At 47.7% G+C, this 70,350-nt stretch overlaps 7 protein-coding genes across 8 annotated transcripts in view; 4 read left to right on the top strand and 3 right to left on the bottom strand.

The window, feature by feature from the left end:
- LOC135830119 (WD repeat-containing protein 20-like) overlaps positions 1–2,721 on the bottom strand; it is a 10,314-nt gene extending 7,593 nt beyond the window's left edge. The window contains exons 1-3 of one of the 2 annotated variants that reach the window (XM_065342521.1): positions 2,364–2,721; positions 2,049–2,231; positions 1–170 (exon numbers count right to left, since the gene is read on the bottom strand). The exon at positions 1–170 is cut by the window's left edge and continues 74 nt beyond it. In XM_065342521.1, coding sequence (XP_065198593.1) covers positions 1–170; positions 2,049–2,231; positions 2,364–2,603 — 593 coding nt within the window. In that variant the 5' untranslated portion in view covers positions 2,604–2,721. The remainder of the gene's footprint in view (positions 171–2,048; positions 2,232–2,363) is intronic. The other variant, XM_065342512.1, reaches the window with a different exon arrangement.
- Positions 2,722–15,340: 12,619 nt separating this feature from the next.
- LOC135830109 (ceramide phosphoethanolamine synthase-like) lies at positions 15,341–22,211 on the top strand. The gene is made up of 4 exons (XM_065342502.1): positions 15,341–16,997; positions 19,646–19,768; positions 20,436–20,516; positions 21,517–22,211. The coding sequence occupies exons 1-4, from the start codon at positions 16,206–16,208 to the stop codon at positions 21,544–21,546; spliced, it is 1,026 nt and encodes a 341-aa protein (XP_065198574.1). The 5' UTR covers positions 15,341–16,205; the 3' UTR covers positions 21,547–22,211.
- Positions 22,212–25,318: 3,107 nt separating this feature from the next.
- Positions 25,319–32,082, top strand: LOC135830088 (ceramide phosphoethanolamine synthase-like). The gene is made up of 4 exons (XM_065342480.1): positions 25,319–26,359; positions 28,069–28,191; positions 29,578–29,658; positions 31,377–32,082. The coding sequence occupies exons 1-4, from the start codon at positions 25,619–25,621 to the stop codon at positions 31,404–31,406; spliced, it is 975 nt and encodes a 324-aa protein (XP_065198552.1). The 5' UTR covers positions 25,319–25,618; the 3' UTR covers positions 31,407–32,082.
- A 190-nt stretch (positions 32,083–32,272) lies between these two features.
- Positions 32,273–39,845, bottom strand: LOC135830098 (phosphoserine phosphatase-like). Its single transcript, XM_065342491.1, has 7 exons — positions 39,287–39,845; positions 37,893–37,977; positions 37,268–37,317; positions 36,437–36,582; positions 35,335–35,431; positions 33,014–33,065; positions 32,273–32,862 (listed from the first exon to the last, which is right to left on the bottom strand). Exons 1-7 carry the CDS (start codon positions 39,571–39,573, stop codon positions 32,758–32,760), a joined length of 822 nt encoding a protein of 273 aa, XP_065198563.1. The 5' UTR covers positions 39,574–39,845; the 3' UTR covers positions 32,273–32,757.
- Positions 39,846–40,577: 732 nt separating this feature from the next.
- Positions 40,578–51,618, top strand: LOC135830078 (zinc finger FYVE domain-containing protein 1-like). Its single transcript, XM_065342468.1, has 11 exons — positions 40,578–41,648; positions 43,445–43,726; positions 44,302–44,544; positions 44,855–45,067; positions 45,382–45,479; positions 45,752–45,896; positions 47,014–47,111; positions 47,667–47,784; positions 49,095–49,265; positions 49,524–49,700; positions 50,339–51,618. The coding sequence occupies exons 1-11, from the start codon at positions 40,938–40,940 to the stop codon at positions 50,696–50,698; spliced, it is 2,616 nt and encodes an 871-aa protein (XP_065198540.1). The 5' UTR covers positions 40,578–40,937; the 3' UTR covers positions 50,699–51,618.
- A 429-nt stretch (positions 51,619–52,047) lies between these two features.
- LOC135830068 (protein O-mannosyl-transferase TMTC4-like) lies at positions 52,048–55,165 on the bottom strand. Its single transcript, XM_065342459.1, has one exon. The coding sequence runs from the start codon at positions 54,954–54,956 to the stop codon at positions 52,452–52,454; it is 2,505 nt and encodes an 834-aa protein (XP_065198531.1). The 5' UTR covers positions 54,957–55,165; the 3' UTR covers positions 52,048–52,451.
- Positions 55,166–64,159: 8,994 nt separating this feature from the next.
- Positions 64,160–70,350, top strand: part of LOC135830060 (cyclin-dependent kinase 9-like) — a 14,925-nt gene continuing 8,734 nt past the window's right edge. The window contains exon 1 of the mRNA XM_065342447.1: positions 64,160–64,522. Within this exon, the coding sequence (XP_065198519.1) occupies positions 64,371–64,522 (152 nt within the window). The 5' untranslated portion in view covers positions 64,160–64,370. The remainder of the gene's footprint in view (positions 64,523–70,350) is intronic.

Here is a 70,350-nt window from a genome sequence, read left to right as displayed (position 1 = left end):
GATACCGAGTACGTCTGACCCTGGTAAACTAGTGAGTAATGTGGGTGTGAACTATTCGGCAGGTCTCGATTGTACAGGTACAGGCAACCACTGAAGTGACCTGCTAGAAGCAAGTTCTCTGTTCCCGGAACCCACTTTACTACTGACACTGTGGTCCTGTCGGCCTGTTGCTGTAAGCACAGGAAAGGAAGGCAAGGTGCAAGTTGGTCGCCATGAGAGCACGACCCAGTAACTGAGCACTTGCACAGGTTTCACAGCATTCTACATTCTCTACATCTCATTCTACAGTTGTGGCAAGCGAAATCCAACACTTGCCATGGGGGACAGCAGCACAAATGGACATCAATGATGTAATGCACTGTACCTAATGTGTACATCAGAGCCGTACTGTAAACCGTGAAATTATTGCGATGGTCTAATTTCTGCGAAATTCGCGACCGCGTGGAAATTGCGAAATTTAGACAGCGCGAAAAGGTCCTTGCTTAGCCTTCTTTGGCTGAAAATCTCTGCTTTAAAAATTTGAAATTCTTCAATCGCAAAATTAAAACCTCGCAAACCTGTCCGGATTCTGAAAACGCGAACTAAAAACGCCGCGAAAATTTCACGCTTTACAGTATGCATCCCAAACAGGTCGAAAGGTCACAGAGTAGACACACACAGTTCACAGTCATGGTACACATAAGGAAAGTAGGTATCCAGTCCCCATTAGTTTCTGCGAGCACCTTTGAACCTTTCAGGTGAACCTTGACTGTAATGATGAGCATGAGTACAGTTGAAAATCGATTATGCGACCACCTCTCCGGGCAGCCGGCCCTGGGAAGGTGTTCGGGTAATTAAAATGTTCCGGATAATGAAAATCTCGCCACAGGCCGATACCTGTGTACTCTATGTACTCTATGTACTCTTGCAGCAAGTTGCTGTGTTCGGTATTTCACAGTACCCACGACAATAGTCGTTCGACGTTTTCATGTTAGTTTTTAGAAGTTTTGTAAGTAACAGTTTGTTTTTGACTGTACAGCCTGTACACTGTCACACAGTGGTGCAGGCAGCGAGTGAAACTAACTTTTCGTGCAAGCTCCCGTACGAAAATGCGCAGCTTGAGCCACGTGCGGTTAGGAAATCCATTCCGGATAATCGAATTTGTCGGATAATCAATGTCCAACTGTACTGTCAGGAGCTAGAGAGACGGACAAAAGTTGTATGTAACACGCGTACTACGTATGCAGGGATGCAGCGGCTGCACATTGCATGGTGTAGTCCCTTATGCCAAGTGTCGGGTTTCGCTTGCCACAACTGTACATTATCTACATCTCATTCTACATTCTCTACATCTCAACAGGGTGGGAATGTTCACCTCTACTCTAGTACTGTTGTTTCATCGCTCAGGCCCAACACTGTAATGCCAACCATGCAGCACCAGGTCTTCCTGTTACGACGCAACAGTTTGATACTGCAAACACGTTGACGACTAGAGATTCCTCAGCCAGCTGCTTTTCACATGCTAGCTGTGTGTGGGGCAAACTGCAGGAAATATACTGGTGGACTTGCCAGCCATCTCCACATAATGTGGATTGACTAATTTCGTTGTATTCATTTGTTTGCCCTAGTATTTCCAGGGGCTGGATCGCCATTTTGGAGGTGAGTAGTGGTTTGTTCGATGCTGAGTGCACTCGAAATTGGCTAAAACAAACTTGATTTTCTATTATTCGAGGTGTACCCTAAATTTCAGTGTAAAAACAGCACCTCGAAATGCACACATGTCTGGTATGGCATTTAACTCTTTTGCTTATCGCAGGGCCATGAACATTTTAAATATGCAAACGCAGAAAGTGAATTCGAGCCTGTTCTTGTTTGGGTACGCCGTCCCCTCTACAAATTGATGACTGTAGTAAAGGATTTACGAGTAACAGTGCGCCTGAAGACGTTGATGAAAAACACTTTCAATTTGGCCTTGTGTGGCACCAGCATTCTGGAGTTACTTGCACATGGGGGTCATGTACTGTGCTTGACTGTGGGGTGTACATTATGGTACATGGTACATTACTTACAGCATCATTGAAGTGCAGCTGTGGCTGATTCTTGAATGGATCAAGACACAACACTACGCCACTTGTAAACCCCACAGCAAGGTCCACGCTGTAGGAGTTTCGAGTTAGCAGGTTGAAATCATGAGAGAGCGGTGCACATCCCTTCCAGGTTCGCCGAAAGGTAGGTCGCTGGAGGTCTGGCCTCTAGTTTTCAGCATCGTAAAATACAAAAATGCACAATATGATGGAAATGGAAATAATAATTGACTCCTATACTACATGTGGGATCCAAAGTCTCCACCACTGACATCCCGGGTTGCTACTTCAAATTCTCACCTCAGTGGAAATTCCTGTGTAGCGATGCAGGAGGAGTTGGCTCTCAACATTGAATGTTACAAATGTCTCGGGACCAGTTTTCTTTGAATTTATCGTCACAAAAGACAGGTTCACTGGCCAATTGTTCAACGTTACGAACGGGTGACCGTCAGGGCGGCACAAGTCCAAACCCCTTTCGAGGCAATACTGTCCCTCTTTGGTATAGAACGTAGACTTTACTTCGTCTTCTTCAGATGCCATGGTCCAGACGTTGGCTTGAGCCCAATAATGTGCCACAGTTCATTTTTCGAAAACACTCAGGTGCAAAACGCGTTTGGGACTTTCTTGACACAGTCAGTTGGGAGTTGAGTGTGATGCCTTGACCACTGTTGAAGGTAGCATGCAGCATATGCGCATGAATCATGCTGGTGACGAGTGATGTCTGATGACTGGCCGCAAGTGAAGTCGTATAGTGTAGACCGGTAAGTAGACTACGACTGTAGCAACTGTGTCCTGCTAGCTATTGGCATTGCTGGAATGCATTGCACGCTGGGCATAGGGAGAGGGGGGTTTGGGGGTAAAAATAGGAGCTGCTACAAGCCCGGATCTTTTCTGCAATCTTTTGTTTCTAGTGTGGAGCGCTTGGGTCGCAACGAAGCCGAGACCCTATGGTCGGTAAAGCTGCCCCTGCCTCTCCCCTAGTCCTACTCCTGCCAGCCCATATGTCTCATCGCTGCTTTGTCAGGCGTACCCCCCCCCCCCCCCCCCGGGCGTGTAGTCGGAAGGGTTTGGGAGGGGTTTCCAGATGGGGTTGGGGGTGTCCCCCAGCGGGGGTCACGGGGCGGAGCCCCAGTTGGGGATGAGCGGGGGCAGAGCCCCCACAACCTGAAAGCTTTAGGGTATATTCAAATTCCAAGCTACTGAGAGGCCCAATCTGGAACTTTACACTACAAGTTACTACTGAAGTAATAGAGAGGTTCTGCAAAACGAAAAGAATCTTTGATGGGGATCATGAGTAGTTTGATCAAGGAATTGGCTGCCATGAAAGAAGCTGTTGTTGACAATAATTCCCTGAGAATCGAAGTGGCGGCACTCAGGGAGGAAGTTCAGAAATTGCGTACGAGTACATGTACCCCAACAGGCCAGTCCACGTCCTCCACGGCCACATCAGTGTTCAACCCACGCACATCTGACTCAGGGCCTGCTACACGCAACTCGTATTCAAATGTTTGCAGCTCAGGGGTTACAACTGACACAAGTACACCACGCGAACCAACATGTGCTCCCGTACCGGTCGAACCTGAGTGGGACTGAGAATGTTGAACGGAGAAAACCGCGAAACCCTGCACGCACGCTGGCAAATAGGACTACCACTGCCAGCCGTGACGTAGCACACAAGCCAGGCCAGTCCACTGTCACCTCGTATTATCAGCACAAACCTAAAGCTCCTGCAAGTTTCCGTGGAGCCCCTCGGATAAAATGCCGCGCAATTCACCTTGGCAATGTCCACATGGGATGTAGTGCTGATTCCATAGTAGGTTGGTGCGAGAAAAAAGACCTGTCAGTCATGAAGTGCAGTGTGTCAGAATCCCGGTACTTCGGACTGGCGTACGCACATGTCGTGATCCCAGCAGATCAAATCGACAAAGCCCTGCAAGAAGACTTCTGGCCAGCGGAGGTGCGTGCATGAGAGTGGAGATTCGCCTTAGATAAGATAGCTTCAGCTTCAGCCACATCATGAATGCCGACACCCCGCTAAACCCTAATGCAATCCCATTCCATCCTAGACCACACACCCCTAATTTAGCCACTTTATCGAACAGCAACAACGGCCTTAGTCTTAATCTTAGAGTAGGGTTCCTCAAGGTGTGCCACCTTCTTAAAAGCATGAAGTTGAGGATTTCATACTATCTCAAAACATTGACATCATGATACTGGCGGAAACCTTTCTATCTAGCTCTACCGCAGACAGCTTGCTCAGCATACCTAACCATGCACTTTTCCGGAGGGATCGTCCCAGTCACTGTGGAGGTGGCCTAGCAGCCTATGTCCACAATCGCTTTCAAGCACGAGTGGTGGGTGACCACACCAACATAGAACTTTTGCTACTGGAGATCAGAAGTCATCGAAACCGGATTCTCCTAGGAGGAGTGTATCGACCTCCAGGTACGCCAGTACAGTTTTGGCAGGACTTGTCCAACGCAGTTGACACAGCAGCGGTGTCAATGCCATCGTCCCCGCTGATTTTAACGGGCGACTTCAATGTCGACGTAAGCCGGCGCCAAGCCCCTCAGCTCGACAATTTACATCGCTTCTGCGACCAGTTCAATATCAGCAACAAGGTGCAGGACACTACCCGCATTGCCCCCCCCCCACGGCAGCAGAACAACACTGGATCTCGCCCTAGCTGTGGATGGAGCGATAACCTCCTGCAAGGTTCTCCCTTGTACCATCAGCGACCACTTTGCGGTCGTAATTTACCTACCTTTCAAATGCACTGTGGAACCTCCTGCTGTCAAGTGCGGTCGTAACCTAGCAAGGATCGATATGAACCGATTCGCTCATGACTTGCATCATTGTGACCTGGAGAATTTTTCAACCGCTCAGACTGTGGATGCCATGTGGTATTCTTGGACTGACAAAATTGTTACCATTTTGGACGAGCACGCTCCTGTCCGAACGTATCGGCCTAAATCTTCCTCCCGCACGCCCTGTCCTTGGAAACTACCTGCCCTCCACGACGCTATTCTACTTCGCAATGCAGCACATCGTCGCTGGCGAGCCTCGCCGACTGACATGGATCTGCGAACTGTATTCACATCAGCACGAGCCGAGGCTAAGCGAATGTCCCAACGCCTCAGGGCCCAGTACTACAAGAATCTTCTCACACGGAGTCAGGCAAATGCACGCCTCACTTGGAAGACAATAAACGAGCTCAGCGGCCGGACCAAAACTTCCACTCCACCCTCTGTCAGTATAGCAGCACTCAGCGAGCAATTCAGTGGAGTAGTCTCCGATCCAAGCACACCTATGCAGCTATCCCTACCTTGTGGTCCGTCACCACGGGATCCTTTGCGGGAATTCCAGGCCACTAGTGTTGAGGAGGTATTCACCTTCCTCGTGAGACTCGATGCTCGTAAAGCTGAGGGCAGCGACAGTATTCCGGCATTCGTCCTGAAGCATTGTGCAGCAGCCCTCGCCCCGTCGCTATCCATGTTAATTAATGCATCCCTTTCGTCTGGCATTGTGCCCGTCTCCCTGAAGATTGCAAATGTTCGACCCCTATTTAAGTCTGGTGACAAGAACGCATCTCGCAATTACCGTCCCATATCTTTGCTGCCAATAGCATCGAAGATCTTGGAGAAGATAGTCCACAAACGCCTGTGTGACTTCTTACAAACCCATTCACTTTTGCCCGCCAATCAGTTTGCGTACCGGCCACAACACTCCACGGAAGATGCCTTGACCATGGCCATGGACTGCTATCTGTCGTCAGCAGACCACCAGCTACATACTGGCGCAGTACTAGTGGACATGAGCAAGGCATTCGATAAAGTACGGCACGAGCTCATGATCCAAGATTTGTTTGCTTTGGGTGTATCTTCGACTGCATTGCGTTGGTTTGCGAGCTACTTCACGGACCGTCGACAGAGAGTAGTTCTGGCGAGTGGGCAGTGCTCGGGCCTAACTGCATGCGAGTGTGGAGTCCCTCAGGGTAGTGTACTGGGTCCTTTGCTGTTTTCACTATATACCATGGACGTCCATAGCGTCACCAGCCTAGCACACTCCCAGCTGTTTGCGGATGCCAGGGGTATGGTTCATGTTCTGAGGTTAAATTGACTTCGAAACTGCCATGTTTCGGAGCTACCCTTTCACTAATGCAGATTTGTTGGCATTATGAAGGCATAGTTTGTGGAAACAGAGTAATGTTTGCACAGAATTATGACTCTATTTGCTAAAGATTATAATCGATTACTCGATCGTTAAGCTAAAGAGTAATCGATACGTGAAAATCCACGATCGTTTCAGCCCTAGAAATTTCCCACGAAAGTTCATTTCGTGTTCCCTACAAGTTTCGCATCCAAAGTTGTGAAAGTTCGTGTGAAGTTTCTCACTTCATGACGTAGAGCGAAACGGTTTGTACGCATTTTTTGTTTGTTTGAAGTTCTATTTTACATCGCAAACCAAACGGGCATTGATGCCCAATATTATGATGGCGATAGAATAAAAAGTGTGGCTCGATAAAGCCGCACTTGAGAAAATAGGAAGTATTTGTACCGGTAATTACAAGTCAAGTTCGAACGAAGTAACAATCAGAGAGAAATAGGAAGATGAGGACCTATGCCAGAGGGGGTGCTGTTCGGCCATATTACCGTAGAAAAACACTTTCAGCAATCTTTTAAACGGGGTTGGACGACGAGTGGACGTGAGTTCCTGTGGCAGGGTGTTCCAAAGCTTCACGGCGGAAACCAATGGTCGGCTGTCGCCAGATGTTCGCCGAGTTAGCGGAACAACGCATTTGCAATTGTCATTGCCACGGGTGTTACTGGGAGGTTGGAGGGCTACTCTATCTTCCAGAAGAGGGCTGATGCTGCTGGTGTGGACACGGTGCATAAGGAAACGGAGTTTGCATTTGGCACGTTCAATTACAGGGGTCAGGGAAAGGCGAGTGTATATAGGAGTGGTATGGGACGGGAAGAGCAGATTGGCTACGCAGCAAACACATCGCTTGTCGAGGACAGTGAGCTGGTGCCGCTGCTGAGTCGTGAGTGCAGAGAAGAACGCGTTTGATCCATAAAGCATGTCAGTAAGTATAAGGGCAGAATAGAAGAGGAGTGACTGGCGTTCAGATAGCGACGGGCGGATGGTTCTCAGGGTGGTTAGCTTTTGGGAAGTTTTACGTACTATGCTGGAGACCTGCGCGTCCCACCGAAGACAGGAATCGATCTGTAGGCCCAGAAAGCGAGCAGTGGTGGTCTGGGTGAGAGGCGTCCCGTTGCAGTTAACGTTGAGTTCCAGGGTAGGCACGTGCAAAGTAACGAAAATGTGCAGAACACAAACTTCGTTCGAATTTTCGTTTTGCAGAACCTCTCTATTGTCAATGTGCCGTGGTTCATTCACATCTAAGAAATGTGTATTAAAAAACGGAGCATGAAAGAGAACCGTGACCGCAGTTGTTCAGCTCAGTAGTTAGTGCGCATGAAGCAACCTCGGAGGGGGTTTCCGGGCAACCTGGAAACACTGCCGGCTATGCACCTGTTTGTGCTATCAAATGGTGTGTGGTGGTTTGTAAAAAAAAAAGAAAGAAAAAAGTACAAGCTATTGCTTGCCCTTGGCGTGTAATTGGCGGATAATAGAGAGTTCACATTTCACTTTTTTAATAATTTCTAACGTGAGATCTCACGGCCTAAATGGCGCTCCTCACGTTGCAACCATGAAATTTCAACGCGACAGAGGTCCAACTCACAGTGAAAAAAGCGATTCAACGCTCGTTTTTTCTCACTTTCGAAATTGAAAAACGTGAAGAGTAAACTCTGTATTACTCGAAAAAGTGGCCGATTCTGCTCGAAAAGCAGTGAAATTTATTTTCTCTTCTTGTACTTGCATTCTTCTGCTATACCATGGCTGGTTATAGACGCCCACATCATATTTATATTGGCTAACGCCACACGACTGAGGGTAATAATAGTAATAATAATGCCTTGAATTGGCAGAGGGGCAATTCCACGAAAATCTGTTGATTGGCTGCTAACCGTTAGGGGTAAGCGGATTATGCTCGGAAAATGACCAGATTATGCTCTAGCGGATGCTCGCAGGATGCTCGAGAAAACAGCCAATTATGCCTTTCAAGTATATGCTTCACCAAAAGGACCAAAAGAACTGATAATCGTCATGAAACAAGGACTCAGACCATTGTCATGATGTGGATAGGGAGCTTTGTGGCAGTATAACTATAAGACAATAATATGCCGGCAAGAGGAATACAAAATTCTCAAGCAAACGCTGAACTTTTGGGAGATAGTATAGTATGGTATTTATTCATATTTCTCTAGGGCAGTCCCCACAGACCTATGGTCTCCTTATGGGGTACCCTGATAGATGTCCTATAGTGGCTGCTAAAATATTACATGAATTCCAAATCGACAAGACGTGCTATGTACATGTATGGCCCTTCAATAACAGGTGTGTATACTGAGCCTCATTGGGTATCTGCTCTTGTTTTTCGGATGCCATTTTATGCTCCTTCGGAAAAAGGACCTGATTATGCTAAAAAGTTATGCCGGCATAATCCGCTTACCTCTACTGCTATAAAGAAAAGAAAAAAGGACCTGATTATGCCAAATACTATGCCTTCAATTATGCCTTCAATAGCAGGTGTGTATAAGAGCCTCATTGGGCATCTGCCTTTGTTCTTCGGATGCCATTTTATGCTCCTTCTCAAAAAGGACCTGATTATGCCAAAAATTATGCGGCGGCATAATCCGCTTACCCCACTGCTAACCCTTGGCGGATAAGGAAACTGATTTGGCAAATTCTGCTCAAAAAGCAGTGAAATTGGCAGAACCATACAAACCTTATGGTAAGCGCTTCCTTAATTTAAAGTCTGCTCCCTTTCTTCATCCATATAGCGACCAAACATGCATTGAACATACCAGAAAAAGTACCAAATTATGCCAGTTTTCCTGCTGGCATTATCCGGCATGGGCTTTTGGCTGCACGTCGGTGCATGAATATTTAGCCGGTTTTAACAAGATTCCGCTTGGTACAGCCTGGGTCCGGCAAGCACTGGTTTTAATGACAGATTCTTCTTGCACTGCTTTCGTTGCCGCTATTGTCCGTAAAGGACGGCTCTCAACACTACCTGAAAAATACACACAGTCTTGACTTCAGATGAACTGTGCCCCCCCCCTTCCTTCTTTGAGATCCTGGATCCGCCGCTGACATGCACACACACACACACACACACACACACACACACACACACACACACACACACACACACACACACACACACACACACACACACACACACACTAGTGCACATGCACACACACCTCAGACCTCAGACATGCCCATCGCGGGAGCGATGATAGCGAACAGCTATGTTAGACATAGCAACGTGTGCTGGGATTACACCAGTATTAACAATGCTTGACCAGTACTAACACCAATGGTTCACAACATTAGTTGACGCCATGTCATCCGTGAATTGAGAATTATGATGGTAATCCCGGCTTAGCCACACACACACACACACACACACACACGCACACACACACACACACACACACACACACACACACACACACACACACACATACATACACACACACACACACACACACACACACACACTGGTGTATGGTCTCAGGTGTAGCACGTTTTGCTTGTCCAGTTCTCTCAAGTACAATGTACATGTACAAGCCTAGATCATACTACATGTACACTCAAACGCCTCTTATCCGGACGCCTCAGATACGGGCACGTCTCTCTACCGGCCACCCTCAGCTTGAGTTCCTATGGCAAAAATGCTTCGAATTTGGGGGGTTGAACTTTTTTTCCGAATGCACAAGTGCTTATTTGTCACTGCCAACCTGTGTAATCCATACATTTTTATCCATGGATTATTTTTGTAACCTGAACATGTGCAGTATGCACCAAAAACACTTCTTCAAAAATGATAATGATACATGGTAGATGAGTTATCCTGAGATACGGGCAAATCTGAGATACGGGCAGTGCCCGGTCCCAAGGTGCCCGGATAAGAGACGTCTGAGTGTACTAACTTTCGACGGCGGCCCGGGACATTTTACTTTTCGACATTGCATGGCATGCGTGTAAGGGTGAAGACCAATGGAGAGGGAGAAGGTGGTTTAATCAGGTGACGTCATGAGACGTTTGATGACACCACGAGTGGTGCCACCGAGCCGCCCTCCCTATGGCTGCAACTGGATTTATAACGCAAAGTTCCCTTTCTATACAGTCATACAGATATACAATTGCTTGGTTTTTGGCTGACTTTGTTTCCACCTCGCTCAGCAATATTGCTAAGAACAAAATACCGGTAATCAGAAAACTACAGCTACAATACGGTATACAGTAAAACCTGGTGTAAGCGACCTCTGGGTTTAGCGACCACCTGCTCTGGCTTTAAAATGACCGCTTTTGCTTGCACCGTGGGGGTGGTCGCTTAAAAATCAGGTTTTTACTGTATCTCTATGCAATCCCCTCGGCTTGACTGTGAAGTTGGTGACTGTACATGTTCTATTATAAACCAGCCATGTTATGGTTTTCTGGTTCTCAGTGTCCAGGTGCGCAGTGCATGATGAACATTACCCAGGAGTGATGGGCAGACCTGCATGCAAGACTGAGGAATTTCCTGCTTCTAAACTGAAGCATCAGGATTCGGTCTCACAATGCCGCCATCATTGAGTGTCAGTAAGTCGAATCGGATGAGCAAGAGGAGGTCTTCCTTCCTATCAACTTGTATTCGAGTCATTAGTAATTTTAAGAATTGCGATCAACAGAACGAGCTGAACTGATATATTACAAAGGCTTTATTATAATTCAAAACAACTGGATGTGAAGGCTGTGAAGAACAAGGAAGGAGAACTTTTTTTAAATATTTTTTCTTCCTATCACACTTTTTCTTCACAGCCTTCGTATCCAGTTGTTTTGAATAACAAATTGAATTATAATAAAGCCTTTGTAAAATGTCAGTTCAGCTCGTTCTGTTGACCGCATTTCTTTAAAAACTATTCGCGCCTTGCTGCGTATTCACATGAATGCACCTAGCTCGTAGATGTACTGACACTAAGTTATACGCAAGGCAATCATGATGCAAAGGAGGTTCTAGAGCCTTATTATGTCCGTATAAGTACAGTCAACCCTACAAATAGCAACCCTCAATCGGCCATGGGGAAAATGTTGAGGCTACTTGGTCTCAGAAGAGAAAGTGTTATTCGCACGAGGTTGTTATTCACGAGGTTAACTGTATGTACGATGCACAGTGCATTTAGAATGTTTTAAAAGCACTCGTTTTTTAAAGTTTTAGACCGGGGCCGGCAATGTGGCAGGGTGGCCCTATATAATATACCCGATACTGATCTTGGCGGATCCAGACCAGTTCAGTCTCTGAAAGGGGGGGGGGGGGGGGGGTAGTACAGGTCTACTCTCCATATAACGTTATCTTTGGGACCACGCAAAAATTATGTTATATCGAGAGTTATGTTAAAAAAACAAATCCGTTGATCCCCGAGCTGCAGAGAGTGCTCAATGTCAGAGACAGAGCTTAGTACATAGCAGAGTTATGTTATGTAGAAAACCGTGTGTAAAATACAATATGTACCTCAAAATGAAGGGCATTACAAGGTGGGTTCAACCGTGCAAACATATACACACTGTACCACCATCAACATCAGATACCATCAATGCCGCAGAATATATGCACAATAGGACTAAACTGGCTAGCTACGGCTACAGCTTGATTGTACCACGCACATGAATCTACGTTGTATCGAGAGTGCACACGTCGGGGACCGTGCCGTAGGGTGCGTTATGCTGAGGTTTACGTTATGTAGGACTAAACTGGCCTAAACTGCCTAGCCACAGCTGCCGCTTGATCGTACCGTGCACGTGAATTTATGTTGTATCGAGAGTGCGCACACCGGGGACCACGCCGAAGCGTGTGTTATGCCATCGGTCGAGGTTTATGTCATGCAGGATTATGTTGTGTAGAACAAAATTTGTATGGGAGTGATGCTGTTTCGGCGCGGGATTTGATTTTTTTACGTACTAGCGAGCCGGTTTATGTACAAGTGAGAGTTGTTATATCGAGAGCAGACCTGTAACTGTAATCTCCATGAACCCATGGTCACTGAAAGTTTGAAAGGATGGGCCGGGAACCCCCTCTACTGAGATCCACAGTTGCAAGGACACTCACTGAGCGTGATCCAGGGCAATAACTTGTGTGGTAGGACAACATCACAGACCCAATGTGGGAAGTCATGGTTGCCTTGTGCCATTCATGGGGAGTACAGGCCGCTGACTGGGACCGTGGGCTGACAATTGTCACCAGTTGGCATAATTATACTATCTTCACTTGCGACTCTTTTTAAAGAAATGAAGCATCTCGGGATAGGTGAGTTGAAGGGTAATGAAATGATTGTTCAGATCAGTTCATGTCATAGCAATGAGATATTGTGTTCCATTCCTCTACCTGCGAGTGGGCTTGCTTCGCAATGTGTGTATTGTAGATTCTACTGTAGCTTTTACAGGGAATGCCGCAAAAAAGGTTGATCTTCGTGGAAATAGTCATATTCGGAACTTATCATCCACCTTATCCCACGTCTTCTGAGGGAAACACCACACAAAGGTTTAGAAGAAAAAAACAGTGACAATCCAATCACGCCCATGCAAGTGAACGACTGAATGTGACTGGTGGAAGCCACTCAAATCGACAAAATTTTATTAATCATGATGTCATTGTACCTGTACTTGTACTTGTAGTATGACCAGGAGTCTAGGACAGTGCTACCGTATTGGTGTATGCGATCGATGACCTGCCATCAAACAGGGTTTCCCCCCAGTGGAGTTGTATGCACTAGCCCTATAAAAAGTGTTGACTTGTTGCGAATGGTGGTCATCCACACCCGCTGTATGTCACTGGCCAAGGCAGACAAATAATTGACAGTGCGGGTGACAGCGCAGGACAAGCAATGTCATAGTGAAGTCCGAATAGGTATGGTCATAATTATTACGGGTATGTCCATAACCAGGATTGAGCCGGGTGTGAGCTGGAATTGAGCAGACGATCATGGCCCCACCACCGGCATGTGTCCCTGTGCTGCCTACAAGGCAACATCAGGCCATATGGGTCGTAGGCATGTCTATGGTTACCAAGTCTTAGTATTGATTACTATTGTCGTTTGCATACACCATTAAGTTAACCTACTCAGGCCCGGCGGAACCGGTCCGGTTGGTCAGGCCGTGGCCGGACCAACTTTTTGGCTACCAGCGTGTGTTTACTGCTGAGGAGGTCATGTGTACACCATAGTGTACCCTCCATATCATACACAAACTGTATGAAAGGCTAGGGTATGGCCGGACCAATCCAAGACTGCTTCCGCCGGTCCTGCGTACTGTACATGAAAGTAGGTTGGCTGTCCAGAATACATGCAGTACATGTATCAGGAATGCTCAATCTGCGGACAGCATGCTATTGTATACTGGAATCTGTATGCACATGTACACCAAGACTGGAATCTGTATGCACATGTACACCAAGACTGGAATATGTATGCACATGTACACCAAGACTGGAATATGTATGCACATGTACACCAAGACTGGAATATGTATGCACATGTACACCAAGACTGGAATATGTATGCACATGCACACCAAGACTGGAATATGTATGCACATGTACACCAAGACTGGAATATGTATGCACATGTACACCAAGACTGGAATATGTATGCACATGTACACCAAGACTGGAATATGTACATGTATGCACATGTACACCAAGACTGGAATATGTATGCACATGTACACCAAGACTGGAATATGTATGCACATGTACACCAAGACTGGAATATGTATGCACATGTACACCAAGACTGGAATATGTATGCACATGTACACCAAGACTGGAATATGTATGCACATGTACACCAAGACTGGAATATGTATGCACATGTACACCAAGACTGGAATATGTATGCACATGTACACCAAGACTGGAATATGTATGCACATGTACACCAGCACTCCGTGGATTGCAGGTTTGCCAGTCAAATTATAAATGCACTCCATGCAAACAGTACAGTAAAACCCTGAACCAAGCGGAATCCGGGTGTATCATGACCGGGAAAAAATCAGTCATGCACCAAAGTAGGGCAGGTTTCAAAGTTGCTGTATTCTGAATGGCATCATTCGTAATTTCGTATGTGTGTGTGCATCACCTAGACTAGACTGAGTACCGTGGACCCCTGGCCTGGGGTTACACCTACAACTGAAGCGAAAGGCTGAGTTGTACTTCAAGTTTTCGTGGCGCATTTCAGCAATCATCAGACAGCGGCATTTGGCATTATGATTCACGACTTGTATGTACATGTACTGCTCTGCACACTTTGTGCATTGAATTACCCCCCCCCCCCCCCCCCACCCTACCGGGGTTATGTACTCTTGGTCACTACTACTAGTATGTACATGTACAGTACAACTGAGTACATGTACTTGTAGAGCGCCGAGCGGGTTAAAATCCCAAGTCAACCGACATTTTTTATGTGCATGTACATGTATGCGTTCGATTTGTACTCAGCAAAGGCTACTGCATTCATTTGAGGGGGGGGGGGGGGGTCAGCCTTCATCCCTGAAAATGAGACCCTTGTTCAAGGACTGGTACAAAGGCCGCTACATTGAAGATCATGCCCATTGCATGTACACAAACTTCAAAAGCGCCTTCAAGCATGTGATGCTTGTATTGAGCTCATGTCACATAGTCAGTACATGTACTCAGTATCAACCATGACATGAGCTCAATGCCAATGCCAATGCCATGGCAATGGTTTTTTATAATCATTGAAATCGTCGATTTATCATGACTTCTGCGGTGAGTGCAGCTACTGCTAGTACTAGTAAGTGTGTGACTGTCTGACATGACAGTGACTGACTGACTTGACTCCGATCCGCGACGTCCGCGTATGAACCATTTTGTGAACTATGATGATGGATTCTCGATGACCATGACCGATGACAAGTCAGTCACACCGTTCCGTCGATGCATGAATTAGGGCATGATGACACACTACCTACGCCACGCGTGCACGGTCATCGGTCACTACGGTGAACGGTCACGCCATACACTTCGGTTCACGTGAGCAGGCGCTGAACGGTGAAAATATCCTCAATCGAACTCACGGCTAGCCGGCTAGGCTAGGCTAGGCTCACCCTCTGCGTTGTCCTTCCTACAACAGTGCAGTACAAGCATGTCCTTCGTGGGGTTTGTGCCGACACAGAGCTAGCTCTGTTTTGCACGCAGCATGCAAGTCAATCGTTTGGGTGGCAGCTAGCTCGAGCTCCACAGCTCTTTCGAAAAGACACGAGTGAAAGTGATCCCACGTCGCTTGTTGGTATGAACGGAGAACAACAGGCTCGTTGTTAGAGGAACACTCGCGCGGAGGATTTAGCATTCTAGGAGCGTAAACAGCTTGCAGAGAACTTCAGACAGTGCATGCAAGATATCGGAAGCAGTGGGCGAGTATCCACTGCATTGGATAAGAGAGCTAGCGAGCGCAGGCTGAGGAGGCCTCCACCCGCATCCGCCAGCAGTTTGCAAGCGGCGTAGCACTTTGCACGGATCAGTTCAGATCGCGGTCCCCATAATTATCTGAGCATACATTTTTGCAGTTTTTTTCCTGTTTAGCTCGTTGCGGCTCATTGTAGTGCACTAGCACGGCGTAAAAGAAGAAAGCAGCTATTTACTTTGCTCTGCAGTGTGAGAGACTACTTGCTGAAGCCCCGTCACCGCGTGTGCAGGTAGCAGCACAGACTTGCCTCCTGGGCGAGCGCGGGATGTTATGAAAAGTACAATTATTTAGTTCGAAAGGAGTAGCTCTGTTCGGCTCTAGCCGCGAGGTATCATAATCACACGTCCTTGCCCCGGCTGCTGCTCGGCAGTGAGGGTGAGAGTGCGACGAAGCTTTTCAGTCTGACCTTAGACTAAGTTAGAGGTCAATATCAAGTGCTCTTCTGAAGTGGCTTTGGAAAGCCGTGCGTACACCGAAAGAACAGTCAGTGTAGAAGCAGATTTCCAATGGACTAGATATCGTATTCTGCTACTAATACTGCCAACGTATGTCAGGAGCGCCGGACGAAAGCCCCACTATAATGGAATTGACAAGACTACCGCTGGATGGCTGCGGACTTTGGCGGCATGGTACACTAACTCCTGCTATCGTTGTGTGCCTGATTTTGGCCAGCTCGTTCATTGTCGCCGACCTGTACTACTATGGAGTGCTTGGTGAGCTGCCATGTCAGGCATCCAATTGCTCATCCACCATTCCTCAGCCATCTGTGAAGCTGATGATGCAGGACCACATGAGCCACTACATACACCACTATGGGGCGGAGGAGTTTGAAGAAGCCACAAGTCTGGCTGACCTTCCCTTCATCACTCCCAACTTCATTACCACGGTGCATATATTTGTTGGTGCACTGGGCGGGTACCTAGTGTCGTCGGAGCACTACAAAATCCGCCAGATTGCCGTTGGCGTATTCCAGTTCAGAATATTCTTGGACATGATGGACGGCGTAGTGTACCGGCGACAGCTTCACCAGTCGACGTACGTTAACGGCTGGGGTACTCTCGGCTACTATATCGATGCCGGGGCAGATGTACTGGCATCGGTTATCTTAGTGTACGGGCTATTCGTCTACCTGGCACGGCACCCTCCCCGGCGCAACGAGGGCCTGCCGCTGCGTCACCCGCCAGAGCCGATAACCGACGTACCGGTGAGCCGCAGCACCATTCAGCTGACGCTGGTGATCTGTCTCATTCAGGGCTGCATGCGTGGCATGCTCTGGGATCGCTACCAGTTTGCATTCCATTCGGTCTTCAGCAAGGTGCTACATCACAAGGCCGATGCGGTAAGCCATGGCTATAAACGCCGCACACTGAGCCAGTTCCGTTATTTTCTCAATGGTTTACTATGGCATTCGTTATTTTCTCAATGGTTTACTATGGCATTCCCCAAGGTGTACTGTAAGTCGACGAATTTTCGGCCCATTCACATTTCGGCCTCCCAGGGCTAAAACCCATTTCGGCCGCATTGAATTTTCGGCCTGTACTGCTGCTGCCTGTATACACTGTCACACGGAACCTTGCAAAACGAAATTTCGGCCTAACATGACCAGGCCGAAAATAAATATGCGCCGAATATTCGTTGACTTACAGTAGCCTATAATTATACGACAGCTAGACCACTACATCGGACTGGGACAGTGAAGCCTAGTTCACATTCGACGCAACGCCGACGGTACGGGACGTAAGGGCTTGTCGGGAGGGCTGGGGTGAGCTGTAAAATCCTGTACGATTCGTACGACACGACATGCAGCAGTCGTTGCGACGTTCAACGTCGAACGGCGCGAGTCATAAGGCACGGTCCGTGACGGGGTGACTTTCGGACCTAATTTCTCGTTTTTCGGGACTTCTTTTCAATTATTTCTCCTTCAAAGAAGCGGAATCAAGTTCACAATACCAGTTTTTCATGAAGAATAAAAAATTAGCTCTGAAAGTTGTGGCATTCAAATAATAGCCCCAGGAAATGATAGAATAATTCATCTGTCACGCTTCTGAACTATCTCTAAATACAATCAGTGACATGAGATCTTATGTTGCTAAAATTCAGCTCAAGTCGTGCTAGCCATTCTGTGAGTTATCATGGGAAGCGCAGTGTTTGAAATGCTAAAAATGTCCAAGTACGAATCGGGAGTAGTCGGCGCACGACGGCGTCTCCTGTTCACAATCAAATTGCAGCCGTTTTGTACGCTTGCGTCCCCGTCTACGCCCGTCTACGGTATGAAAAGTTGGATCGATCCAACTCTTCCCGTCGCTTCCCGATCTGTACGGTAGTACGGTTGCGTTCCCGTTCCTGGTGTTCACATTGGACGCCGTCAGACCGTCCCGTCGCTTCCCGTCGATCCTTACGTCGCGTCCCGTCGCGCCCCGTCGAATGTGAACTAGGCTTGAGAGAGGTGGTCTAGTATTGCAGGAACTTCACATCTCTAGGAGACTCCCTTTGATAGGCATGCATTAGCCTCTCGAAAATCCCCTTGAAATAGAATGGCAATGTTGAATCTCTGGAAAGCTAAACGAAAGGCCCTTCCAAAAGTGTATTCGTTGGAATCCACTACTGCTTGACAGAGTTGTGAAACAACCAGGGACGTAGGCCGACTGGTTGATGGCATGCTACCCACGGACCAGGTAGTTCAGACAACTTTGGTCTCAAACAGTGCGAAACTGCAGTGGACCACCAGGCATGCAGACTACAGAGAGCCGGGAACCACTTGGAAGGCTACATACACACCTGGAATGTGTTGGCAATCTTCTTCAAATCAAAATGATAAAACTATTTCTTTTGTTTTTGTTTAAAAGGTTACTGTATGGTCAAACCCTGCCGTGCATTGTTTTGTTGTCCAAAATTAATACAAACCCCTTTCAATGCAAAAACCAGAAGAACACACAAGCAATCCTAGAAAAAATTGTAGCTGTTGTCTCCATATGAAATGATCACAGAGCTTGCCAGAGCGTATGATGTACTGGTCCCATCTTACAAACATGAAGCGCCTATGCCTGCCATCAATTACATGTACATTTCACATGTCCTTGAGAAGTTCGTGGAACAGCTGTCATAGCACTATCCCTGCAACGTCGTACATGCCACTGGCTTCCACACTCTGTCTGTGTTCCGTGCTGAGGAAGTGCAGGACCAGATGTTGCCCACGTGAGACTCTTCGGACAAACAATTACTTGTTGGCCGCCAACTGTTGTCAGAACTGTCAGAACTAACTTACGGCTGCTGTTACAGTGCTGTTCACTGGGGCATGAGCTGTGCTGACTGCTGAGGCGTGCTGCAGCAGTGCTGGTCCTGGCAGCTATGAGTCAGACAGTTCTTCCACAAGTAACCTGCACTCTGAATGCATGTGTGAACAGTCCTGCCCCCCCCCCCCCCCCCACAGTGCAGGACTTCTGTCTACGGGAATGTCCTGCGGTTATCAGGGTTACTGTGAACTAGATCTATGCAATTTCATGAAGGAGTGATCTTCGATATCAGTATGTTCTAGACTTCTAGATAAGTTAGGCCAAATTACAAAAAGCAGCATGCTCACTATACTCCTCTCATGCAGCTATACCGGGAATTTGGGCAGTTTTACCAGTTCACACATGTTTACAAATTAGGATAGGCATTCCATGGCAAAAAAATCATGAAGAAGCAGAAAACTCGGACCCTTGGGTTCTTGAGCCTTATTTCGGCCAAAACCTGGTTTTCAAAAGCTATTTTGGATGCATGGACTTGTTATTGTCACAGTGAGTTGGGTGGTCCACATTGTTGAAACACTCCATACCACAGCTATCTAAAGCATCCTTGTTGGGAAGAGCAGTGATTGAATGTGAACTTCGCTCTCTCTGTCTCCCTCTCTCTCTCTCTCTCTGTCTCCCTCTGTCTCTCTCTCTCTCTGCGATAACTGAATTCCTTTGCTCTTCTCAACTTGTATCCTTTCCTGTCTCTGTGCAGATGCTACAAGCTAGTATTTTCAATTCCACATTGACAAGAGCTGTCTTGTGGTTATGGAAGCTGTCATCAGCAGAAGGAATGCTGGGCTTTGTCTTCTTTAGCATATTTCTTGACTTCACTTGGGTAAGTTTTTATGACTTACGGTAGCACCTTCTTATGTTTTATTTTATTTTTACAATGCTGCGAATGGTTTCTCCGTGCAGACTTCACAAAGTTAGTTGCCACTGACTTCTAATGTAACGCCACGGAGATCCTACATGTTAAATCAAGCCCACGACTGAACCCTCAGCGTGGGTGTTTCTTGCAGTTGGGCCCACAATCCAAAATATTCTCACTGATATTCACCCACCCTCGCCCTTGCCGCTGCATCTGCCACCATGATATACCCGGCATGGTGGTGGCCTGGCACAAGCGAAACTTCCGAAGCTGGTTGTATTTCCCAACCCAATTCTATAGCAGGTGGTAACGCAATCGTGCTAACTTTTACTTTACCGTTAGATCGGGGTTGGAGCACAGTGCGCAGTAACAGACACCACACAACACCCTCCCTAAAATTAACTTTTTACTACCTAGGAGTTATCATTGGCTGCTGTTATAGTAAAGTTGATATCATCTGCATAGGTCACTAACCAGTAGTGCTGTATCCCCACTCTCTCTCTCTCTCTCTCTCTCTCTCTCTCTCTCTCTCTCTCTCTCTCTCTCTCTCTCTCTCTCTCTCTCTCTCTCTCTCTCTCTCTCTCTCTCTCTCTCTCTCTCTCTCTCTCTCTGTGTGTCTTCTGCCCGGTTGCAGCCAATGTTGGTTGTAATTCGGAAGTACGGTTTTATCCAGCTAGCAGTTGTTGTGACCATATCTCAGCTACACGCCTGGCAGGTGAGAACTAAGAGAATGCTGGCTCCACTGTGCCCTCCCTCCCTCCTCTCTCTCTCTCTCTCTCTCTCTCTCTCTCTCTCTCTCTCTCTCTCTCTCTCTCTCTCTCTCTCTCTCTCTCTCTCTCTCTCTCTCTATCTATCTATCTATCTATCTCTCTCTCACTGAGAGGTTTCACAGACTGCCATGGCACACAATCTAGGCGAACATAAGCCACGGGGCTAGATTTTACTGCTGGGGAAACTGTGCCAGAAGGCAACCCACCAATACAAACGTCTTTTCTGCAAAGTATAACCGCATGGGTTTGGTACTCTCTATCTTAGCGCCTAGATGCCCGTGGAGTAGGCGAGCCATGAGAAGCTGTGAGGTATTAACTACGCTGTGCAGTTGAGTTCAGTCAACATGACCGGTATGGTCTCTTCGTGCATGTTCACAACTGTGGCACGATATCCGTCACAAACCTCTGACGCGCCATAAGATAAAGCATTGGTACACTTCCACCAGTTATTCACGGGCAACCTGCGGACTCTCTGTGAATTGGTGCCACCAGTTCTACGCCAGGGTTGCTGCTACGGAGGTATAGGCTGCTTTTCCTGATCCTGCATGAGAAGAGCATGCAATTGCGAATGCCGTACTCGCAGACAAATGAAGACGTACAGGGTACTTGTAGCTTGTACCGTAACCACCTGACCACCTGACTTAGCACAGAGCTCACTGCATTTCTTGCAGTTTGACATCTCTGACTTTGGCAGGCTGCACTGACTGTTGCTTTTCCCCTTGCCGAAGCTTGATTGCGACCAGTTCGGCCAGGCATTAAAAGTTCTGCCGGTGAGACTAAACAACGTTGAAATTAGTGACTTGAAATGGCTACCAGCAGGTGAACATACATGTAGATAGATAATATTAGATATGATGGTCCGGTACGGTACACTCCTTCTACTTCTCTCACTATTGCGCACAGTGACATGATATTGCCGTTGATTGCTTTTGCCTCTGTCCACAGGTTAGTGAGCTTCTGGCAAAGGCTGCATGACCTAGAGCTCAGCACTTGATTACACGATTGACTTGACCACTCCACTACTCCAGCAGCATGCCAGGCATTGCAGTGGGCACCCCCATGAAACAAGTACAGCAATTTGTACCGATGTTCAAGATTTTTGTTGGACTTGATGTCAGGCCGCTTCTACCGATCTATTTCGAAGTTAGTGTTCCGTCCTATGTCGACATTAGAATGTTGCTTGCTTTTCTTGCATTGATATATTATCAGGATTTTGTTTACTTCAGAAAGGCACGGGCCAGTGCATTTTTGGACGTTCTATTTATTTCTCAATGCCACCCAAAGGCTATACTGTATAGACCTTCTGGTTTAGACGAGATCGAGAGAAAGAGAGAAGTGTTTCCTGCTCTATGCACATTATCTACCGCAGACACGGGTAATAGTGGCATCATCCTGCACTTCTGCCTATATTATGATCCAAATCTATAATAATTCTCTCAAGTTTAAAACTTCTCTCTTTCCGTTTGCAGCGCGGGCATGTTTTGACAAATTGAATCTTAGGTGTTCGATATGTTCCAGCATTTCCTTCTGTTCAAAAATCTAACACTTCCAAATTTCTCGTTTCTGGTTATCAAAAAGATGAGCTTCAGCTCTGACGTAAATTTCTTTTAGTGTTTTCTGAAATTCTAAATGGAAATTTACTGGTGGTAGTTGGTGGTGACGCAGGCAGGTACTGTGGGTTGGTCCATGAGCGTGATTGCGAACCAAGAGAGGTACCGGGGTCAAGTCCTGCTTGGAAAGGAGACAACCTTTCCAGCCGTGCTGCGGCCCACGGTCAATTGGGAACTTGTGTGTGTGTGTGTGTGTGTGAGAGAGAGAGAGAGAGTACACAGATGTGGCAAATGGGGCTGCATAGGTACTTGTACCATTGTAGGACGGCACATCTGCCATGCAAAACTCAAGGTAATGTTTGATGCTTCCTGCAGCTTCAATTGTTGTGGGTTTGTAGCCATGTCTCAACCATAGCACTCACACCTTTTTCTTTCTTTTTTTACACTGTGTTCGACGTTTTAGGGAGCATAGTCAGAATAAGAACCAACTCTCTGGCACTGGGAGAAACAGGGGTTAGTGCATCAGTTGTTGTATAGGAAAGCTTGATTGCACTGCGTGGAAGCTCAGTGAATCAGTTGAGGTCTGTTGCGACACCAAGCCGACCATCAAGCTCAACAAGGGATCAGTGGGAACTCGTGAAGTGTCACACTTGACTTAAACGTACTGTACTGCCCAACACTGCACGAGTTATGCTGATACAATGACGTCATGTACTGGACTCCTCACCAATACTAGTACCTAGTTGTATAGAAATGTTGAATACACTGAGTCTGTGAGTCTGTACAGTACTGCACCCCTCGTTGTGCTGCACTTCACCAGTTGTAGTCTTCGGGGTGCTGAGTCGAATGGTCTTGGTCCGAGGAAGCTGAGACGCTCCCTTCCTACTTTAATCCCAATCGAACTCGCGCACTTCCACCGAAACTGGGTGACTGCGCCCTACTACTACTAGATGGGGATTTGTATGCAAAATGTCACTAAAAGCGCCATTTCGTTCTTATAAAAGCACGGATGACCGCGATTGGCCCATATGTTGTAGTCTTTTGGACGCTGAGTCGACTGGCGTTGGTCCGAGAAAGCTGCGATGCAGCGTTCCTCCTTTATTCCCAATCGAACATGCTTGAACAAGCGGTCACCTGGTCACCTTGCCTGCAGGGTACAGCTTACAGCCTGTTTGACCTTTTTTGGGTGCAGTCCTGTCACTCGAGTTGAACCTTGGTAAGTGTGTGGTGTGAAAGTTGTCGCCTGCTGGCTAGTCAAAGCCCGAAATTGCCCGGCCCGGGCCGATAAATTGCGGCAATATTTTGCTGCCTCTTTTTCGAAAATTTGCCTGGCATTTCTTTTGGCAGTCGAAATATTGCTCTCAAATTGCTCCCAAACAGGCTGTAAATGAGCACGTAACCGCTTACTCAAACAGAAATAAGGGCCGAACGCTGCATCGCAGCCTTTTCGGACCAAAACCAGTTGACTCAGCGGCCAAAAGACTCCAACATATGGACCAATCGCGGTCATCCGCGCTTTTATAAGAACGAAACGGCGTTTTTAGCCCAGTTTTAGGGAGGAAATTCAAAATTCCCATCTGAAATCTAACGCTTTTCGATAAATTGCTCAAAAATTGCCGGCAATCTGGCATTTCGATATATTGCTCAAAGAATTGCCGGCAATTTCGGGCTATGACTACTGCTGGCGCTGTGACCAGGTGACTTGGGCATGCAGGAGCACATGACCGCTTGTTCAACCATGTTCGATTGGGAATAAAGGAGGAACGCTGCATCGCAGCTTTCTCGGACCAAAACCAGTCGACTCAGCGTCCAAAAGACTACAACATATGGGCCAATCGCGGTCATCCGTGCTTTTATAAGAACGAAATGGCGCTTTTACACGTGACATTTTGCATACAAATCCCCATCTAGGAGGGCGCAGTCACCCAGTTTCGGTGGAAGTGCGCGAGTTCGATTGGGATTAAAGTAGGAAGGGAGCGTCTCAGCTTCCTCGGACCACGACCATTCGACTCAGCACCCCGAAGACTACAACTGGTGAAATTATTTAATTATTTTGATTTTAGGCTTAACTTCCCCTTTAATTATCCTTACCTTTGCCCACCAAGGAAATCGGAATACTGTATTCAAACTCGATGGTACGTACATGTACATGTGTACGGTAGGTATTACTGTATCAAGAGTACTCTTGGTATTATGACGAAGATCCACCAAGACCTGGATCAGCAGGATCAGGCGTTGCACACTCTGGCCTCTCTGGGGGGGTTATGTACTCTTGATGTTACCGACTCTGAGCAGGCAGGAGATCGGAGATGAAGCAACTCGGGCTGCCACAATGACTATTATGTGACATCTATGGGAAAGCTAGTACGCTGTACTAAGCCTACTACCAGGGAGTCGTAAATACCGGTATTTTACGACTCCCTGCCTACTACTCGCGGACCAAGCCAAGAGTAGAGATCAAGCACAAAAATGAGGATTGAGCTGAGGTTGGCTCACCATGCACCACTGACGCTGTACTGGCCTGGTCCGGCCATGAGCGAAAATAATACCTGCGAAAGTTTGTTTCACGTTCAAAGCAGCTGCGCGTGCGAACGTTCAACGTAGTCATGATACTGATAGTCGTTGGCGCATGGCACAAAGACAAGTATATAAGTACAATGTAATAATTATTATTACAGTCCATTCAGAAAAAAATGAACTTCTAGCTTTTGGCCATAAATGGGTCAAACGTTGAGTTTCTTTAGAATTTTTTTCTGCAATCCCATATGGAATCCTCTTCCAATTATGTTTCTGAAGTTTTTTTGTCCAAAAAGCAAGCCATAGCAAGAATAGGATTTCGGCCAGGTTTTGCCCCAAAAGCACTGAATTGGGAAAAACCATCAAAATCCAGGCCGTTTGACCCCGCCTGCAACAGTGCATTCTGCGGTTCGAACCCCAGTTCAGGCACCCTTTTTGGACCCTTTTTCAAATTTCAAAGTTCGCAGCACTGCACTGTGTACGATGAAATCACGAAAAATCGCCAAATACGGGAGCTCGCCAGAGCCAGGACCCATCTTTTTATGAATGGACTGTAGTTTCGCTTCTCGTCAAACGAAAATTTGCGCAAACGTTCACCATGTTCACTCTGCAAAATTAATTAAAAACCTCTCTTGCTGTTGTTTCAAAAGTAACAGCCGCGGGGCGGGGCCGGTTGGCGCGGAGGGGAAATCCCTCAATCCTCCCACGCGTACCTACTTTCCGTAGATCTACGTCTTGTCAGTGTGTCTGTTTTGGACGATGCCTGCTCTTGTCCTTTTACATCAGATATTGAAAATAATGCTGTGAGTAGTGGCCGAACCTTTGAGGCCTCGAGGGTGACATCTCAACAGCCTCTTGTCTCATCTACCACCGGAATAGCGCCTGCGTGTAGTGTGTACTGTTGCCTCAAAACCGGAGAAAACTGCTTCAATCTCCTTGTCTTTCGCGCCGGCCAATACTTGGCCAGGCTAAGATTAGTAATGGACGGTGGTGTACTTTCGCGGTACGGCTTGGTATCACCTCCTGTGATCTTCTGTCTAGTTCTCGGTGCTTCATTCGTCGTTGCTGATCTGTATTTCTATGGAGTATTGGGTAAGCTACCATGCCAGGCGTCCAATTGCTCGTCTACGGTTCCGAGGCCGTCCGTGAAGCTCATGATGCAAGATCATATGTGTCATCACGTTCATCACTACGCAGCAGAGGCATTTGAAAGTTATACTCACTTGTCTGAACTTCCCTTCATAACCCCGAACTTTATTACAACAATGCACATATTTGTAGGTGCCTTTGGTGCATACCTAGTGTCGTCTGAGAACTTCAAAATCCGCCAAATTGCCGTTGGTGTATGTCAGTTCAGAATATTCTTGGACATGCTGGATGGTGTTGTGTTCAGACGACAGCTGAAACATTCAATGTACGTCAACGGTTGGGGAACTCTTGGCTACTATATTGATGCTGGTGCAGATATACTGGCATCTTTCCTCTTGGTTTATGGCCTATTTATCTACCTGGTTCGACAACCGCCTCGCCGTAGCGAGGGTCTACCCCTACGTACTAGTCCACCGGAACCAATAACGGACATGCCCGTCAGCCGCAGCACCATCCAGCTAACACTAATACTCTGTCTTATTCAAGGTTGCCTCCGTGGATTGTTCTGGGATCGCTACCAATTTGCCTTTCACAGCATCTTCAACAAAGTGCTACATCACAAGGCTGATGCGGTAAGCGAATAGTGGCTTGAGTTACTGTAGGAAACCCAATGGCGATAGTTAGGAGCTGAGCATGAGAACTGATGTGGATCAGAGTGAACAATGCCGGGTGTTCTTCTGAAGGCTACCAGCTCAATGCAGCCTCTCACCTTATCTGTAAAAGCAGTGTGTGTGTGTGTGTGTGTGTGTGTGTGTGTGTGTGTGTGTGTGTGTGTGTGTGTGTGTGTGTGTGAGTACACCGCTGGGGTGAACTGGGATTGTACGAGCACTCCGAAACGGAAAAAAGGGGAAGAAAAGAAAAAGAGAAAGCAATTTATAAATGTGCAGTGGGTAAGCAATGGTGCCCTTCATGTGCATCCAGAAGACATCTACAATATAGCTCACACCTGTTGCCGTTTAGTTTAGGGTAGAACAGAGTTGACATGCGGGGTTAGGAGTGTTCATGCAGTGGGCCGTGAAAGCCTTCTTTATTTCTTTGTCCATTTCCAATGGTTTCGGTACAATCTACATTTGCGTGAGGCCTGGTATCGTTAGGGCCGTTTAGACGAGTATCCCAAAGCCGTGCGTGCTGAATCAAGCAAACAATGCCTTTGCAGACTCCAAGGTGGCTTGAGGCGGTCTGGTTTGCAATACACATAATTTGATAAGGTGGTGTCTGCTACATCTCATGTTATCATGGCTTGACTGCTCCTGCTCAAAGTCATGTAATGCACTGAGTCATGTAGGTACTTCCTGTCATGTAGGGCTGGATGTGCCACACTCTTCCTGCCTGTGTGCTCAGAATGCACAGCTATGCACAGCTGCTGTGCATTGCGCCTCCTAATAAATAGTTCATATTTTGGCGAGATACATAGCTGATTTGCTATGCATCCAGCTGCGTTGAGCTAACTTTGGATTGGACACTGACGGATTAAAATTGTAGGCAATGGGTGACGCTGGTGCGAGTATGTGTGTGTGTATGTGTGTGTGTGCATGTGTGTGTGTGTGTGTGCATGTGTGTGTGTGTGTGCATGTGTGTGTGTGTGTGTGCATGTGTGTATGTGTGCATGTGTGTGCCTATGTGTATGCGTGTGTATGTGCATGTGCGTGTGTGTCAACCTGTCGGAAGGCTACCTTCTTGCCAAAGCATTTGGAAGTTGGACTACTGTAGTTTCAGCTCTATAATCCAGCTATTAGTGTGTTGTTACTACAGCTTTCATGGCTGAGTTGGTAAAGTAACCCCAATTTCACTTCAAGGTACCAGTGAATCTAGTGTCTGCTTCTATCCAAGCAGTGTGCTGTCCAAACTGGTTACCCAAGCAAGCGTAGGGTGTACACAGGTATCTGGCTTGGCTGTCCTTTTCTGATGTGCTCCGTGTGGTGTAGACCAGGTGTGCATTGGGGGTCGATATACATGGCTTCGCCAGTTGTGTGGGTTAGGCAGCTATCTGGCGCTAGTCTTGATCTGTTTCATTCGGATCTTGTCATGTCCGCTGTTGTTGCTATAACAGAAAAGCTGTGGGTGTACAACCATTGCATTTGCAGATTTGCGTGCTTCTCTTGCGACCGGCGTACATAGTATGGTGTGTGTGAGGGAGGGGGGGGGGGGGGGGACAATGGATGTAGAAAGGTGGCTTTGACCCCCCCACCCCACCGTTCTCAGACTCTTGCTTTGTGTGTCCGTCTGTCCGTGTTTGCACGTGCTCTTTTTTATTTTACTATTTACTTTGTTTTCAATGCAGATGCTGCAAGCTAGGATTTTCAACTCGCCACTCACCCGATTTGTCTTGTGGTGTTGGAAACTCTCATCTGCCGAAGGAATGTTAGGCTTTGTCTATGCAAGCATATTCCTTGACTTTGTTTGGGTAGGTTGCGGATTGTTTCGGCTGGCTTTGCATGTGTATGCCCTTCATTGCATAAGGAGGTTTCACGCAGAAACACACCCTAACAAGTTTAAATTACGGTGAAAATGGGAAACTTGTCAGCGCTAGAAGCGCTTTCTAGGTTCGGCCTGGTCCCATAACTCAGATAGTTAGAGCATTGCTCATGACAAGCAAGGTGCCTAGTTCCATAACTCAGATAGTTAGAGCATTGCTCATGACAAGCAAGTTCCAGCCCCGGGTGGGGTTGTTTTTTTTCCGCTTTTCTGGCAGTTCACTTTCAATGGCTGTTTTAATACCTTGAAAACAGAAAATTCATTATTTCGAAGTATCCTGGATGTTACATGAAGTGGGATACTGATGCTAGTGGTTGTTTTGTACAAAGTACAGTTCTGGATGGCCGACGTTGCACAACGCCAGTTACCGTAAAAGCCTCTGTATACGCCCACTCGAAATAACGCCCACCCTTCGTGTACACGCCCGGTCAGGAGAAGTCAACACTTTTGTTTCAAAATAGCGCCCATGCCCATGTATACGCCCAAGTATGCCGGCAATACCAGTACATGTACAGGTACCGATACCCAATACTTACTGCTATGTTGATGTATGTGTTTCAGGATGGCTTTTCCCAACCAGAAGCGGGGATACTGTATTTTATAGTGTGCACGCTCAGCTAAAAAATGAAATGGATACAGTTTCGAGTCGTGCTGAGCCAGGGGAGAATTTCAACATTTGTATTCCAAGTATACGCCCGGTTCCAAAATAACGCCCGCGCCCTTGTACACGCCCAGGAAATCGAGGCTGCTATTCTATACGCCCGGGGGCCTATACACGGGCTTTTACGGTATTTCACCACGAGTACACTACCACAGTACCTCGCCTTCAAAGTACATATTGTTATGTCACTTGCGGGTACGCTGTACTGAAGTCTCACTGTACTGAAGTCTCGCTGTACTGAAGTCTCGCTGTACTGAAGTCTCACTGTATGTACAAAGAATCAAGAGATATACTACATGCACCAGTTCAAGATCAGTTTGCACACTTCTTGCAGCTTCTCTCTAAGAAATGTGTCTTGTTCCTGATGATGGTCGAACACCGGAACATTGAGCAGTAATTTAAAATTACACGTGGTATCTGCAGAAGGTGCAGTAGAGATGCGGAGTGGGCACACGCCTGCTTATCTACTCTTGATGTAACTTACTGCAGTGCGGGGGGGGGGGGGGGGGCAAATACAACGCAGAGTGCATGCAAGTGCTTCGGAGAGTGGAAGCTACAGTCACCAACTGTAGGTGCATGTAACGTCACTATTTCCGTTGGACAACGTTGTTGTGCTTTGTTAATTCTGTTTTTCCTGCCCTGGCATGCTCACAGCCTATGCTGATTGTATTGAGAAAGTACGGCTTCATCCAGCTGGGAGTTGTTGTCATCATCTCCCAGCTACATGCCTGGCAGGTATGTGGGTCTTCTTTGTTTTATACATGTACCAGTACTTCACGTCATATCTTAACAATTTCACAAAGTACCATTCCAGCCGGCTAACTGAGGGGCCGTTAACATGAGAAAGATAAACCCCGGGCTTCTTCAACCCTGTAGGCTTACTACAAGCCCGCCTTTTTCTGTCACCCAGTCATTTTAGAGCGCACATTTACATGGTGTGGCGGGCCTATTCAGCTCACCCCGAGCTGAACTAGCCCTACCCTTCATCCCCGAGCTTATCCAACCCCCAGGGCTTCTTTTCTCCTGTAAACGGTCAAGGAAATAAGCCCTGGGCTTATACGCGGGTTTTTCCGTATTTTTCTATTTTGCCTCGTGAACCTGAGAGGATTTCGTCGTGGCCAATGCGTCTCTTTGTTTCTCTTCTTGGGAAATTTTCTTCTGCTTTTTCGTTCACTGAAGGCTTCACCTTTTCGAAAATAAGTGACAATTGGAAAGGCAGTAGAAGCGTGAGCAGGCACTTCTTGATCCAAATTTCATCATTCACGAACATTTACCACTGCCTTCAACATGTGCGAGTTTAAAATAAAATGCGCGCATAACTCGCAGTCACCCACCTGAACTCAGCCCCGCCCACCTGTCACGTAAACGGTTTAAAACCCGAGGCGAATAAGCCCCTGAGAAATTAAGAATACTTCGTTGTGTGCAATGTGCTTGTAAATCCGCTTCAATCGATTAGCAATCACGCTAATACCTGACAATACAGGTGCACTTGCGTTGTCAAGGCTCTTGTGACAGTTAACATCTCAAGTTTCATTCTGGAGTTGAAGGAGGCGAGGGTTGTAGATGTGACGTTACACGGCGTAGCTACTGCTGTGCTTACTGGACTACTGGGGACTGCGTGCAATGTGGATGCGTGACACTGTGATCACAAGTGCAGTACCTGTCAACTGCTGGGACACAGTCGAAACTTTTTTCGGTACCCACCGCGATTCTTTTACTGGTCCTCAGGCATCCCGGGAACCACCCATGTACTACACCCTAGCCAAACAGTCCTAGTGTATTTTTTAAATAAAAAACAGCAAAATTACACTGTACTCGTACAGGAAAGGGTTTGTTGAAACTTTGTTTCCCACACTGCAGCTCACCCTTTTCCGCCGACTTGACCTGACACTTGACTATTTTGTAAAATAAGACTTCTCCATGAGTTTGAAGGAGTTGAAACGGGAATGGTTGGGAGAAAGAATTGACTGCCACCACCAGGACTCGAACCAGGGACCCTCGCATATGGCCAGCGATGCTCTACCCAAGCTTTGGTGTAATCGTCACCACCAAAAACATGAGTACTTGAAGTTCTACATCACAGTCCGACCGTTGTCATGGCAGCGATGGCTCTTTGAATACACCTGGACCATTGTTCTTTGAATACACCTGGACCATTTTTCGTACACGCTCGAACAGCAGATTGTTCACTGCTGTTGACTCTCCCACTGGTATAGTAATTGGACAGGTGCTGGGGCTGGGGGCATTGCTGGTACAAAACTCGGCATGCAACATAATGGAGATCAGCATTCACCCACTGTACACAGTCAACTGCGTGCCCGGACCCCATAGTTTGCAGTCATGTTCCCCAAGCCATGCACCATTTTCTTACTTCAGCGGTGTTGCCCATTAGAATTGATAAGCAGCCTGTGCTTATCTTGTCTTGTAATCTTGCTTCCTGTCTGCCTGTACAGATTGGCGAGCTACTTGGCAAGGCTGCATGAAGCTAGGATCGTCACTTGACTATATAAATTGACTTGACCAATGTAGAGTTTTATTACTAGTGAGATGATGCGGCTCAAGGAACAAATACAGTTGCATTTGCCCTGTATTTCCAATACTATTTTTTCTTACTTGCTGAACTCGACCTGAAATTACCTCAACCCTTCAGCTTCACCTGTCTGTTGTTTCGTTGTCTCGTGCTTCCCCCATTGCCAGGTGTCTCTGCACTCCCCTGTCTGCTAGGACCTATTACTGTATTAGCTTGCTGGGAGAGCCCAGATAGTAGTAGTGTCAAAACTCTTTGAAGTTCTCTGTCCAGCATGCAGGCTCTTTCTCTGGCATGTATTTCTTTTCAAAGCGAAGCTGGCACAAAAAAAATTAAAAACTAAACTAAAGAGAAATGCATACTGATACTACTGGCTGGCTTGGCCCTCTTCAGTCTGAACTGTCTTGCTCTTACAAGTATATCCATTTTACGCTCAAAATGAATAGTATATTTTGCGTGCAGCTTAGAACTCCATATTTATAGTTCAACTTTCATATTTTCCAGCCAGTTCATATCCATCAAAAAAAGTTTTAAAAATATCAAATCGTCCGTATCTCTTATCTCTCTTCTTTTTGTCTTCTTTGTTTACGGCGGTCAATGGGTGTGTGGACTGCAGTGCATGACACAGTCCGTTTCCATTCAACGGCACTTATGTACATTGCAAGAACAGAACAAGAGCTCCCTGCAAGAGTGTGCATCTTCATTCGTACATGCCTCCGGGCCAGGGCGCACTGGTGACAACTGTTGGGGGGTGGGTCGATTCACAATACTGAACCTGCACATCAGTTCGATGCTGGCATGTTGTGCATTGCATTCGGTCAATCAACCTGCACTGTAGGCCCTGGGTGCACCCCAGTCATAACCATCAGTCATACCTTCTCTCACACTTGATGAAAACAACAAAATCTAGAACTCTGCGACATAAAACGTCACAAAACCGAAAGAAAGAAAAAAAGGATTTAAGGATAAAGGAAAAAACCCGATCTGTCCTTCAAGGACGAAATGTCGAATACACCCGAGTGCAGTGTACGGATGCACCTCGCTGGCTTGAAACGACCAACAATAGTGCACAGATGATATCAAGACAACGACGTACCCTATAAAGGTGTGTGTGTGTGTTGGGACGGCAAAACAAGTCTAAACCATAGGTGGCAATCTCACACAGGCTCTGGCCATTCTGCTCTCAAGTGTACTGTTGAAGAATCCAGTGTTGGTCAAGACATAAACACTTTGTCTAGGAATAACTAATCGTCGTGAGAAATTGAAGACCAGATCGTTGCACTGGAACAGTTCAAGCATTACCTTTGTCAACCCAATGCCTCCGAAAGGACATCAAAGCTCATCACGAACAACTTGGCCGCTTCTCGCACGGCAGGTCGACACACATTGCCGCCAAATCCAATGAACATGTGCTGAACGAGACACAGAGCAAAGAACAGGAGACCTCTTGCCAGTCTTCCAACACATTCACAGGTCCCTCGTTGATTTCAGTCTTCTGAACGTTGGTGGCATCTTTGTTGCAATGCTAGGATAAGTTACTGCTGACAACACAATACTACTCACCGCGGGTGGACTCGCTTCCATGTCTGTTGCACCATCTCCAATCATAGCCACACTGAGCACACAGGGGCATACACATCATAGTAGTGACACGCGGTCACCCACACGCACATATACATACATACATGCCGTATTATTTCTATCATAGACTCCAGGCGCCAGGCGCGAACTGATGGTGGTGGTGGTGAGAAGGAGAGCTCTGTGCCAGAACTTTGCAGCCTAGAGAGCGTGTGTGGGCAGGCGTGTGTTTACCGCCATATTGCCAGGTGTGTCTTTACCACCATATTTATCAACCATAAGTACAGCTGCAGTGGTGTCTTCGACTTCATTCTCCCGAGTCAAGCTCCGTATGAAGACATCCAAGAAGAAGATTGCCTGATGAGTCCAGCGGGGACGAAACGTACGTCGCAATCGAGCTATGTCGTTGCTGTGTCATCATCTATGTGCCATGCGCTACTTGATGTACCAGCCTGCTATGCCGGATACCACCAGCCATGCATCGACCAGGCGCCAGGCGCGAACTGATGGTGGTGGTGGTGAGAAGGAGAGCTCTGTGCCAGAACTTTGCAGCCTAGAGAGCGTGTGTGGGCAGGCGTGTGTTTACCGCCATATTGCCAGGTGTGTCTTTACCACCATATTTATCAACCATAGACTCCACGGATATACTTATTATGTTTCAAACCGTCTTGACCACTAGCTTTCATTGGAGACCGTGCCTATAATTTTTTCAACCTGTACGTATTATCTTATCGCCTGCAAAACTCCAATGCAGCTACTTACACACTGCACTAATAGTGTTAGCCCTTCGAAAGGGGTACATGGTGCACTTGTATTAGAGCTACGGGAGACCGTGCTTGCACCAGAGAGATTATGGTATCTTGTTCCGTCGCTCTTTGCATTGCCACCCCAATCACGTGTCCCGTATCAAAGTGTGTATTGAATACACTGTTACAGCTAGGCTCCTCAGCACCCACATGTACAGCCTTTGGCCGCTTGGGTCATCCTAATAAAGATATTAGTAGGCCACACCCGGAAGAAGTTTTTTGTTTCGGGTAAACATGGCCAGAAAAATCCCGGTCGGTCGGTGGTCTTTCTCTCTTTAGGTGTGATAATTGTTATGCATGCCAGACCGGTACGGTATGCACATTTCAGTACACAGCCCAGATAGAAAATGTGTGGTCAATAAATCAAGCACACATGCAGACCACATACTAGTAGCATGCAGCTCGCCAGGAACAGTCAAACTGGTCATACTCAGACACCAAGCAGAGCAGAGACGCGAGGCGTTGTGCATCAACACATCATTCAGCGATCGTCGCGGGCCAGGAACTACAGCTTCCTGTTGCTCCAACGTAAAGAAAAAGAATCGGCGTCCGAACTCCAAATGAAGTCCAACATTATCACTCGTGTCAGCCCCGTTGTGGCTTGACCCGGTTTCGGAAGCAAACACTGCTTTGAAGCGAGTGACGCCTTCTAGATGAAGAGTTTCTAACAAATTGCTCAGGGTACGTGACTCAAACAATGCAGCTGTTGACGACGGTCCAGCCGCCGTCAACTACTGTAAGAGTTGAATGTCTAACGGGGGCAAAAGTCTAACATTTTAACGAGAAAGAATCCATCGTTTTTAATAGCTCAAGAAACATTACACGTATGTTATGCCTTCTCTCTTCTGTACTAGAGGAATAGAAGACAGGTGTGCAATGGCAGGGTCGTTAAACTCTGTGCCTGCGAAGTGAGAATTTTTTTTGCAAATCGTTAAACTTTAGACTCGTCACACTTTCAACTCTTACATTATAGTGAGTCTGTGACGGAAACGTTTTTCCACTAGAGTTTCTAAACCAAAACATGTCAGTGTCGAAAATGTTACGGTTGGCAAATAGAACCACCATGCAACAAATCCGACTGGATTGAGTCAACTCGAAACAAGGGACTGAACTGTCTAGCCGGCTAGAGCCAGGAGCAGGAAGGAAGAGCCTTGGCCTCGGACCTGGCACAACGAGAAGTGCGAGCATGTACATGTACATGGGTATGATGCGCATATGCATGAATGCATACAACAACAACAACAACAAAAATCGGTCGGCGCTCAAAACATTGGTCGGTCAGGTCACCCAAAACTAAGGATTTATTCGGTGAGGCCTTACTATTATTATTACAGCACCAGTCACAGACCAATGTATGTACACCCTACAGTATGTCTTGTGACAACGCCCGAGTTCCAGGGTGTGCATGTTCTATTGCAAGCCGGCTAACGTTAGACAGCAGTGTATGTGTCAGTCTCCACCATTGCAAGCCTGCTAACTCTTGGAGAGCTTCCGACTCACTTCTTATACGAGTTCTGTTCAATGAGGTCAGCAATAACTCGCCCCTTGCCACCAGTGTCTGCAGTATAGGCGGAAGGATCAAAGTTCGCATAGCGCCCTGCATCATGAAACACAAAACATGCAGATAATCTTTGAGAGCCTTTGAATGCATGCCGGCGGCTTGGAAATACTGCCCGTGTGTTCGAGGTATTCTGTTGGTAGAACAGAGGATATAACGTGAGGTGATAACTACCATTTCCTAAATAAAAAAAGACAGGGCCGGAGAAAGGAGTTTGGGAGTGGTCCGGCCAACGTTTGAGCGGGGTCCAGGGGACCTCCCCGGGAGAAATTTCGAAAATTTACGTGAAATAGAGCGAACTTCGGCATCTGGTGAGGCTCCGGAAAATGACCAAAATCATCATCAAAGAACTCAAACACAACTTTTTTATCCTATTAAAGTCGCACAGTACCAGTGATGGTAGCATCCAAGAGATTAAACACTGTAAGGAAAAGGTTAAAAAAAAGAAAAGAAAAAAAGATAAAGACTTCAGTAACTGTGATCTCGTGTCGACATCTCCGTGTATGCTATCAGTGAATAGTATTGATACGATCGACTCCCTCATAGGACCTCAGTCCCTGGCGCGGCCTGGTGTACATGTACATGCATGCTGTGTACGTGCGTGCACAATCTGCGCGGGCTTACCTGGCTTATCGAACGAACGGATACTTTCGGCTTCTTCGATTATCTCTTTCGATCGAGTCTCTTCTGTCTTGTGCGATGTTTTCGCTCATTTCCACTGTTGACTAGTGCATACAATTTCGATAGGAGTGACTCGTGCTACTTTGGTGGAAGGTGAACACATGAGGTTGTGCTGCAGAACAATCCTCATCATGGAGTCCTGATGACAAGTCGACAGTACAGTCATGTACTTCTGAGAATTTTTTACACCGGTTTTGCACGAATCAACATGGACCATCCAGCCGGGAAAGTGGTCCGGCCATGACCGGACCAGCCTCGCCGGTTCCGGCAGCCCTGAAAGAGAAGAAAAAAGAACTCCCCAGGCTCTCTCCCTTTCAGCTGACCGGAGCAATCCACAGTCGATCATTCCCAGGCCATACATACCTTCATCATCAAATATCACCTTGTTGCAGAAGACATTCGATTCTGGAATGCCCAATGACTTAGCAACCGGCAGGATCAAGCGCAGAAAGCCGCCAGATATCAGGTAGACGGGAACTTGCTTGGTTTGCAACTTGGTGATTAATTCCCTGCATGGCAGCAACGGTGGACAAATTGTCAGGAAAACATCGGATGGGCTTAATTAAAAATCACGCAATTACAGTACGGTGTAGATGAAATCTGGCAGTCTGAAATGCATGTTCCCAAAAGAGAACAGTGGAACATGAAGGTGAAACCCTAACACACAGTACAGTCAAATACCGTACTCGTACTTCAAAAAAGTACATCTATAACATTCGATATCACATGACTCAGAGGCAGTCCAGTTAGTGGACCAATTCGGATCAGGGTAGTTTGACCTTGGTGGTGGCCAGCCCCGTGACAATACACTCATACCTCTCTTATCCGGACCTCAACGGTACAGGCATCTCGGTCTACCGGGCACCATGTGGGTGAGGTTTAGTGGACATACTACTACTACCCTTCTGCCAATTATCTGTGTGGAAACAGTGACGTCATATGCCAGATGTCTGGCACGAGTCCCCATCATAATATATGTGATTTAAAGTTACGCACATTTCCAAGTTTATGCACAGTCAACCCGGTCTCGGACCGCCCGAATAAGAGAGATAATATCATGACAGCAGACACCTACTAGTAACCTATACTACACGACTAAGAGAGATACGACAATAGGTGTACTACTGAACAATCTCAGAGTAAGGTCACCAACAGAGCAGCACGGCGGGTCAAAGAGCAAGTTACATTGCTTACTGGACACCGGGTGTCAGTGAGAACGCTCGCTTGCTGCTGAACTCTTCCATCTACGCACGAATGAAGACATCATGAACAGGAAACATATCCATGAGCCAATGGAGCACAAGTACACATACAGGTTTGAACAATGGTCCGCGGCAGTATGCCTGAGCTCAAACCCAGTCGAGCAGTAAGGCCACTGTTGTCATCACAGCCACAGCAGCTGAAGATGATTTCGTAGAAAGTACACGGCATTAGATGACAGCATTCAGGCAATACGCAAAGCATGCGGCTACTGAAGTAAGTGAGTGTGGAAGATAGAGATTTAACCATGATCAGTACCACCCACTGGCTTGAAACAAACAATGAGTCTGGGCTGAATAGATCACGGGCAGAAGCGCACGTTCAATGACCTGCATTTGCTATCGATAAAGTTTTTGGTTATAGAGACATGATCATGCGTGACTTCATCAGTCTCGACATGGATCCCCCAGCTAGATGGCCGATTTGGCCAGAAAAAGCAACACTACATTTTCGGCATCTGGTGAGGCTGCTTTTTTAAACTGAATTGATACTCTGGGAATCGGGGCCAAGCATCGTTTCAGAACTGAGAAATCACAGCCATATAAATTATGATATGTACCTGCGATAGTGTTGGTTGAATGATTTCTAAGCGCTTTGCCAGCGCCTCCCTAAACGATAATTTCCCACCCATTGCTTGCATAGTTCTGAAAGGCAAAACAAAAGCAAAGACAAACAGGCATTGAACTGACAGAACAGTACGGCAACAGTGAGCCACATTCCCGGATCCTCAGGCTGTCATGGGCACTATACTGCTTCAGCTACTCTAGTAATGTGCTCATGACCGCGAAGTTAAAAAAACAACAGAAATGCACTTACACCATACAAGCAACTCTTCATGACGGTCATGTGACCATGTGACTATTAGTGCACACGGTTTACATGCTGCCCTGCAACTTTTGAATCGTTCTAAACGAAATATGTTCGCTAGAAAGGGTCAATTTCGTATGGGCTCAAACAGGGACATGGACCGTGAGTGGTTCGCTATATCACGAAATTTGCTATAGGCGAGTTCGTGATAAGTGGGGTCCGAGTTCGACTGTATATCCAATCAAATGAAACGGGAAAATGTATGCAGAGGAAAACTTCCCAGATTACGGGTACGTCCGTTTACCAGGCACCTTTCTGCCCCATCTAAAGTCACAAAAATTGGCTTTCAAACGATAACCGTTGCAGCCCCAAAAACTATTGATTCGCATTAAAAATTTAAAACATGTTTACTTGCATGCAGTGACCGTGAGCATTGTATGTTACAGTTACGGGCAGTCCCCGTTTAATACGGGCAATTCCTAGTTAGGAGGAGTGCTGGTCCCAATGTGCTCTGATTCGGGGAGTTTTACTGTATTGCCCAGGGCACTTTATACTGCAGGTGCACTGTCACTTTTTGAGTCACACCATGCACCTATGACCATGCACACTCATTCGGCATGCAGAGTAACTGAGAAGCAGATGATCATATTCTTTAGAGCCTAGTTTCGTGTAGTAAGTCGTTGGCGGAGTTACGCTACAGGTACTTCAGCGGTTAGCCTTGCCCTTAGGCTTAGGTCTTGATAGTCGATTGCGTGTTGCATATTTTTCGTCAATTAAAAGTAAAAAGTAAATAATTATCGTGTCCGTTCCTAGCGGCAGATGCAGCGCCTAACGGGGGGGGGAGTGGATAAGTCTCACAACCACTGGCACCAGTGCCGAGAAAGACCCCATTAGCCGCATCCATGTACCCCTTGTGTCTGGCCACAAGTTCCCAGTTGACTGTGGGTAGCAGCACGGCTGGAAAAACCGCTCCCAGACAGGACTTGAGCCAGGTACCTCTCAGTATCTCAATCATGGTCATTGACCAACCACTGTGCCTGCTTGCGTTTCGTCCGTTGCATTCTACAATACACTGTACCAAGTGTCCATAGGGGTTATGCACTCTTGAATCACTTGATTGTAGATCTACATGACTGTACTACATACATTGTCCGGACGTCCTCTCCTTTCTGCAAGTACTCCGCTAGTCCGTCCAGGCCTTCTTCACGGATGACAGTGCTGTCGACGTCAAAGCACACTGCATCCGCACTGCGCCACGCTTGCCAGTCGTTGACCTCAGACATGTCGCGTTCATTGTTTATTTTTCCACCGGAACTCATGACGAAAGTTCTGGTGGCACTTGGCGGCGACTGAGGCAAGCACAAGGCTCTTGCCAATCCAAACAGATATTCCACTGCCCTGTTCCGTTTGTTCAAAATACTCCACTGGATCATGGAGTGGAAAAGTGCAAAGCTGCGTACAAGTACCGGTAGTGAGTCGAGAAATGGCAAGGGCAGGCCAATCCACGGTGGTCGAAGTCGACGATTGTCGATATGTGGCGCTGTGTCCCGTGGTCGCTATCTTATCTAGCTGCCTGATCAACTGCTACAGTAGTAACCCCATGCCCCAGAGTAGGAGTCGTAGATCTACTCGTAGGGCTACCCGGCTAGGTCCTGTCTAGCACCTGCTCGCTTGACTTATGAAGTAAGTAAATACTAAGTTATGTGCACTACCACGGACTCAAAATCAGCTCCGTCGATCGATACCTGGTATACAGTCATACACTATCTAGCGACTCAAGTGAACTCGAGCTAAATCGAGTCTGTTGACGCTTGACATACTACTAGTACCAAGAGTCCATAACCCTGGGTTATGGACTCTTGGTACTAGTAGTACGGTAACAATAATTATCATGTAGTAGGGGCTTCGAACTGTTTTTTTGGCAACGTTAGTTGCCAAAAAAACAGTTCGAAGCCCCTACTACATGCCGCCAGTGTAGATGCTCGGACTCAAGTTTGTAGAGCGAAGAAGTAGACAGGCAGCTGCAGCAGCTAGCCTAGCCTAGCCTAGCCTATGGCTATCGCTGTGTATAATAGCAAGAAGGTACAAGAGAAGTCAAGAGCTAGAGAGAAAAGGGAAAGCAAGGAGGAGTCCAGATAGAAAAGGAAAACGGTCACTTGAATTGAAAGATTAGAACATTGAAAGGATCGGAAAATTCCTATTCTAGGATATTCTAGCAATCTAGGATAAACCATGATAACATCCCGAGTAGGAGTCAGTTGCAGTTGTTCTGGTACAGTACAGTCCTGGTCATGGGGTTTCCCCAGTCCACACAAAGGCGTGTTGTTATGTCGTAATGACTCGAGTCGTACATATGCGCACATTGCGCAGCTCCCAACCATGACTCATCCGGCTCACCGTGCTACCATTCGCGATGTACATCCATGCATGCATGGTCGAGCAGAACTCGAACAGTCAAAGCTTTTATTTCGCATTTCGATGTTTCAGTGGTTTGCTTTTTGCCTTTTTCCTTACTTACTCCAGTCAATGAACCGTCTCTGGTCTTCTCAGTCTCGAGTGTGAACCATAAGCAATCTTCTACTCTAGCAATATTTCGTGTACTCAGTACACCGCGGTACCGGTACATGTAGCTTTTGAAAAATTCTAGGAAATACAGTACGTTGTAGTAAGAATTTTTATTATGTTTGTTTATGGCAGTTCCCCTGTTGTAACGCCAAAGTCTCTATTACCTAGAAGCTGAGGACGACCTGCAAACTAAGCCTTTGACGCTGTTGAGTGGAATATCCTCTTCGAAAGCATGGAAGCGTGTGGTGTGGCCTGTGAAGAGAGGGTTCGTTCCTGTGAGGTGGACGCAGTGGTGTTCTGCGTCGAGTGTGGCACGAACCAGTGCTCGTCGTGCAACTCAGCACTGCACGAGACATCCACGGCCAGTGCCCAGTACGCATCGCACACTAGACTAGACCTGGGGCGGGTGTGCGACGTGCGTCTCTGCACACCGGTCACCACTGCCGTGGTCACGTGTAGAGACTGTATTGGAGAGCCTCGCCTGTGCTCGGGCTGTGATAGCCAGCGTCACAGAGCGGATGGTGTGCGCCATAGCCACGTACGAGTACCCATAGGAGCAGCTGCACAGACCGTTGATGATGGTTTCTCCACGGTGTCCCTCGGTGAAGACTCTGGGCCTGGTGACAACGGCAGTAGTCTTGCACTGCTGCAAGTCCAGCAAGATGTGGGTGAATGTGTTATTACTAGCCGGACGTCGACCCAGCATTATGTAGTCGAGGACCAACAACAGCAGCGACAACAACAACCACAACAACCACAACAACAACAACAACCACAGCAACAACCACAACAACAACCACAACAGCAACAACAACAACAACGTAATCAACAGCCACGGCCTAAGCCACGGCCGTCCTCCACTAGGCAGAAAACGGAAGCAAGGAGCGACGCGAAGAGTGCTATACAGAGTGTAATGCTGTTCGATAGCACTGAACAACTGCAGGTAAGTCCTGGCTTTCAAACATTGTTCACGCTGTACACTGAGGCTACACCTACACCTATAGCTGTTCTCACTGCCTTGACTGTCCCGGCCTTTGCTAGTGGTAGTGAGATGGGAATAGCAACACAGCCGTAAGTGATGCAGCTTACACATACAATGAAACTTCAGTATGAACTACGGGCTATAAAGTAGTGTTTAAACTTTCTAGGGCCCTGCATTATTTTTATGGCAGTCGTTTCACCTGCTGTTGTGGACATTGACATCCGTTGAGAGGTCAAGCGCCCACGGGGCGCGGGCGCGCTGGCCTTTCAGCCGTGCCCACTACTGGTCCATTTTTACAGTGACCGTGTGAACGTGAACTAGAGTGTGTGTGTACGTGCGCTAAGGCAGTTAGTGCGCCGGCCCCGGTCACTCCAGCGGATTTCAATGTCCAGAACAGTAGGCTGTACAGTACAATACCTGGGGTATAAAGTACAGATGTGTCACCTTCTCAGGTACCTTATTCGGAATTTTAGTATTTTGGCTCTCCATTGTCCCAGGAATGCCTCAATCTCGCCACCAACAAGCAACTCTGGTTAACGATCATTGACAGATGCATGACCCCCGTATGATTTGTTTATGCGGGCAATATGCAACCTGTTAGGAAATTTGAGGCCACATGCCACGTACTGCTCTTTTCTCTCCGAAACTCAACACTTGCAAGCCAGATATGAAAGGAAGAAAAAATCATCAGTCACATTTTTAAAAGTAGAACGGAAAAGGACATATGGAAACGAGTTAAGAGTAACTCTCCACCACTGTAACTAGATACTACATACAGTATATAGTAGAGAGGTTCTGCAAAACGAAAATGTGTACGAACTTTCGCTCTACGTCACGAAGTGAGAAACTTCGCACGAACTTTCGCAACTTTGGACGCGAAACTTGCAGGGAACGCGAAATGAACTTTCGTAGGAAGTTTCGTGAGATTGGGTCATGTCGTACGTGCACTTGGCGCGTGCAAACCACGAAAATGTGCAGAACACAAATTTCGTGCGAAAATTCGTACACATTTTCGCAAGGCCTGTCGCGAAACTTCGTTCGAATTTTCGTTGTGCAGAACCTCTCTAGTATCTAGTTACAGTGGTGGAGAGTTACTCTTAACTCGTTTCCATATGTCCTTTTCCTTTCTACTTTTAAAAATGTGACTGATGATTTTTTCTTCCTTTCATATCTGGCTTGCAAGTGTTGAGTTTCGGAGAGAAAAGAGCAGTGCGTGGCATGTGGCCTCAAATTTCCTAACACTTTGAAAATGAAAATTCTCCGTGAAGTCCAAATTTGAAATTGCAATATGCAACCTGTTCATATTATTATTATTGTCCCGAAGAAGTCGGATTTTTCTCAAACTTCGGTGTGGGACATATGGCACTCTACCGGTATCACGACTGGAAAAACATCTAGTATGAAATTCAATGTTGCAGAGAAACAAGAAAGAAATTGGTTTTTCCCCATCTACTCCCATACAAAGTCTATCTCTCTGACATCATAAATCCGGCCTAGTCGGGGCAAGTTAATGACGCCATCATGATGTCACCAAATTTAGTGAAAACTTCAAGCTGGTATAACTCAGGAACGGCTGCTCCAATCAATCTGGGACCTTCATCATTGGAATCAGTGCATGTTTCGCTACAAGTTGTGAAGTTTTCATTTTAGGGTGAACTTCCCCTTTAATGCACTGTAGTTGACTTCTCAGAACTGTATTGTAAGTTGTTGTCACTGTGCGCATTCTGCCCTTTCACATCTGTGTTCAAACTGGCTAGATAACAAGTGCGGAAGACCTGGCACGACGTTTGGGTTGTGAGGCCACCACATCAGTCAAGGTCGTCTCGATCGTGGGCAATACCGGTGATGGGAAGTCGTTCACACTGAACAGGCTCTTCTTCGGCGGACGCCAGGTGTTTGGTGAGTCGGCCAGCACCGATTCCTGCACCATGGGCGTGTGGGCGGCGTATGATAAAGCCACCAGCACGGTTGTGCTGGACACGGAGGGCATGATGGGCGTCTCGCAGAACGTCAACAAGCGGGTGCGCATGCTGCTCAAGGCAAGTGCTTGCAGTGGTGTAAGACTACAGTGCTTTTTGATGAAATCCAATGGACTGAGTTAGCTGTGCCTCCCGAAAGCCTATTAACACTGGGCTGTGCACTGGTACAGGATGCTGATTTGATCATGAGATTGGATTTTACAAAGCAGTACCACGTGTACAAAATAACAGTACATGTGCTGTAGATGCTGCGATCAGTCAGTTTAGAGCGATGTTGGTGGATATCCACTACGAAATTTTAATATTATGTTGTTTTGTACACGTGGTACTACTGGTATATGCACAGTCCTATACAGGATACAGTATACATGTTGCACAGTTGGTACTGGAGTGACAAGGTTACCCAATGCGCCGCTGAACTTACTTTACTTGTCAATAGCGTTGCATGTCGTCCGTCAAGTGTCACCCTCTTTTTCTCGTGGCCTTGTGCTTACATGTCAATGCCGCCTTGTGTATGCGCAAGGTGTGAGAACTTGCACCTGGGATGAGTTGTTGCTTCGTATTTGGTTTTCGTATTCGCTGTGTCAAATTCTTCGTTCTCATTCCTTTCCGAACTTCATCGTTGTGGAATGCAGGTTCTGGCTATTTCAGACGTGATCATATACAAGACATGTGCTGGGCGCCTGCACCATGATATGTTCACATTCCTGTCAGATTCCTCGAAGGCTTTCCAGAACCATTTTGCCAAGGAGCTGAAGAACGCGGTGCGACGGAGCAAAGCGAGCTTCTCTGCGAACACTCTGGCGCCGTCGGCGATTGTGTTTCACGAGACGCAGCGAACGAATCTTCTGGGAGAGGCGACCGGCGATGCCGAGCAGGTGTGTTTGATGATTGCATTCTGCTTGGAGCTGAGTGGGCCTGGGAGACATGTGCATGTCAGTTGCATTCTGTAGGGAGAGTGGGCCATGGAAGACATGTGCATGTCAGTTGAGTCCCCCGTGATGGAGCACGTTCTTGACCTGGTGTATGAAGATAATTACCTAGGGAAAATGTGTAATTAGGGTAGATGTCTGTGTTTTGTGCCAACAACTCTGGATGCGGCTTATACTCCGGAAAATATGGTATGTACTTATCGCAATGCGTTGCTGTGTTGTTCTGCTGTGCAACTCTGGTCCTGGCTGCCATTAGGTTCATCGGAAGACTGGCAATGAAATGCTGATGGCTCGTTTTGCCGAGCTGCGCTTGCCACAGCCTGAGTTCAGCAGTCTACATTACTGTGGCACTCGCGTTCTGAACGGGCATACCGACTTCAGTGCTCTGAAGCAGCTGGTCGACAATCGGTTATTGGACTCCAGTGTGCGGACGGCCAGGCCAGTACACTGTATGATGGCTGCTCTCAAGGTACTTGCTATTAAATTATTTTAATAAGCACATGTACCATTAAGATGGTACATGTGCTGAAGCATTGCTGCATGTGCTGGTGTATCTTCTGCCATGGCCTCAGTATTTGGGGGGGGGGGGGGGGGAGCTCTGACAGACTTCTGTAGGTTCTTCTATGGTACTGCAGCCTATCAAATTGATGTTATCGATGCTGATGATGATCATCCCTTTGACGGTCTGCTGCTTTTTCTTGTTTGTCTGTGCGAATCTTGTTTGTACAAGTTGACTGATGTTTCTCCCTTTCTTCCTTCCCCTCCTCCCCGTCCATCATGCAGCACTTAAACAAGAAGTTTGACGGTCAGCTGCCGGAGAGTTTGGACAAGATGTTCCCGGACGAGTACTTCACGTGTCAGGCAGTGTGTGAAGCATGCAAGTAAGATATTTACTCATTCCCTTGACACAGGTGCTTGCTGGTAACGCTTCCTATCCCACTAACGCTATATGTAGGACTACTGTATCTTGGCCCTTGTTGCGGCCAAAGAACTATGACATACAGCTAGAATGTAGTCATGAAGCAAACAGTAACTGTACCAGTATGCATACTGAAGTTGACCTAGGCAGGGTTTCCAACTTCTCACTGCACGTTGCTTGTCGTGCACCCCTCATGTGCGGTCTGCGGTACTCTTTGCCCCGGCGTTTCTCCAGCTGTCGGTGTGACCGTACGATGAACCATGACAAAGATTGTGGATCAGGCACCAGTAGCGCAGGCGCGACCGTCCCGACCAGGCACAACTGTGAAAAGCGCTGTGTGTACCAGGCGGAACTTGATAACAAGGTCTACCTGTGCAGGGTAAGCCGCCACATCACCAATGAACTCTGTTCTGTCTTCTTGGTACACGCAGTTCTTACAATAAGCCTTTTGCGCGTTGTACAGATGCACGAAATCCCGTAGAATCCCGTAGAACCTAATGGGTGTTGAACGTGCAGGACCCTATTGTGTTTTCTGCTATTTCCACTAAGAAATGGGCCCTGAAGGCATTTCAAACGAAAAACTTTTCTGGCAAAGATCTAGCTAGTCATTAGTTCTAACCGAAGTGAAGAAGCTGGAAAAGGGATTGTTTGCCATTGATTATGAGGCTAAAATTGGTCGAATGCGCATGCATAGCACACAATGAACACCCAATCGGGTCTGCACACACCTACGCCCTAGTACTGAACTTCGTACATCTGTACAAGGTCTATATTAGTACTGTAATCTCTTCATCTTTGTGTCTCCCTCCCGTGTCCAATCAGCGCAACAGGACCTTTGTATTGTACCTGAGAGTGTGTTTACTTACGCACACATACATGGTTCATGCTGGCTGCGTGTCTGAACGAAAGTTAATTTTTGGTGCAGTTGTCAGTAGCAGTGACCTGCTAACATAAAAGGCTGCTGGCTTCCGTTATTTTAGGAAATTCTTAGCTAACATCTCATGTTACCAATATTTATTTGCTTTGAGATAATTTCCTCATTTTAAAATTTTCGGGCTTGAAAAGGGGGTGTCTCGATTTAGTTTTTAAATTTAAATTTAATACAATTTCTAGTAAAGAAAAGGACCAAGGAACTACAAGATACGCTATAGTGTCCACTAACACCACCAGTTACTTTACAATCACTTCATGTGATACCATTGCACAAAACTGACCGACAGTACCGACATTCTACAACCAACTGGCTATCAGCTCTAGCACGTCTTGGGTGTGCACTCCGACAACCTTCCAACTGGGTAGGTTCTAAGCTACATGTATATGATAGCATTGTAGTTCCTTGGTCCTTTTCTTTACTATAAATTAATCATGGGCTCTCCATCCGAGTCTATCCTAATACAATTTCGTATAGACTTTACCCCCCCCCCTGGTGTGTTTGGAACCTTTCTCAATGGAGGACTGTGCATGTCTTGGTTTGTATTTTTGTTGTGCTCTGACAGGGATGTCTCACCAACGGCAGAGAGCAGATCGTTGTTCCCAAAATGGCTCAGGCTCAGTCCTCACTGTGGGGAGGGTTGCTGTCGAATGCTGTTTATGGGTAAGGAGTGTGTCTTGAGATAGGGATCATGTGAAACATCTTTTTCTCTGGTGTCCCCACCTCTCCCATACTCTGGTTTGTACTTTGTAAATTGTTCACTATCGTGTAACTGTTCTGCAGTCAGCGCACAACCGTCTTCAGTCCTTGGCTGCACCACTTCAAAAAAATCTCTTTTAAATTGTGTTGTCACCCATAAGGGCAACATCAGGAATACCCTTATGGGTGAACATTTGGAAGAGATCTATTGAAGCGGTGTGGCCAAGGACTACAGAAGTTTGCACGCTGAATGCAGAACTACAATGGAGAACGATTTCTATCTTAACGACAGATTTCTCCTCGTTAACTCGTTAGAGTTAGCACGTCGTTATAATTATAACGACGTGCTAACTCTAACAGTAACTGGGTTGAAATATAGCCCAGTTTGTTATGTCCTGGGCTGGTGACGTGTAGGAATTAACACATTGTGGCCTTTCTGTAATTTCCTAATACATTTAAAGTACCAAGATGTCACGGTTGGTATCTTTCCTGTTCTGTGACTGTCGTTGTCGTCTGCAGCTACGTCATTGAGTGCCCCCAGTGTGGAGTGATCTTCCGAGAGCGTGAGCGCTGGTACGGAAACAAAGATCCCAGCGAATGTGCGGTGCGGGATGAGATTCGGCATGTGTGGCCCGGGGTGAGTTTGGTCATAGGCTGTGACAGCACTGATGTCAGTAACACGATAGTTGATAAAAAATACCTCCGGTACATACAGTCAACTTCGCTAATAACGACTGCGGATATAACGACAATTCGCGAATAACGACCGAATTTCCATGCCCAGAGCAAAGTCCCATCTAACTGTATACATTTAACTTCGGATATAACGACTATCTGAATAACGACAATTCGCGTATAGCGACATGCTTTTAGTGCCCCAAGGTCATAATCACTGCTTGAATAACGACTTTTTGGGCTTTTGACAGCTATTTCAAGTACCTGTCAGTCAAGTACATGTACAGAAGTACCAGAACATATGGTGATGGATATTATTATAAAGGCACACATGCAAGAGAATGCAGTCAAGAGGGGGGGGGGGGGGCTTTTTCTTCCTTTTTTATGTTGGCTTCAAAATTGTTGGATTTACCAGCACACCTATATGTATACAATGTACATGTATGATTGTACAGTAATCATCATACATGTACATATCTCTGGCCCTGTAGATGGCTCAAAAAGGCATATTTTTCCGATTTCCCTTGCATATTGAATTTTTAGTTCCTTTCAACTGCAATATGAAAATAAAGTACACATTGACATAGAGCAAGAAAAGAGCTTGATTTTGATGTGCATGTCATACTATGCAAAATATGGGTTCACATACATTCAAATGGGACTTCGGTTATAAGGACACTTCGCGAATAAGGACACTTTTCTGATGCCCCGCCGAATGTCGTTATTGGCGAAGTTGACTGTACATGTACTTGTACTCAATCTGCGCACAGCATGCTGTTTCGTTCTTTGTGAACTCATCAGCGCAGCACAGAGAAAATGAGGCCGAACCTGATAGCAATGAAAAATAAATTTTCCAAAGCCAGATTTAAACTAGGCCCGAACGTACCTTGGCAGAGTGCTCAAACTGACAAGCCAGTGAGCTCTGCGTAATGCAAACATGCACTTGTACATGAATGATCCGTTGAGGTTGTTTCGGCGGCGAAGTGCTTGACATGCTCACAGTGATGCGATGATGACTGATTCACTTCCAGTTAATTTGTAGCACTGGCCCACAAGTTGTATTCATCAGGACTACCCAATGATTAGACACAATGCCTACTAGATAGAACCACTACTGGTCCTGCGGGTTGGCATTGAGCAATCTATGTCATCTTCAACACACACACGCACACACACACACACACACACACACACACGCGCGCACGCACGCACGCACACAGCTTGCATGACAAGCCTTGTGTCTTTACTATTGTATTGTATTGTATGGTTTAGGAGAAAATTGTTGGCACGCGCACCCAGAATGCCGGCCGGCGCTTGCTGGAAGGCGTCTCCACTGCCAGCAGTGTAGTTTCATCGATCGGCGCCACACCGGCTCGTTTCCTGGCCGACTGGGTTGCCGATTCCATTGCTCCCGATTACTGGGTACCCAACGCTCAAATCACGGTACGTGCCTCTGGATAACCGCTGTCATATTGATTCTTTTTGCAGATTCTTGGGCCATATGAAATATTCCGGAAATAGGCGAAATCCGGTGGATGTTGTGAGGCAGTTGATGATTGATGTGCCAACCTGCCGATTGTTCTAACAAGAAATAATCATAGTGAAACGTGTCTAAGCCGACTGCTCAAGTACCCTCAAACCCAAGACGTGGTTATGGTGTGCATGTGTTGTGCATGTGTTGACCATGCATTGTGCCTTCAGAACTGTAAGAAATGCAAGAAAGACCTGACCACGGACGAAACACGTCACCACTGCCGCGCATGCGGCGAGGGCTTCTGCAAGGACTGCTCCTCGCACTCCATGCCTGTGGAGTGGCGTGGTTGGCCAGCAAATGCGCCTGTGCGGGTCTGCGACACTTGCTTTGAGAACGGACCGGAGGTAAGTCACCGTTAGAATAATTTTGTTTCACCTGAAATTACATAATGTAGTTTCTCTGGGGCTTTTTTGCCAAACCAAACTGGTGTGCTTATGTGAACATGGTTTGCGTGTAATTTGTACCAAGAGTACTTCAAGCAGAGTACAGCCATGTAATCCCCTGAGAAAGAGCTCACAGCGAAGTTATTTGCTTTTAAAAATCATGCGAGTAGCGAATCGCCTGTGCTGCATCATGTGTAATCTCTCGCACTTGTTCACTTGGCCATTCACCGCATTTAGCATAGGTGATTTTTGCATATTGCTGCTTGTCGTGCCAAAGACGAGAACTGCACGCAGACATCCTGTTGAAACCTTATCGATATAGCAAAATGCTGGCAAACCTACGGTGTGCCAGGGGTATTGTGTTGTATTTTGTATGCACTGGGTACAGTCCTGTTAAGCTGGAAACTTCCATAGGCACTAGTTCTTTTCAAAAAACGCCGAAACTTAATGCCGCTAAATTTGCCTGCTTTCCAGCATTTTTTTTACTAAATCCACTATGCTCCCGAATAAATGCGGAAAGTGGTGGCGGGGCCCTCTCATCCAGTTATTGATGATGAGTGATGATTTAAATGCATGCAATGCCCTTCGTTGTGCTGCAGCCTGCCACACCAACATCGGAGAATGGAGCCGAGACAGCTGACGTGCCCTCTACCACGCCACGGCGCATGGGTGAAGTTGTAGCGATAGCGGCTAGTGCCGTGGCCGGCGCCATGGAGTACCCAAAGGCCATGCTGAAGGACGCAGCTCGGCCAGCTTACTGGGTTGCCGACAAGGACATCACCCAATGCTCAGTGTGCTCACAGGACTTCAACGAGAAGCTGCTCCTGCACCACTGCCGAGCGTGTGGCAATGGCGTTTGCGATGGCTGCTCGCAGAAACGCCGTACGGTCCCCGACCGTGGCTGGGACATGGACGTGCGAGTGTGCGACAAGTGCTTTGGCAACAATGAGGATGAGTAACCCCCTGCAGAACGTTATGTTCTTGTGAGCGCGTACGCACACTTGCCGTGCACGTGCTTGTCTTGATCAGTCCTTTGTTTTTATGGCGAAGCACGCCCTTACGATAACTGGTGCGGTGAAAGTCACTGACCCTGACAAGGCAGTGTCGGTAAATCTGGTCTTTTTTGCAAGTATTTTCAGGCATGTGTCCTTCAACTCGCCTTTGTCACACATGCTTTGATTTTAACTTTTGATCTGTGGCGCCACTTTCATGAGCCTAGTTCTTTTTATCTACATAGTAGTTTTGTCTTGTGTTCGTCGTTGCTGGTGGCACTGGTGCCGTGTAGCTCCGCTTTTACCCTTAGCTTTTGAAAGCGCATCACGTCATTCTTGCATGGCGTTATGACCTGCGTTTATTTGCCGGTTCTGCAGAGCATTGGCCGATCATCCGCGTCCCATAGTCAAGTATTAGTCTTTCTCATTTTAGCCCTCTCTGTTGACAGTTTTTAATGTTCTCGGTGGAATAGACCCATGGTCACACGGGAAATTCTCCTGGCTGTTCTAGCTGCGTGTACGCGCGCATTTTCATGTTTTACTAGCTAGAAGCAAAGCCCTGGAAACCTGCATGCCATTTTCGTTTCAATTTTCATTAAAAGCGCTTATTTTGCATGAGCTGGATCTCATTGATTTTTCATAGAAGACATAGTTGGAAGTATACGACATATTTCGCTATGATGTTGCGTTCTTGCTTCCCCTCCGTTCATCAAAATAATATTATAGGTATGAGTTTTAGCGCTGCTGAAGCCTGCTGCATCTTTCTGTATTCCCATCGTCAGATTTCAATTAATTCTTTTTTTAGTAGTCCTAGGCTATTTAATTCACCTACTTGACAGTGGCAACATTGTTTCTTGTTTCTAGTCAAGATGGAGTCATTGAGTGGATGTAGTCGTTCAATACTGTGAAGCACTGATCATGATCAGATTGGGTTCGTAATCTCGTGCAACAGAGAGTCTTATAAGTTACCCATTTTGAAGGTGCTTTTTCTCCACGTCCTTGTATGCGAGCATCATGACATTGATTGTGCGAAGTGAGTAACGTTATAGGAAGTATTGTGTACATGGTCCACGAACCGTACGCTGCACCCAACGTTGACTTCGAAACCTGGTGTGGTTTCGTGAGGTTTATTCCAGAGGTAGTCATGTACTCAAGCTTCTTCTTTTTTCAGCTTTCAGTCCGGCATGATGTTTGTCACTGGTGATCAGTGGATCATACAGCCCCTGTTGATGATGATCCAAGATCGAGAGTTTAAAACAGTCCGCCCGAGACCTATTTCATTTACACCACAGTAACAGTATGACTGACTGACCGACTCTCACGATCACGTGAATGGTGAAATGTTTTATTTTATTTTTTAATTATAACGGGAAATAATATAGGGCTATCTCTATAGCTATCGCTCACAGATAGACTTCTCAAGTACTTAGAGGTTCTCCCAGAAAAGGATGGAAAACAAAACAGTGAATGCTAACAGTACCCTCTGATAGATTCTTGGAACGAAATGTTAAGCAAAGAATTCGAGTAAAAAATTGTTAAAAGTTGGTGGACAAGCTAGCCATTGGTTAGCCACTCTCATTGTAAAATCAAGTCCTTTTTCTTCTTTATCCACTGACGATGTTGTTCAGAACGACGAAACGTCTGGAAACGTATCGTGCAAATTTCTAGAAGCAGTGGACACAGTCTTTGGGTTATACTTGGCCAGCATGGCTGTGGCACATTACCGCTTTTTCCTCTTCAGCAGCATCTCCAGGTTCTGTTTCGCGGCCGTCTGCCCTGGAAGCAGTTCTTCTGCAGTTCGGTAAGCTTGTTCTGCCTTCTCCCACTGTTTGCCCCTATGATGCAGCACGCCCAGGTTGGACCATACGTTAGCCTGCTGCAATACATTGGACGTTACGTGAATGGCCTTGCGGAAAGCCCGCTCCGAGTCGCCGTACATCTCCAATTTGCCATAGACGTTTCCCAGAGTAGAATGCAAATCGTGGCTGTCAGGAAAAACGAGAATGGCTTGCTTCAGCACACCGACGGCCTCCTGAAAGCGGCTGGTTTCCTCGTACACGAGTGCCAGGTTATGCCACGCCCCATGGTGCTTAGCTTTCAGCTCAATGGCCTTTTTCCAGGCATGCGCAGCTTTGTCATACTGCTTGAGCTTCAGAAAGAGATTGCCCATGTTGTACCATGCATCAGGGTAGTTGCGGCGATGACGAATCGCTGCCTTGTAGCACATTTCAGCATCCTCGGCCATGTTGAGGTCTGCCTTCACAATGGCCAGGTTCATCCAGGCAGCGGCAAACTTTGGATTGGCCCGTACAGCGCGCTGCAGCACAGCCTGCGCCTCGTGCTTCTCACCTTGCTCCTTCAGCAGGTTACCAAGATTGTTGAGCGCCTCGTCATAGTCCGGATGAAGTCGAACCGCCTCGCGATACTCGGCCAGTGCCTTGACGACATGGCCAGCATCAGCGCTGACTTTACCGATGTTGTAATGCACCTTGGCGTTGAGTGGACAGACGGACGCACCGGCCGAGAACAATGTCTCCTCGCGCCGCCACTCAAAGCTACGTTGCTGAGAGCGAAGAGTGAACAGGATCACAGTCAGGCTGGCAGCGCACTGAAGAGCAAGGCGTAGAGCTCTATAGCGTCGACACACCGCGCCAGCAAGCAGCCGCTTCAAGCCCAAAGCAACCAAGACGCAGAATCCGGCGCTTGGCAGGTACAGAACACGCTCGGCGAGCACAAAGCCGACGCGGAAGAACAGGTTGCTCGCAGGCAAGAACGGTACGACGATCAGCGCCAGTGATAGCACTACAGCCTGACGCTGCCGAGCACCCTCACCAACGGCACTCGCCTCGTCACCTCCATCCTGATCATCACTTCCGCCGCCTGAGCCGTGCACTGTGTCTACGTTGGATTTCTGCAGCGCACTGCAGTACACCAGCGCCAGCAGGGCAAGCCATAAGAAAAGCACAGCAATACACCGGGCGTCGCTGACGGTGTCCACCAGTGGAATGCACCCCATCGCCCAGTCAAAGCACAGCCAAACAGGACACAGAAGCAGCCAGGCGTTCAGCGCGTATATGTAGTTGTAGGTCAAGGCGCGCGTTGCCGTGGAGTTGGAGAACGACGCCGGATTGTCCATCAGTTGGAACGCTGGGGGTGCACCCGCCATGATACGCCAACGTGCCCACAAGCAAAGTACGGCTGCGCACCCAACGGCGGCTTGACGGTGAAAAAAGCCAGCCCGAGAAAGCCGACTCCAAAGACGACTCGCCTTGGCACGGTTGCAACTCATCAACACGTGGACAATTTGCCAGACTTGACACCTGGCGGAGCGCAATAGATCGATGATAGAAAAGACGCCCAGCGCGGTTACGCCCTGCTCTTTGCATAGCATACTAATGGCAGCCAGCGAGAGAGCCACCACGAGAAATATAAGCTCCTGCTGTGAGCGCTTGCGGCCTTGTCCCATATGGTCACCAGGACCAGTCGTATTCCTGCCACTACTACTAGTACTAGAGGACAGCCATGATGTGCCATGGCTAGGCTGGGTAGGCAGTGCACCGCCATTGTCACCACGGCAACGCATACTTTCTGCACCGCTGACACCGCTTGTCTTTATAGTACATGTAGGTGCAGTCGTCGGCGGCAAGGGCTGTATTGGACGGCATGCTTTCTCGAAACACAACAGCGCCGTGAAGAAGAATGCAGCCGACAGCAGATCGGCACGACCCACCACACCGGCCACACTTTCCGAGTGAACCGGGTGCGAGGCGAACAGTAGCGCACTCCACAGACTCACCACCTCGGTGTGGCCAGTGCTGCGACTCCGGCCGCTGCCGCCATGGTGCTTCTCAGGGTGACTGTTGCAGTGTACATGTAGTCTCAAAACCACTCGTTCAACGACACAGAGATATAGAACGCAACATACTGCATGGAGTACTATGTTGACAACGTGAAATCCTTTCGGATGTAGACCGCCTGCGAGCCAATAACTCCACCGGAAGCTCAGCACTGTTAGAGGCCTGTACGATTTGTGACTTGTTTTGGACGACATCGATTTTCCCCAGAAGTCATGCTTCCAAATGTCCCACGTGCTGCTTGCTCCAGTAATATCTGCATTGCCAATGATCGCCTCCGAGTCGTCGAACACGAAGTCACCGTCAGCACTGTGCCAATAGGAAAGAACAGCGATAGCGGCGACCAGCAATAGGGTATGGCCACTCCGCATGGTGTCTAATGCCAGATGACTGGTCTTACTCTTAGTCTACAATGACATACTAGTTACTAAGTACATGTACTAGGAGTAGGAGCACCAACAAGAACCCATCGGCCGTTCATCCGGATCCATACTTTGAAGTAATATTCTTGATTATTCTTGATTACACTATGCATTTGTACCGGTACTTGACTATTAGCGATTTCAATCACGCGAGAAGTAAATTTCACACTTGCCACGTGATCGTTGCCACGGTTTGACCCAATCAGAGCGGTCACAGGCTGGGCATGAACCTCTGATCATGCCCTGCCAGCCACGTCTACAACCATGCACCGCGCTATACACCCCATCACGTGATCATTCATGCCCTCCTACCATGTGTGAATATACTCATTCACACATGGTAGGGCATGAATGAATGAATTCACACATGGGTATATTCACACATGGTATATTCACACATGGGTATATTCAGCCCTTGACCAATCAGCACGTCCCGAGAGCGTGTGGAGGTGAAACTGAGCACGACGGGATGAATGTATAAAAGGAAGGTACTCCTAGGGGTGGTGGTCGGGGACGTGGAGGACTGAGCTTGTGAGCTTCAGGAGGGATGACCTGAATCAACAAAAGATGAAACTTCACCTTGGTCGACATGCAGCTTGTGAGCTTCAGGAGGGATGACCTGAATCAACAAAAGATGAAACTTCACCTTGGTCGACATGCAGCTTGTGAGCTTCAGGAGGGATGACCTGAATCAACAAAAGATGAAACTTCACCTTGGTCGACATGCAGCTTGTGAGCTTCAGGAGGGATGACCTGAATCAACAAAAGATGAAACTTCACCTTGGTCGACATGAAACTTCAGAACTGAGAGCCGAGAGCGCACGGAGCTGGAACTTCAGGACCTGAAACTTTGTGAGCTGAAACTTCAGAACGAAACTTCAGAACGAAATTTCAGCCGTACCGTGCGCGCGGTCGAGGACTTGCCCGAGAGCGCACGGAGCCTACTTCAGAACGAAACTTCAGCCGTGCGCTCGACGGCTTGCCCGAGAGCGCACGGACGTGGAACTTCAGCTTGTGAGTTTCTGCCATTGTTGTGCAACGAATGCCATAAAGGACTTGAGAACTTGGGCAGGCAGGCACTCGGTGTTTCTAGTTGATGTATTTCAAGTTCGATTTATGTAGATTAGTGCAGCACAGTGGCTTTGTTTGCACTGCTAGCATGCTGCGGGTGCGCTTGCACGTGCACGTTCTGCTGAGGAGATCGTTGTGGCTTTCGCTTGTGCTGTCCTGCGTGGGTGGCAGTGTGAAATACAATCAGACATGGATGTCAGGGCAGGTATCGTTGATTCCGGCCCTCGAGCGGCCCGCGGCCTTCGGCCTTGGGCCGCTCTCGGGCCTGAATCAACGATACTGCCCTGACATGCATGTCTGATTCTATACTTGAGGCATCAGCTTCATCCAGGGAGTCGTCAAATACCTTGACGACTCGTAGATTTCTACTCCCTAGCTAGGGCCCTGGCATGGCTTCATCCGTAGATACCGGTAGATCTACTAGTGAGTACTACAAATGTGGTACGGGTACGGGTGTATAGACCACCCATTCCGGCCCAGACCACCGCACGCGCAAGTACAATTAACAAGTGCAAGCCGAACTTTACGTACAACGTTTCGGCAGACTAAGTAATTAATTATTTGCCATCATGTTGTTGTTGTTGTTGTTTGGCTTTATTTAAAGTGGAGTTCCAAAACAGGCCTAAACCTAATGACAATGGTCCCACTGATAATAAGAGAAAATCATCAGGTACATGTACATAACTCTCATAAGTACAATCATGTACCGTCATAAAATATAAAACACAAGATTTTCTCATCTTTTTCTATTTCTTGTTTTTCATTAGCTTTAGCATGTTCATTCACATTCTTCATCATTTGTGAGAACTAGACCTGGTCTAGTGAGAAGGCATTTTACTGCCTGTAATTCTGGTGAAGTAAAATAAAGTAACAACAACAACAACAACAACAACAACAACATGTATCATGGCCGAAATCCTATTTTTGTTGTGGCTTGCTTTTCGGAGAATTATGTGTTGTAGAATCCGCGATATGCGTGTTAAAACAAAATGGCGTCACGATTTATTGAGTGGTACAGTAGATATTGGTTATAACGTGCCCTTCTGATTTTTCACATTTTATCACTATCCGGTACAGTAGTCCCTCTCTAATCCGGCACCTTTTGCAACGGCATTTTCTGCTGGATAAACAAGGGTGCTGGATTATCAAATCCTGCCCCCCAACCCGATCCACCTGTTAAAGCAAGAGCTACTCTTGATGTAAGTGATTATACACAATCCTACACAGTTGCGAGGGCAAGACGTTCTTATCATCTTATGTCACCGGAGGATGTAGCACCCACTAACCCAGTGTGCTGACAGCAAGAGTCCATAACCCCCATGGGGTTATGGACTCTTGCTGCACGCTGACAGTGCTCAACACCGCGGAGGCAGAACAGAACAACAACTTACTTACATGTACTTGGGCAATCAAGGCTTGTTTGCTGCTACTTCAAGTCAGTATTACTATTACTACTAGTATTACCAAGAGTACCCGTCTCTTACTCTGTATGTAAACATGGTAAAAATTCACCTAGGGTTCCCAGTAAAAAGGCAACGCCTGTTGGGATTTCCCTAGTAAAATAATAAAATCTACTACTACTACTACTACTACTACTACTACTAAACCCCCGCCCCCCCCCCCCCCCCCCGCGCGGGGTTATGTACTCTTGGTATTACCGGTAGTTTCATGCTCTCGCAATCATCAGGCAACATCGTCATGTAACCCTCCATCGACTTGCACTTGTACCCGGTAGATTCTACTACCAAGAGTACATAACCCCGGGGGGTTATGTACATGATTGTACTCTTGATAGTACCAAGAGGCAAGGGTACATCACCGGGGAGTAAGTACGAGTCGTATACAGATCGTAGAAGTACACAGGTGTGGACAATATGTCTCCGGAGTGGCGAGAGTTTCACACTAAAACACAACTGGTTTTAGATCCGGCGTTCAACCACCGCCAGCTCCCTGAGCTCGTTAGCTGGACGATGGTATGCCGACCGAGACCCACGGACACACATGACAGCGGATCGGAGCAGCGTGAAAGACAGCCTGCAGCGCACATATGCAACATGGTGTGCATAGGGCATGTTGGAATCAGCCCTGGCAAGCAAACCACAGAGGCGCTTAAAGGGGAAGTATACCCTAAAATCAAATTTTCACCAGTTGTAGTCTTCTGGGTGCTGAGTCGAATGGTCTTGGTCCGAGGAAGCTGCAACGCTCCCTTCCTACTTGAATCCCAATCGAACTCGCGCACTTCCACCGAAACTGGGTGACTGCGCCCTACTAGATGGGGATTTGTATGCAAAATGTCACTAAAAGCGCCATTTCGTTCTTATAAAAGCACGGATGACCACGATTGGCCCATATGTTGTAGTCTTTTGGACGCTGAGTCGACTGGTTTTGGTCCGAAAAGGCTGCGATGCAGCGTTCCTCCTTTATTCCCAATCGAACATGGTTGAACAAGCGGTCACGTGCTCCTGGGTGCCCAAATCACCTGGTCACCGCGCCAGCAGGCGAGAACTTTCACACCAAGGTTCAACTCGAGTTCAACTCGAGTGACAGGACTGCACCCAAAAAAGGTCAAACAGGCTAGTAAGTTGTACCCTGCAGGCACGGTGACCAGGTGACTGGTGTACGCAGGAGCACGTGACCGCCTGTTCAACCATGTTCGATTGGGAATAAAAGAGGAACGCTGCATCGCAGCCTTTTCGGACCAAAACCAGTCGACTCAGCGTCCAAAATACTACAACATATGGGCCAATCGTGGTCATCCGTGCTTTTATAAGAACGAAATGGCGCTTTTAGTGACATTTTGCATACAAATCCCCATCTAGTAGGGCGCAGTCACCCAGTTTCGGTGGAAGTGCGCGAGTTCGATTGGGATTCAAGTAGGAAGGGAGCGTCTCAGCTTCCTCGGACCAAGACCATTCGACTCAGCACCCCGAAGACTACAACTGGTGAAAATTTGATTTTAGGGTATACTTCCCCTTTAAAGGGGAAGTTAAGGCAAAAATTAAAATTTCACCAGTTGTAGTCTTCGGGGTGCTGAGTCGAATGGTCTTGGTCCGAGGAAGCTGAGACGCTCCCTTCCTACTTGAATCCCAATCGAACTCGCGCACTTCCACCGAAACTGGGTGACTGCGCCCTACGAGATGGGGATTTGTATGCAAAATGTCACTAAAAGCGCCATTTCGTTCTTATAAAAGCACGGATGACCGCGATTGGCCCATATGTTGTAGTCTTTGGGACGCTGAGTCGACTCGTTTTGGTCCGAAAAGGCTGCGATGCAGCGTTCCTCCTTTATTCCCAATCGAACATGGTTGAACAAGCGGTCACGTGGTCCTGGGTGCCCAAATCACCTGGTCACCACGCCAGCAGGTGACAACTTTCACACCAAGGTTCAACTCGGGTTCAACTCGAGTGACAGGACTGCACCCAAAAAAGGTCAAACAGGCTAGTAAGTTGTACCCTGCAGGCACGGTGACCAGGTGACTGGTGTACGCAGGAGCACGTGACCGCTTCTTCAACCATGTTCGATTGGGAATAAAGGAGGAACGCCGCATCGCAGCCTTTTCGGACCAAAACCAGTCGACTCAGCGTCCCAAAGACTACAACATATGGGCCAATCGCGGTCATCCGTGCTTTTATAAGAACGAAATGGCGCTTTTAGTGACATTTTGCATACAAATCCCCATCTAGTAGGGCGCAGTCACCCAGTTTCGGTGGAAGTGCGCGAGTTCGATTGGGATTCAAGTAGGAAGGGAGCGTCTCAGCTTCCTCGGACCAAGACCATTCGACTCAGCACCCCGAAGACTACAACTGGTGAAATTTTAATTTTTGCCTTAACTAATTACTTCCCCTTTAACCTTTCACATTCAGGGGAGGCAACACCAGAAGTTGACAACACCAGCGGGCTGAATGTGCCACGATCCACATTGAGGATTCGCTCTCCATACTGCAGCTTCTTCTGGCGCTCGTGCTGAAGCAGTAGGGCATCCAGTGGTTGGGCCGAGTAGGACGCCGCATCAGGATGGAAGACGCGTACGTCAAAGAAAGCATCCGGTGCTCGGGTCCAGAAGCCACGGGCACGGACATCAGCACGGGCATCCTCGGCGGTGTTGTTGTTGTTGTTGATTTTTATTTTGCTTCGGTGTTTGCCGATGCAGCAGTAAACACCTCTCCAGAGAGTGGGGCTAGCTGAGGCTCGATTGCCACTGCGTGGCAGACCTCCGTGAGTAGCTCCCCTACCATGTCACGGACTTCGTTATGGCGGATTGTAGGGAAGCCACCCCGGGGGCAACACATGGCATGAGCAGTGGAGAACAGAACTCCGCAGGCACACTTCGTGGGGACATCGAGGAGAGGCCAGTCATACCGCAATGCAAGGCCGTCCCTGAACTCCTGCTTCTAGAGGTGGAAACCATGTTCCTTGAGAGGACTGAAGAGCAGTGAGCCAGGAAGAGGGGCCTTTGCGGGACACTGCTCATCCATACGACCAAGAGTGAACTCTTGATACGACGGGCCAAGGCCAGGGGCAGTCCGCAGCTTCTCGGATCGTAGACCTACCGCGGATCCGCTCACTGCTAGCTAGCTGTGCACATGTGGTTGTAAGCATGCTGACATGTACATCATCGTCCAACAGTAACATTACTATAATACTAACAAGTACACAGTACACAAGTACAGTGAGTAGTACATAATCATTGACAACTACAACAAGACCATGAATATGATCAAGACAGTCAGTACGTACCACAAGTCTTTTCGATTTTGACAGCATGTTACATGGCGAGGACGCGTAGTGCTCCTGACTACAACCATAAACCGGTTGGCAGAGTCCCGGTCTTGCGCGCGTTGTAGTCAGGAGCACTAGCTACGCGTCCTCGCCTTGTAACACGAGTCGTAGACCTACTCAAAAAAAGAAGCTCACCTCAGCTCATGCGTCATGCATGCACTGCAGTACTGCTCAGTGCATGCATGCAGTGCATATATGCTGCATGCATATGCATGCAGTGCATGCAGTGACCTCACGATCACGATCACACGTGCACACGTACAGTGTAGTCTACACGTCACACGTCAAGCAAGGGAAACAGTCCTTCCCCAGACGCGCAAAAAAAAAGACCTCTCCCAATAAAATAAAACTAAATCCCGATATAACAGATTCTTGACTGATTTTTGCCGCGAAAGCGAAAAAATGTTCTCAAATTTGAGAACTGTCCTAAATTGGTTCTGAGAGATGGAAGCCGTTTTACATGGCCTACGTAGTTTTACTTTGCACCACCTCGTTTTATTTCACACCATGTATTCTTTACGGGACGCTCTTTCGGCAGATATATTTTTAGTGAAGTTTCGTAGAGGAGACGTATATCGAAAATGTTGTGAACGAAGCTGAAATTGGCATTTTTATGCACCTAATTTCAAGCCGGATTATCGCCAGAGCACGCAGCGTTTTCGGCCAGCACGAAGGCGGCAACATCTAGAGGTAAGCAATACCTATCACTTACAAGACAAATCTGACCTGTTCAGGACCTCGAAATACCTAAAATTCAGAACTTGCTGTGCTTGCTTGGCCCTATGTACATGTATGTTACATAGAGGATCACACACATTTGGCAAGTAGATCTACAATGCACACCATTATAATACCGTCTTCTAAGCTGTAGTCTTCACTGGTTTACAGTTTTGGATGTGTAGAGTAAAGACTCGTTCACACTTCGCTTTGCGTAAGGGAAACACGTCACAACGGCCGTTTGCGACGAGAAAGTTGACTTGATCTTGAGTTGAGTTACTTGTTTGGTCCATCGCGCGACCTTCGCTTGTGCGCATTGCGTTCATGAAATGAAGTATGAATTAGTCTTGAATGTGCCAGTCCATTGCTCAGTTTTACCATGTTCTTGCCTAAGTCTGTTGTGAGTTATCTTGAATCCGTAGACATTTCGCCGTATTAGTACCATCCGTTCCATAAAAATGCTGGTTCTTGTAATGGCATGCACCATAAAGATATGGTGGGCAAATGATTACGGTCATAGAACAGATGTCATTAAATGACATCTGTTCTATGACCGTAATCATTTGCCCACCATATCTTCTACATTTAGTGAGATGTTGCCTAGGGCTGCTGCACTGTATGCATGCAGTTGTAGTTCCCACCGCCTTGATGCTGGCGGCATATTCAACATGACATGTATGCATTGTATGCACGCCTATGGATTCATCAGCGGCCGTTCTAAGCGGGATATATTCAGCGATATACCCCACTCGGTTCACATGGGTCACTTCGAGAATAAGGAAACTTTAAGCCTAGTTCGTATTCGACGTAACGCTGACGGTATGGAACGTAAGGGCCTGTTCGGACGGCCGGGGTGAGCTGTAAAATCTTGTACGATTCGTAAGACACAACATGTAGTTTGACACGACATGCAGCAGCTATTGCGATTTTCAAGAAGTGACACGAAATCTTATCTTCCTAAAATTTGAATCAGTTGTGCTAGCCATTCGGCGAGTTATCATGGGAAGCGTAGTGTTGACCGTGTTCGAAATGTTTAAAAAACCTAAGTGTGCTGTTGTGCGCATCGGGAGGGGTCAGCGCACGACACATCCCCTGTTCACACTAGAATGCAGTTGTTTTGTACGCTTGCGTCCTCGTCTACGGTCTGAAAAGTTGAACTGACCAACTCTTCCCCTTGCTTCCCAATCTGTAGGGTAGAACGGTTGCGTTCCCGTTCCTGGTGTTCACATTGGACGCTGTCTGTCGGCGTCATAACTGTTCCGTAGGTTCCCGTCAATCCTTACGTCGCGTCCCGTTGCGCCCCGTCGAATGTGAGCTAAGCGGCTTTCGTGTTGGTCACACTCTGTATTTAGGAAAGTACCATGCAAATGGATTATACCATTCGTACTCTGTGTATACCGAGTCCCCCACTTGTCCCTCGTCCTAACGCACTCTCGAAAGTAATCGCGGTATGCCCCTCATACTCATGGTATAATCCATACCTAATATATATAATCAGTATCATCTGCTGTTTGTTTTCCATTGCAGGTTAACGTCTCAATCAAGCATCGTCATCAAAACTTTGCACAGAAGAGTGTCAGCGGTGTCGGTCATCCTCTGGGATCCTCTTTCTGTTATTACTGAAGCTCAATTCCCAATACATGAACTGCTTTCCACGATGCGCAACATGCAACACCTGCGATGAGCTGCAACCGCGACAGATGATTCACAATCTGTTTTGCTTCTGCGACATCTAAGTGCTGGGCGTAGTACCCTCACGTGCACCCAGCCTAGTGAACTGCACTCCATTCGTGTACAACGCGCTTGGCAAGAGTTATGCTTTTGCCAACTTCTGGGACAGTGGCCCTACAACTGCTTGCGACAGTGCGCGTCTGCGCGACAGGCATTTCCTCGCCGCAAGTGTTACATCACAGAAAGTGATACATGTACATGTAATTGTGAATTGTAAATACTTTTCATCCAATTCAACTTTTAGTATGTGCTTCTCTTTGTTGAACAGCAATGGGTAACCAACTCTTCTCCTATCCATTCATTCTCCTGCTCGTGTTTGTATGGTGGTTGTATACTGTATACCCATTGAATGATTAATGTACTGCAGTATCAGGTCTTGTCTGGTGATATATTCACGTCCAAATATGTTCAATTTTCACTTGAGCACACAAGGGTTGGAAGCTTAGAAACACTATACATCTATTCTTAAGGGTGTTCTCCATTGATATTTTGATTGATCTCACCTGTTCAAGACGTCCATGTCGACTTTGAGGCCGACTTTCGCATCGATGTCGGCTATTTTATAGCACTTAGAAAAATGATCCCTACCACCCGGGACGCATTCTATCGCGTTGTTTGCATTCTCCTGGCGGCAGGGCATTGCCAAACTGATTACCTTTCATATGAAATAATTCAAGGGATGTGGAAGAAGCCTTCACTGCTCGACCAGGCCGATAACCCTGTTTCATACATACCCCAAAACTAGACAAATTCGAATTTTCTCAAGCTTGAGAACGTTTCCCGGCAAAACAACCCTCGAAATCTGTTATATATCGGGATTGGTCGTTTGGGATCAAAGGACTGAAAGTATTTTTTGCTCTCCTCAATCGCCTCGGTAGTCTACCAGGTCTACATGCAGTCTTCAAAGTTCAAGCTCAGCAGTAACCTGGTAACGTTTATTCTTCACACCTGTAGCTCTCGCTTCTGAGATGATGTATCCTCTTCTTACTGAAGTCAGTTTAGTCTACTAAGTACTAGTTCACTCATCCAGTGTATCACCTGGTGTCTTGCACAGAGTTTTTTTCATGATGGCGAGTAATCCCAAGTCTCAACCTGCAGCCGAGGCTAGTGCCAGTAGTGGTGGTGGTCCAGACCGGGTGAGACCGTTGCGATTCCCTCATTGTGAAGAAGTCACAAAATATGAAAAAGTAACGAAAGTTGGACAAGGAACGTTTGGGTAAGTTAGCATGCTCGTTGTGAGGTCTATGAGTGAGAAAAATCACCATGTTTATGCCGTATTCTTTTAGGGAACGAAAGTATTAACGAAGCGGGCATTAGAAGGAGAACATTATTATACATGTACTTGTAAATGGTAGAGATATCATAAGTGTGAGTGTTACACATGCGTGTGAGCTAATAACAGGGGAAGTGGGACAGTGGAAAACGAACAATCAAGTGAGATGGTAAAAAAAAATACTCAACAGCGCGCCAGAGCGTGAGTTATTCTCAATACTAGACATCCTTAGCAAAAGTACGATAACGCTAACTTTTACGGTACTCACTCCCAGCTGTGACAAAAGACATTATCGGGTAATGGAAAAACGTTACAGAGCTCAAAATAACGGACCGACGTTCGTTATGGTGATTCTGCAAAAAAATGCAAAAACTTGCTTACATACAGTATGTGTGTTCGATTATCCGGTTCCCTCGCCTATCCGGATATTTTTTGTGGAAAACGGATGCAGTGTGCGGTTATGCGAGGTCTGACTGTACTACATGTATTATCATGGGAAAGGACCAAAACATGCCAAGCTGAACCAATAACAAAGTGCACTGATCAAAACTAATCTCTCACAAGAGACTCCAACACAAAAAAAACTAAAAGGCAAAACAAAATGAAATGAAAGAAGAACAACGAGAAGCGTAACGTGCTGCATGCATACTAGTACTTCATGCATAGTACATGACACATCACGCGGTGACTGCGTTCCCACGTTGGGGTAGCTGACCATGCAATCAATCATAGTAGACGGAGAACATGCACAAAGAACTACAAACAGTACATCAGACAATCATGTATAGCGAGTGCACTGATGCGCATACAAATCTAACATTCCTCGCTCTCGAACGAGTATGCTATCATGCAATATGAGTGAGACCCAACCAACAGTACAGCAAACCAAAAGAACATAGGAAAGATGATCGAGAAGCATTATAAGTTATGCGACACCATTACTGTTACATTGTCTGCTATTGTCATGAGTAATTCTATCTGTGACACTCCGTCTTACTCACTCACCAGTGGCACCTTCGACTTCCAGTGGAACTAGTCGATGGACTGGATGTTTTAACCCTGTATTGCCCGATTAAAATACAAACAAGCCCACGCAATCGTCAAACCTGTACCTAAATTGCACGTAACTTTAGTTTGCATTGGACAAATTCCACGATCTTGGGCATCCTGGAAAGGCCTTGGCGAGAGGAGCGCAATGAGCGTACACTCGACTCCACGGGATGCACTAGCCCAGCGCTGCAAGCCAGGGAAGGCCAACCAGCGCTGGGCCCACGCTCGAGATCTATCTCTATCCACCATTTCACTCCTGTTACTCGTATCAAACTCAAATTTTTTCGTAGAGACTCCCGGGAACCTGCTTTTGAAGTTGAATCGGTGTAGTCTTGTCAACAGGTGACGTAAGCAGGGAAAATCCCGGCCGTTGACCCACGCATCGCGCCCTGAGCGCAAATTTCCCGGGACCAGCGTTACGAGTGCTATAACTCAAGAACCGCTCTTTGTATCGCTTTGAAAATTGTTCGAGGCGACAGCTGAGAGTTCTTTCTTCGACCGACATATTTACAGTCCATTTCAAAACTATAGACGCGTAGGGTTTTTGAAATATTTCAAATTTGGCTGGAACTTTTTGAGAATAGTTTTCGGAATATTGCTCAGGTCCGCTCCACAATTACTCTCATATAGTTTCTAAACGATTGGATAACAGACGCCCGATTTGGAAAAATTTATGCACAAAGTGATCACAGATTTTATGTGGTATAGATGCTGGCATAACGGTTTTTGCCTAGGTACGCGTCTATAGTTTTGAAATGGACTGTAGATCTCTCCGAACGACCGAGATTTGACCAAGTTACGATAATTTCAAAATGCCTACCCCATCGAACATCGGTATTCGATCAATGTATAGGCCAGCCAATAAAGGGTTAAGACCTTGCCCTGGATGTTGACCCCCACCACACGGACAACGGCATCCTTACCAGGGTAGGTTGCCGTAATTCTAGCGAGTGGCCAATGTACTCGTGGGACATTGTCGTCCATGACCATGACAATGTCACCAACTTCGACGTTCCACTGCTGCTGAAACCACTTCACTTGCACATTGAGCTTCGGCACGATCTCCTTCACCCATCGTGCCCAGACCTCCGCGACGATGCGTTGCACGTACATCCAGCGGCGACGAGGATGGACCGTGTCTGCTGGCTGGACACCCAGCTCTGCGGCCAGTGTGGCGTCTGCGTGGCCCACGAGGAAGTACTGTGGCGTCAGGGGCCGAAGATCATTCGGATCATTCGGAGATGACGGTTAGTGGTCGACTGTTGATGAGACCCTCCGCGTGTACCAGCGCCATATGCAGCTCCTCATCTGAGAGGTCTGCCTTGTACAGCACATGCTGTAGGACCCTTTTCATTGACTTCACGACGACCTCGAACACCCCACCGAAATGAGGTGCTCTTGGCGGGTTGAAATGCCACTTGATGTTCTGGTCAGTCAACTCTCCAGCAATCCGGGAACTATCGAGGGACTGGACGGCGTCCTTCAGAGCTTTATCCGCAGCAACAAAGTGGGAGCCATTGTCCGACAGCATCTCTTGCGGCACGCCACGCCTCTTTATGACCCGGCTGAAGGCCAGGAGGAAGCCGTCGGTGTCCAAGGAGTACACTACTATCACTAGCTCGATGTGGCACGCCCTGCTCTGGAGGCACGTGAAGATGCACACCCATCGCTTCAGCTGTGCACGGCCCCGTCCTTGTCGTGTGAAGAACGGGCCGGCATAGTCCACGCCGACTCTCGAGAACGGTTGTAGCGGGGGTGATGTTCAGAAGTTGGGTAGCGGTGCCATGGGTGGGGTTGCAGTCTTCTGGTTGCGTTTACGGCAGAGGACACATTTGTTTCGATGCTCTTTCACTGCAGCCTTTCCTTTGATAATCCAGTACTCTCCAGCAAGGTTTGAGAGCAGGTGGTTGCTTCCGGCAGCATGGTGAGCGTCTGCGTCTGCTGCTGCGATGATGAGCCACGTCACTCGATGGCTTCTTGGCAGGATGGCGGGTGAACGGACACCTGTTGGCAGATGATGGGCTGTACGAAGCCGTCCGTGCACCTTCAGCACTGGGATACCAGTTGTCTTGTCCATGGCTGGCTGCAGTTTCCGCAATGGTGATGACGCCGACGGTGGTTTGCCAGCTTTCACATCAGCATACGTGCTCTCGTAGGCCTCCCTCTGTGCAGTGCTGATCCAGAGGTACTTCGCCTGCTGTAGTTCCTGGACGGTGAGCTCTGCGACATCAATTGCGCGCTTCCCAGGAATGGTCACAGATTTCACAGTAGATGTCCCCGGCGGCGGTGAGGCAGTGTGACGTCTCGCATTATTGATGAAGCGACGGCACCAAGCTGTTACCCTCACCAGTCGTTGCCAGGAAGAATAGTTGTCGGGGTGTAGGCGACAGGACTGCGATCTGCCAATGGCTGCCATGGCAACTCCATGCTTCAATTGCCCTGGAAGCTCCGCCGGAGGGATGATTTGCTTCGACGGCCACGTAGTAGGCGACTCGGACAAGAAGGCCGGTCCACTCCACCATTTTTCGTCTGTGGCGAGCTGCGTTGCGCTGATTCCACGACTGGGCATGTCAGCGGGGCTGTCCTTGGTACGTACGTGTCGCCAGTTGCCAGGGTTGGTGATGTCTTGAATCTCAGAGACGCGGTTGCCCACATCCACCTTAAACTTCCTACTTGGAGACTTGATCCAGTACAGGACGTTCATTGTCGCACGTATGTGGCAGCTGCGTACGCTTCCGCTGAGGCATCGGCGAATGTGTGGAGCGACAGCTCACCGGGTTCAGTATCAGTGAAGCAACGACTTGCTTGGATCGACGCCAGGTTGGGAACTTCGGCAAACCACTTCCGCCAATCCTCGGCTTGGTCGTGGTCCAGGGGATCGTCCCAGCGAGTGCCTCGGATACAGGATGCTTGAAACAGGACACGGCTACGGATCGTGAACGGGCATAGTTGCCCTCTCGGATCGAACAGCCGGCACATCTGACTCAAAACGCCACGCGATATGAATCGTACAGCGTCTGGCTCCGGGTGCACGAAGGTGAAGTGGTCGTCCACTGGAATCCAAGCCACACCGAGGGTCTTGTGAAGAGTGGATGGTTCCTCACGGTTGGTGATCATCACACTGCTTGTGCTGGCTTGGTCTGCCACTGGGATGGACTTAAGCACAGCCGGTGAATTGCTGAGCCACTTCTGTAGGTGGAATCTACCGCGCGTGGTGATTTCCTGGAGATCCTCTCGGGCGACTATAGCTGATGCTTCAGTAGCTGTCGACATCAACAGGTCGTCAACGTAGAAGTTCTCTTGAACGGCGTTGATCGCCTCGGGACCGGCAGTATCTGCAAAGGTCTCCGCCGTTGCTTGTAGCGCTCGGCCTGCCAAGTACGGGGACGCTCTCATGCCGAAGACAACGCGGCAGAACTCGAAGAATACGAGTGGGTGGTGATGAGACTCACTCCAGACGAACCGGTGGTACTTCCGGTCATTGTCAAGGAGCTCAACTTGGCGAAACATCTCCGAGATGTCGGCAGTGAGGGCGATAGGGTGATGGCAGAAGCACAGCAGGACCTTGACCAGGTCACTCTGCAGCTTTTGTCCAGCGTGCATGCGGTCGTTGATGCTGTCACCCATGACCTTCGCAGAACCGTCGAATACGATTCGGACCTTTGTCTTTGACTTGTCATTGCGGATGACGGGGAAGTGCGGGAGAAACCATTGGTCGGTTCCGGCATCTTCCACCTCTGTGGGCAGGACTGATCGAATGTACCCACGCTCCAGGTACTTCTTGAGCACCTCAGCGTACTGCAGACGAACCTTGGGTTTCCGCTCAAGGATGCGATGTAGGGACTTGAGCCTTTGCTCAGCGCATTGCCGTGAGTCTTGACATAACTCCGGCTGGTCTGCACCACTCCGCCACGGGATCCCGACGACGAATCTGGTGCGATTGTGGTGAAGGCTCCGCTTCGTCATGTCGTCTGCTGCACGCTCGTCAGGGGTTAGGTAGTCGGAGCTGGTGGTCTGCATGCCGACACTCTCCGATTGCCAAAACTTGCTGACAACTTCTGTGAGCAGATCATCAGAGGTTGCCACTAGCGAACGGTCGTCAAACTCGCCGGCGGTGTGGGCAGACACAGAACCAAACACTACCCAGCCAAGGAGTGTCTTTCTTGCCATGGGACCTCCCTCGTTGGCAAACCTCTCTTCCAGAGACATGTGGAGCCAGGGCGCATTGAGGCCGACCAGCAGGCCTCCGGGAGCTGTTTCGGGCACTTTGGGGAGTGGCACGTCAGTGAGGTGCGGCCAACATCCTTGTTGCTCTGTCCAGTTGATGGTAGTGATGGGGTTCATGATATTCGGCAAGACCCAAGCCGAGAACTCACTGGTTCCTGATCCATCAGAATGACACAGCTCAACCGTTGCGTACTGGTTGACAGGGCACAGCTTCTCGCCGCCGAGGACAGAAGTCTCGAGGGATCCGAACTTCACAGGCAGCGCCAGACGTTCAACGAGGTCTGCGCTGATGAAGCTGCACGACGATCCGCTGTCGAGGAACACCGTTGCCTGGGATGGCCCGTTGACGGCGGCTGCCACTGTCATGAATGCCGTGGTCTGGTCATGTGACGAAGAACTCGTGGCGCTCACGCTGCAGGCACTCTGCGCCTTCTTAACTCTGCCTTGGGCTGTGTTGGCACATGGTGCTCTTTTTGCAGACTGCACAGGTTGCT

The sequence above is a fragment of the Sycon ciliatum genome, chromosome 1, assembly GCF_964019385.1.
Source record: "Sycon ciliatum chromosome 1, ocSycCili1.1, whole genome shotgun sequence".
Lineage (NCBI taxonomy): Eukaryota > Metazoa > Porifera > Calcarea > Leucosolenida > Sycettidae > Sycon > Sycon ciliatum.
The sequence above is the reverse complement of the archived record's forward strand: the minus strand, read 5'-3'. Positions and strand labels throughout refer to the sequence as shown.

Bases quoted from the DNA above. Each gene is read 5' to 3' on its own strand.
- LOC135830109 (XM_065342502.1), top strand. From the start codon at position 16,206: ATGTCAGGAGCGCCGGACGAAAGCCCCACTATAATGGAATTGACAAGA. The intron at 16,998-19,645 runs GTAAGCCATGGC...GTCTCTGTGCAG, and splicing joins TACATCACAAGGCCGATGCG to ATGCTACAAGCTAGTATTTT. The intron at 19,769-20,435 runs GTAAGTTTTTAT...GCCCGGTTGCAG, and splicing joins TATTTCTTGACTTCACTTGG to CCAATGTTGGTTGTAATTCG.
- LOC135830088 (XM_065342480.1), top strand. From the start codon at position 25,619: ATGGACGGTGGTGTACTTTCGCGGTACGGCTTGGTATCACCTCCTGTG. The intron at 28,192-29,577 runs GTAGGTTGCGGA...GCATGCTCACAG, and splicing joins TATTCCTTGACTTTGTTTGG to CCTATGCTGATTGTATTGAG. The intron at 29,659-31,376 runs GTATGTGGGTCT...CTGCCTGTACAG, and splicing joins CCCAGCTACATGCCTGGCAG to ATTGGCGAGCTACTTGGCAA.
- LOC135830098 (XM_065342491.1), bottom strand. From the start codon at position 39,573: ATGATCCAGTGGAGTATTTTGAACAAACGGAACAGGGCAGTGGAATAT. The intron at 35,432-36,436 runs GTATGTATGGCC...TTCATGATGCAG, and splicing joins GGTGATATTTGATGATGAAG to GGCGCTATGCGAACTTTGAT. The intron at 33,066-35,334 runs GTGAGTCGGAAG...CTGTGTGCTCAG, and splicing joins GAACAGAACTCGTATAAGAA to TGTGGCTATGATTGGAGATG.
- LOC135830078 (XM_065342468.1), top strand. From the start codon at position 40,938: ATGGAAGCGTGTGGTGTGGCCTGTGAAGAGAGGGTTCGTTCCTGTGAG. The intron at 44,545-44,854 runs GTGTGTTTGATG...GGCTGCCATTAG, and splicing joins CGACCGGCGATGCCGAGCAG to GTTCATCGGAAGACTGGCAA. The intron at 45,068-45,381 runs GTACTTGCTATT...TCCATCATGCAG, and splicing joins GTATGATGGCTGCTCTCAAG to CACTTAAACAAGAAGTTTGA.
- LOC135830068 (XM_065342459.1), bottom strand. From the start codon at position 54,956: ATGCGGAGTGGCCATACCCTATTGCTGGTCGCCGCTATCGCTGTTCTT.